Here is a 71,553-nt window from a genome sequence, read left to right on the forward strand (position 1 = left end):
CCACTGTTTTACAGATGGGGAAACCGAGGCACAGAGAGGTTAAAGTAACGTATTACAGTCACATCATTAGTAAGAGACAGAATCCAAGTTTGCACCCAACTAGTCTAGCGCTGGAGTCCTTTCCTCATCCCTGCCTTTGGGCATTTGTGGCTAGAATGCTCAGTCCCACCACCCTGGCTACCTTTTCACAAGCTGGTAACCTCCTTGCTTTCCCAACTTTCTCCTCCAACCCCTGGGTCTAGTCAAACTGACTTGAGCATGACTGTCCTCTGACCCTTGCCTTCCTATGATGAGTGCCATTCCCACCCCTTCTCTCCATCTCGTTCTTACTCCCACCGAGGCTAAGTTCTAGCCCACTTCCCTGATGCCCCTGCCTGCAGCCCCAGTGGCCATCCACACCTCCCTCCCTCCCTCTCAGCCCTCACCTGGTGTTCTTGTCCCGCGGTAACACCAACCTTCTCATGGGGTTTGTATAAATCCTATCTTCCCCCTTCCTCAAGGGCAAAGCATGTTGCAATTCTCACATATTTCCCATACTAGCCTGTCGCCACAGGGAGCCGGGGAACTGGTGAGACTGGACCAGTGAGCCTGAGGGGGAAGGAGGGCGGCGTGGGCTCCCTGGAGGAGGTGAACATGCATGGACTCATCGGGCCCTGCGAGGTGAGAACAGGAGGTTCTAAGGACTAGCCCCTGCCTGCCTCTTCCACCTCATGCTCTACTCACAGGGCTGCTGGCACCCTGACTGCCTCATTCCTGTCCTAGGGCTTTTGTGCCTGGAATGCTCTGCAGGGCCGGATTCTTCTTGTCTTTCTCAGCTCAGGAGCCTCCTCCTCTCGGAGGCCTTCCCTCACCACTCTGTCCCATGTTGCCATATTGCTCTTGTCATTTCCCGTTTTATTTTCTTTGTGGTCCTTATCAGTTCCCAAAGGCATTTACCTTTTTATTTGTTTGTTGTCTGTTGCCCCCGCCACCCCGCTTAGACAGTTCTCCCTTGCTTGCTTCTGAATTCCAGCAACTTGCACAGACCTGGCAAATAATAGGCCATTACTGCATGAAAAAAATGAATGAAGGGCCAAATGAGTGCATCTTGTTTCTTATGGACCAATACAATGATGCAGGGGCCAGTGCCGCTACCCCTTCTGTGGCTGAGAGGGACCATCTGTGCCCACAGGCGGCTGCACTGCAAAAACTCCCCAAATGAACGCCTTTGGTAAGACACCGAAGAGGCAGTGTGGAAAGATCTGGAGAGGTCAAGACAGAGGGATGGGCATAAGGGTGGTCTTGGGCCCCAGAGTTTCCCGTTTCAGGGGGGTGAGCTGCAAAAAAACAAAAACAAAAACCTTGTTAGCTTTAACCCTGATGCAAATCTTTAAAATGTGTAGGTCATTTTTACCATTTTGTGGTCGGCAAAACAAGTTTCATGAAGGCATAATTTCCTTAACCAACCATTTTCTTACTGGACTCTCCAGTGAGCCCCAAATGGTAAACAGGAATCTATTTTAATGGAGGATGAACTTGAGGTTCAAAGATATTAAACTATCAAAAATTACTCAGCTCTAAGTTCTTGTTCTAAATCAGATCATTATGGTATAATATTTGCTCTCATTCTTTTTTAAAAAATATATTTTTATTTATTTCAGAAAGGAAGGGAGAGAGAGAGAGACAGAAACATGAATGATGAGAGAGAATCATGGATCAGCTGCCTCCTGCACGCCCCACACTGGGGATTGAGCCTGCAACCCAGGCATGTGCCCTGATCAGAAATTGAACCTTGACCTCCTGGTTCATAGGTCAATGCTCAACCCCTGAGCCACGCTGGCTCGGCATGCTCTTATTCTTATCACAAGGGCAGGGGTCGTTTGTACAGAAGAGAACCTAAGGAGAGGTGGTGTTGATACTATTTAAGTCTTTCTTAACCCTAATAACCTTATCTATTCACACTTAACCTTATTTCTATATCAGGAACTTCACTGAGACACTTACTATAGAAACTGATTTAATCCTAACACTAAAAGAACGGAGCAATTATCATCCTCAGTTAGAACAGATGGAAAAACTGAGACAGAGAGAGGTTGAATAACTTACCCACAGACACACAGCTAGTGAGTGGGTGTGCTCCCTTTGTTTCCCACCCTCTTCCTGTGAGGCTGTGACTAGCTCTAGCCAATGAAATAGGAGCGAAGGTATGTCTGTCATTTCCAAATGGAGACAGTGAGAAGCTCAGGCAGTGAAACACTCCAGTCTCTCCTTTTCCCTGATGTGCGAAGTGTGAAGATGTGCAGGTGGTGCAACTATAAAATGATGGCACCTCCAACACCTGGATCCCCGAGTGACTGTGTGGAGCAGAGTCCCTCACTGCCCCACATGGGACATGCAGCATGAGGGGTAAAAATGAACTTTTATTGGTTAACCTCAGATATTTAGGGGATTGTAATCACCACACCTCTCCTAGCCTATCTTGACTAACACAGTCATGGAATCAAGACTCAATCATGGCACAATGGGGCTGAGGTGCTGGCGAGGTGCACAGATGGACATGCCCAGAAGGTGGGGAAAGAAATGTGGGTGTAGGTCTGGAGGGTGCTGGAGTCAGAGGTGGAGGCTAAGGATATAAGATCATGGGGGGAGTGGGGGATCAAAAAGAGACAGCAAGATAATGGGGGCCAAACCTTGGGGAGTGGGAATCTTACTGACATGCAAGAAAGAGTGAGGACTGAAGGGCAATCAAGGAGGGAAGGTGTGTGTGGCCTGGGACATGCTCCCGAGCTGCTCTCTGCCTCAGTTTCTTTTTCTGTTAAATGGGTCCACAGTCTCCCTGTGTGGTGCTGGGGGGGCGGGTGGCGGGGGGCATGCAGAATGCATGGGAAGCCCTTCTCTGAGTGCCAGGGCTTCACGGACATGAGTGGCATTTATTAGTCAAATGGGAGAACAGAGGTAGAGTCGATGTGGAAGGAGGATTCAGAGGGCTGCCTTCCTCCTAGCCTTCCCCAAGCCCTGCACTCACAGCCTGTTGCCAGGGCTCTCTCTCCATGACAGTGGGAGCTGCTGGTGTGAGAACCAGGGCCTATTCCCCTGGGGCCCAGAGCCCCAACAGCGCCTAGCACAGGGTGAGAGCCGGCCGATAGTTAAAGGAACGAAGGGCTAGTTGGGGTGCTGACTTCTCAGGCCCGAGAAAGGCAGTTGAATTTGTCCTCTATCTAAGAAGTCCCTGGTGACTTGGCAGTTGGGCCTCGAAGGGTTGACAGAGCACCTGCAGCCAGCCTCTCCAGGCATCCCTGCCCCTCCACCTGTCCGCCGGTCACTGCCCAGCACCACTTGCCCCCCAGCAGGTGACAGGAACTGGGGGACATGCGTGTGTCGGGGTGCGCCCACACTGAGGCTCCCGGGAGCAGACCTGACTCCCTGTCTCAGGCCCACTTGTCACCTGACAGGGAGCCAAGGCTGCTGCACCCTGGATTTGGCAGGAGCTCTTATCTCAGAAGCTGCTAGAACAGTGGTTCTCAACCTTCTGGCCCTTTAAATACAGTTCCTCATGTTGTGACCCAACCATAAAGTTATTTTCATTGCTACTTCATAACTGTAATGTTGCTACTGGGATGAATCGTCTTGTAAATATCTGATATGCAGGATGGTCTTAGGCGATCCCTGTGAAAGGGTCGTTCAACCGCCAAAGGGGTCGCGACCCACAGGTTGAGAACCGCTGTGCTAGAAGAATCGGGCACCTTTGACCCTGTTTCATCACCCTTGGGCAGTCTTGCAGACAGAGACACTTTAACAGGCTGTTGAGCTCACCCCCAGAAGCACCACCTCCACCCCTCCCCATCCTGCCACATAGGTGGTGGACCCAAGGCACTTCCTCCAAAGCCAGGCCCCGTCCCTCCTGCATCTCTGTTACACCCGCTGTGGGCTAAAGAGAGTGTGGAGGGTGGGTCTGATGTGAGTTGGGGTGCAAGGAGCACTGGGACCCACTGCCCCTGAGTCCCTACTTGCACAGCTTGACTGGCCCTGGGGCCCCACATTCCGTCCTTAGGGTTTAATGCACTGGGGTGTGAGTCCTTCATGAAGAAGAAAATATTCCCACGGGGGACACATTCACTGCAGGGAAAGCAAACAAGTCCCGCAGCCTGTCCCTCCGGGACGCAGTGAGAAAGAGCTGGGGCTTGCGGGAGGAGATGCAGAAAGGTGAGCGCGTGGAAAAGTACACAGGCCTTTTCCTCCATCCTATCCAGGTGCCCAGCGCTGTGGGCAGGGCTGAGCTCCGCCTTCTCCCCTGGCTGCAGGCGTCCCCGGGGCCAGGGGCCAGGGACACCCAGGTTTGTTCACTCAAGTCCCCTGAGGAGAGGGGGAGGTGCCGAGACCCACAAAGCTGGGAAGGGAGCAAAGGAGAAGCCAAGGGACTGCAGAGGCCTCCTGCCCGCCCTGCCTCTGTTACAAGTACAGGAGGGGCACAGGCGGGGGGGGGGGGGGGGGGGGGCGTACCCTGAGGAGCAGAGCTGAGTCCCCAGGACTGGTGGGGGGCTCGCCTGAACCCTGCAGTCTCGGGGGCGGGGTGGGGGGGGGGCAGGCAGGTGTTCCCATTCAAGGTACCTCCTAACCTCTGGGAGGTTTCCCCTTCCTGCCCCCAAGCAATTCCTGGGGCACAGGAGGGGACGGGCCTTTGTTCCCAGCTGGAGCCCCGCCCTGGACTCCAGGTGACCCTTCAGGGAGCAGTGGCCCTCACAGCTTAGGAGACCTGTCCTGGGAGATCACAGGTGCTCCTTAGAAAAGGGAATCTCAGGCCCCACCCTGGTGTGGGGGTGGGCCAGCCATCAGCTTTCACAGCCGCCAGGTGATTCTGATGCCACTGGTGTGAGAAACACGGGCCCAGAGAACACGGGCCAGAATTGCTTGGGGCCTGGGTGTGAAGTGGGGAGAGGGCAAAAGGACTCCCTGGTGGTCTGGCTGGCAGCGACAGGTGAGCTTCTCTGCAGGAAGGAGCTGGGTCGCCTCCAGGGCCCCGAGTCTGGCTTCCCTGGAGGCTGGGGTCTTTGGTGGCAGGCATAGTGGTCCACAGTTTCCAGGAGCTTTTCCAAGGGATCTGACCGCCCCCCCACCCCACCCCACACACACACATCAAGAGCCTTTCTTCTAAGAAGCTTTCAATTTATTTAATACATAATTCATATTTGAATACATTGTCACTGTAAAAAGTTAAACTGAAAGGAGGGAGCAACATGAAAAGCCTTCCCCGGGGCTGGACCCCTCCCCAGGAGGGCCTGTTAGCTGTGTGGGTGTGTCCTTCCAGAACATTCCATACATTTGCATGCTTGTACGGAAGTGGAGGTTTGGGTGGGTTTTTTTTGTTTTTTTGTTTGTTTGTTTTTTTAAAATACATTTTATTGATTTTTTACAGAGAGGAAGGGAGAGAGATAGAGAGTTAGAAACATCGATGAGAGACAAACATCGATCAGCCGCCTCCTGCACATCTCCTACTGGGGATATGCCCGCAACCCAGGTACATGCCCTTGACCGGAATCGAACCTGGGACCCTTCAGTCCGCAGGCCGACGCTCTATCCACTGAGCCAAACCGGTTTCGGCAAGGTTTGGGTGTTTTTACATGAACAGGATAAAGGTGGGTTTATGGTGCTCCAGCTCCCCACCCCCCTCATTCAATAGCTCATCACAGGCTCTGGGCCTCTTCCCAGCATCATCTTTTGTCGATTGGGGCAAGAGGAAAAAACATTTTTGCACCACTTTAGAGTATCCCCTTTTTTCCTGGGCCCTCCACATCCCCCTAGTCCTTGCCTACCCTACCCAGAGCACGCGGGTGCCCACACACACACACACACACACACACACTGACAATGGTCTGATCTGAGGAGCTCCCAAGTAGTAGGGCACCGGGATCTGGCGCCTCCTCTGGCTTCAGGGCAGGCCCTCCTTGGCCCCTGGAAGGGACAGGCGGGTATCAGAAGGCTGTGTCATCGCTGGGAGCTGGAGGAGTTGTGCGTGTTTGTACATACATTTATCCCGAGTGGGAGTCCAGAGCTTCCCCTCACGCTCCCAAAGGCCTCCAAAACCCCCCAAAGGATTAAAACCACAGCTGTATGTTGATTGCCTCTTAATGGAGAAAAGCATATTAGTAAAGTAATCCCTGCCTTTCCAGAGCATTTTCCAATTCAGTCACAGGCTGGGGAGTCAGGCGGCTCTTGGCGAAACGGAGCCTGACCCTTGCCGCAAGCTTGGGCCTAGGCACAGGATGCCCGCTCTCTCAGGGCAGAGAGAGGGGGGAAAATGTAAAGAAGAGACCACGAGTGAGGCAGGCAAGCAACCCAGCTCGGCTGAATCGTGTCCCCGCAAAACCCTCGTTCTTCCTGGAACCTCAGAAGGGGACCCTATTTGGAAATAGGACCGTTGCAGATGTAATAGGGTGGGCCTTTAATCAAATAGAACTGGTGTTGTTAGACGAGAAAAGAGAACAGACGCAGGTCACAGAGGGGAGAAGGCCACGGGAAGGTGGAGACGGGGGCTGGAGAGATGCATCCACAGCTAGAATCCCACAGGGTTGCTGGCAGCCCCCAGAAGCTGGGAGAGACGCGTGCAGCCGTCTCCCGCAGGAACCCACCTGCCCACCCTCAACGCAGGGATTCTGGCCTCTGGAACTGTGAATCCATTTCCGTTAAGCCACCGAGTTCATGGTACTTGGTTCTGGCAGCCCTAAGGCATGAAGACACCGAGATAGGGGTGGCACAAAGCAGAGCTCAACAATGGCTTCCGGTGAGACCCCAAAGCCCCCCCAGCATCCCTGGTAACTGAGATGAGCGGCCTTTTGGGTCAGTCAGCACTGGGTCCCACGCACACCGGGGTTGTGCTCACTCAGGTGCAGGCAGTTCTCAGCCTGGAGAGATTTCTCCTATAAACAGCCAAAACCAAACACATGTTCCCCTCCAGGCCCCCGAGTCACCTGCCACTTGGCCCAGTTCCTGGCTGGTAGCACTGACAGGTGCCCATCTGCTCCGGAAGCACCCGGCCTGGATAAACACAGCCAGGCTCTGCTACCCACGGCCAGGCCAGCCGGGCCAGGCGGGCTGAGTGGAGCCCTGGGCCTCAGGTCTCAGGCCCCCAGGGTCACGTCCCACCGTGACCTGGCCGCTGGCTGCCCTGGGAGCAGTGGCATTCTTGGAGAATGGGAGGGAAGACACCAGAAAGCAGGAGCTGGGCTTGCATAGGGCTCAGTCCATCTCACAGATGACTTTCTTGCCTCCCTCCCTACTGGGCCCAGGGGCACTGCCCCTCTCAGTGGCCCTCCCCTCTCACTCACACCCACGTAAAGCCATCTGCCACCCTCGCCCCCTGGCAGGCACCACAGCCTGATGACTCAGCCCTCAGCCCGAGGCTGCTCTGTGGGTGGCCGCTCCGGAACCTTGGTGGGGAGGGAGGTGCTGGGCAGGGGGCCTGAGCTAGGGGTGAGGTGCAGGGAGAAGACACCTGCAGACCCCAGGGGGCCTCCCCTTCTCCCCCCAGCACCAAACCCTGACAGCACTGCCTTCATCTGGTTTTTAAAGCAGATCAACTCTCCAGCAGAGATGTTGCCTAAAATGTAATGGTCTCATTAAAATGCACCTTATTCAGTTCCTTTTTCCCTCCAGGTTCAACCACCTATTCCCCAAGCCCTGAACTGGCTGAATTGGACCCTGTTTCTCCCAGCGTAATCCACCCTACCTCTTCCTGGGCCAGCCCCAGCCCTGCAGCCCCCGGAACAGCATGTTCACTTCCTACGCACTTGAAAGGAGCAGTTTTCAGGAAGGGATTAGTGATTTTGTGTCATTCCCCTGGACCATAAGCAAAAGGCTGGATCCCACGTGCTTCTCCCAAAGAAGACTGTCACGGTAAGAGTGGAGGTGTCATGCTAGGGAAAGGGTGAGTGACGGTGGCAGGACACGGGGCTGGTCCTTGCCCTGCAAATCTTGGGCAGGTGGCTCTAGGTGTGGTTCTAAGTCAGGTACTCTTTACAAAGTGTTGCTTTAACTCAAGGGGGGCTTGGCCCCTGGAACTGGGCTCTGAAGGGGAAACCTGCAGCCCAGGCCTGTCCCACAGCTGGAATGACGGGTTGGAGGCCTGGCCCTACCCTAGAGGTGAGGATAGGGCTGGAGGATGCAACCCCAGAAAGGCCCGAGTTCCCAGTCTGAGGGAGCCTGCTTTGGACCACTGTCTCTGCTCACTCCTGCTGAGCCCCCTTCCAGGAGGTCCAGTCTCCTCCACGGCCTCTTGTAAGCTACGTCTATGTGGAGGTTTAGCTGCCTGGCCTCAAAGCTGAAAGGGGGCCCTCAGGATTTGGCCCTGTTCACTCCCTTAGCCCTGGGCCCCCTAGGGTCCACCTCAGGGTTCCCCAGCAGAGCCAGGAGGGAATGCCCTCCTCCTTCCCAGCCCTGTTCCCTCCCAAACAAGCCCACGGCCTCCTTTCATTTCAAAGTGGTTGTTTTTGCTGGCACCACAAGGAAACATCAGAAAATCCTGGGGATCCCCAAGCAACCTCAGAATTATAGCAGCAAGAATCTGAATGTGTTTGCTCCCAGCTCTGCAATTAGGTGTGAACTTGAACAAGGCACCCTCTCTGTGCCTCCGTTTCCTCATCTCCAAGAGGGGGATACCTGCCCCGAAGGGCTGCTGTGAATGAGGCGGAGAATTGTAGAAAGGCACCATCTGAGATAGTCTGCCCTGTTCCTTCCTTCATGGACCCATACACCGTCTAGTAACAGTGATGCTTAACAGTCACGTTCATTATTCATTCGGCACTTTCTGTGTTGACACAGTGAGTGTGGGACAATGTCCGGGGGTTCGCCTGCACTACCTCCCTTCCATCTGAGTCCTTTTATCCTTCTCTTCCCACACCCTTTTTCGAGAGACAGTTCAATGTCCTCAGAGGTGCCCCTCCCACTGGCACCGGGATATTTTCCAGGTTAATCTTCTCTGGGGAGAGTCTCCCAGGCACATGTGTTGCTTCCCAGCACAGGAAGGTGGGCAGAAAATGGCCCCTGCTGGAAAATCAGAGCTCGTGTTTCTGCACTTCTTTAGAATAATAGACTCGTAGAAATAAAACAAAAAGCCCCACGTAGGGAGTGGCTCTGTTTCGTCCCGGGGACTCACAGCCTGCCCCATCTCACAGCTGTCGAAATCGTGATTGTCCTGAGGCCACACAGCGAGGAAGCAACAGATCCCACAGCAGCTACTGCACCGTCCATTTAACACCCATGGTGCCCAGCCTTGCAGCAGGCGCCGGTCAGAGCACTGGGACATAGGGATTGGGAATGGCACTCACTAACGTTTTATGGAGAGGAATCCAACCCCAAACAAGTAAAAAAAAGTCAATGCTGACGCTGATGAATACTATGAAGAAACAAAATATGGGTGTGGGATGGAATTGTGGGTGGATTTAGGGGAAATGGCATGCTCTACCTAGATTAGTCAGGGAGGCCTCTGAAAGGTAACCTTGAGCCAGCAACTGAATGATGAGACATAGGCATGTGAGGAGTTGGAGGAAGAGGCATCCAGCTAAAGGGAACAGCAAATGCAAAGGCCCTGGGGCAGGAATGAGCTTGGACTCTTCAAGGGATAGGAAGTAGGCCAGTGTGGCTGGAGCAGGGAGAGTGAGGAGCACTGGGGGAGGCAAGGCCAGATCATGCCCGGCCTTGTAGCCATGGTAACAAGTTGGATTTTATTCTAATAACAACAGGAAGCTATAGGAATGTTTCTAATCAGGGCAATGACCGTTATGACTTGTCACTTAGAAAAACCACGCAGGCAGCTGTGAAAAGAATATATCAAAGGAGCACAAGCAGTGGTGAGGAAGCTACGGCAGCCTGGACCACAGTGCCCACTGTGGGGATGCAGGAAAGTGGAAGGCAGGCAGATACCTTGATGCAAACACATGTCCCAGGCACCAGCCTGGCATGCCCCAAGTGACACTCAACACAGAGCTGGGGGCCAGATGTGTGGCTGGGGTTAGGAGGCTGGGTGGCAATGACAGGGAGTTGGGGAGGTTGCTTTTCCTGGGCTAAAGGCCACAGGAGGCCAGCAGCCCCAGGATGGGGATAGGCAGGGGCCAACTCTGGGGACCCCACCTCCTTCTTTCAGTTCCTTGTGTATGGATGGTATCTTTCCATTCTTACAAGGTCATTGTCAGAGCCACTATCTGACAAATAAGTGTTCCAGAAATAAAAATCTGGAAGTAATTAGAATGAAAATAGCTTATATTTATTTTTATATTTCAACGTTTTGTTGAACATGAACATATATGAGATAAAAAGCTCAGTGTAAGAACACACAGCAAAAGAACACTCCCTTCGCTCTCCTTGTCCCTAGAAAATGTCCTGTTATCTGTTCATTTTTCATGTTTCCAGAACTATTCTCAGCATATACACACATAATATACCACATATCCTATTTTTAAATATGGAGGTAGCATAGAATACTGTTTTGTACTTTTTTTTCACCGAACAATGTTTCTTAAAGATTGTTTTATATTGCCCTGACTGGTTTGGCTCAGTGGATAGTGCATCAGCCTGCAGACTGAAGGGTCCCGGGTTCGATTCCGGTCAAGGGTATGTACCTTGGTTGAGGGCACATCCCCAGTCTGGGGTGTGCAGGAGGCAGCTGATCGATGTTTCTCTCTCATCGATGCTTCTAGCTCTCTATCCCTCTCCCTTCCTCTCTGTAAAAAAAAAAAAAGAAAAGATTGTTTTATATTAATCTATGAATTGCTATTTCATTCTTTTTTAGTGGCTGCAAAGTATACCATTGCATGGCTATTTCATAGAGGAAAATAGGCATTTAGATGGTTTCCAGGTTTTGGCTACTATAACCAATGTCACAACAAACATCTTCATATGTAGGTCTTTGGTATTTTTGTTGGATAAATTTTTAGAAGAGGAATTTCTAGCTCAAACAATAATTACATTTTTTTTTTTCTGTTTGAATAAACATTGACAACTTGCTGTTTGGAGCATTTGGACCAGTTCTCTTCCTGCTCCCACTCCCAACTGACCTTGACAGTATCCCTATCACAATGTTAATACAAGGCATTTACCAAATGTTTTATTTTGCCAATCCTATGACACCTGACCATTTGCATGTGTTAAGTGTAAGCTCACCTTCATTGGTGTAGTGCGTGATCTCCCCTAGTTTGCAGATCAGAGAGCTCAATTCAGAGAGCTCAATTACTCCCCGTCCGCCCCCCGCCCCCTTTCCCCCTGCAAAGGAATAAAGCTAGGTCCCAGCACTACTGTGAAACCACAGCCAGGAACAGAATAGGAAGGGCTGGGGAGCAGGGGCCAGGCAAGGGAGCAGTGACCTCCACAGACACTCAGGCTCTGGCAATTACAGTCACTGGTCAGGTCTGTAAACTTACTCCACCAGGACCAGGCCACAGTGCTGCCTCTTCTGCACTCCTGCCTGGGCCAGCCCGAGGCCCAGCCGTGGGCATCCATGAGCAATGTTAGAGCCAAGGGAAGTAGATCACTTGGTGGAGGAGTAGAGAATTTAGGAGCAGAGATAAGAGTGGTTGTTGGCATCTGGGACTAAAGCCCCAAGTTTTCTTTCTTTCCACCTTAACCAGGTTGGTGGTTGCAAATCAGGAAAATATAGACTCCATTGAAGTTGGGGGTAGGGGAAGGAGAGAGGGAGGGAGGGAGGGAGAGGGAGGGAGAGAGAGAGAGAGAGAGAGAGAGAGAGAGAGAGAGAGAGAGAGATTCCTGTCAATAAATCACAGTAACCAAGTGAACCTAAGTTTAGCATCACTCTCTAAGCCTGTTTGGGAGCCTCTTGATTCTTCTAATGGACTCCGCTTCCGTGAACTAAAAGGTAATGGAATCAGTTTCAGCAAAAACAATGTTCTAAATAAGGAAATGCAATCAGAGCTGCTGACCTTCCACAGAAAACTCTTCTTGTAGGCCTTAGAGTTGAAGTGAGAAATGTGCACTTGGTGAGTGTGTGTGTGTGTGTGTATGAAGATTATGAATTTCAGGTGTGGCTAAGCACGGTGAAAAAGTTCAACCATGTTACAAAGATCTGCCTGTTTAAAAAAAAAAAACTTAAAAAAAAAAAAAAACTTTTAAGAAAAAATGTTAGAGTAGGGAGGGCCGGGAAATCTGAGAATTTTGAAACCGGCATTAGGGCCCGTCTGGGTGTGAGAGGTATTATTGATAGACTAGAGGCCCGGTGCACAAAATCCATGCACGGGTAGGGTCCCTAGACCTGGCTGGCAATCAGGACCGAGGGGGGCCTTCTGGCTGCTGGCTGGGGCCTTCCTTCATTCCGCGCCACCCCCTGGTGGTCAGCGCATGTCATAGTGAACAATTGAACTTCCCACTCTCCCAGTCGAACTCTTGAGGGGACCATTTGCACATTGTAATCTGAAAGGCCCACCACGGAATGCTGCAAGGTGGGCAGAGCCTGGCAGGAGGCCCCCAAAGCAGGCTCAGACTAGAAGCTTGTGTTAATTAGGGGAGGACTTGCTGAGCACTGAGGACAGAACCAGGCAACCATGAAGGCCTCCGAGAGGGTCCCAGGGTATCAGCCCAAAGACGCCCAGGGTGGGGTCTGTGGCCAGCGCCGACCTTCTGAGAGATTGGGATTCCAGTTGCTCATCTTTCTAAGTGAAGATGGTCTCTACTCCTTTTTCAATTTTCTGACAGTCCATCTTCCATGCCACTTACCCCGCCATTTCACTCTCTCAGGCAGTCAGTAAATAAGCCATTTTTTTATTCTATGACAAATCAGAGAGCATGCTAGGCACTGTGGGGATTCAGAAGTAGGGCACAAGTGGTACTGGGATGTTGGCGGTGGTGGCTCTTACACAAGGTGGAGAGGCGTGTAATAGGTACAACCACTTCGGAAAACAATTTGGCACTCGCTTGTAGAGTTGAACACACCGATAAGCAACAATTAATTCCTCTCCTACGTATATACCCTGGAAACTCTTGCACTTGTGTGAAAGATGTGTACAAGGCTGTTCAAAGAAGTGTTGTTCGTAATAGTAAAACTAATGAAAATCCAGATGTCCGTAACCAAGAGAAGGAATTAATTGTGAATTGTGGTCTATTCCCACAATATAATAAATAGTATGGGGCAATGAAAATGAATGAACTCTAGTTACATGATGATGACTCTTAGAAATAAATGATGCATCAAAAAAGTGAGTTTCAGAGGATACATATGGCAGATCATTTTTTCTAAAGCTTAAAAACAAGCAAAGCTAACTAACATTTCCTAAGTGAATCATACAAATGTATCTTTTATTTTTTAGAGCAAGGGAATACTAAGCATAACATTTAGGGTACTTACTACCTCTCGAGGCAGACAGATTATGGAACCAGGGAGGAGCCGACAGGTAGCGTGGGTGACCTCAGTCATGTTCTAGCTCTTGGCCACATAGCAGGTTACAAGTGTTCGTTTTATTATATTTTATTAATTGCCTATATTTGTTTCTACCAAAAAATACATAATAAACCTTTTTTTAGCTTTATAACTCTTGCTTTGAAGGAGATTGCCATCTACATGAGAAGACAGAAGCACAGACGCCCCAAAAGGGCATTTTGTATGGCATAGTACCAGAAAGAACCTTATGAATGACTGTACTTGTTTGGACTATTGATTGCAAGTGACCAAAAACAAATAAATTCAAACTTGCTCAAGCACAAGTAAATAGTAGGTAGTCCTACTGGTTTTACTTAGTGGTTAGAGCATCGGCCAGCAGACTAAAGGGTCCCAGGTTCAATTCCGGTCAAGAGCACATATCTCGGTTGCAGGCTTGATCCCCAACCCTGTTTGAGGTGCATGCGGGAGACACACCAGTCTCTCTCACATTGGTGTTTCTCTCTGTGTGTCTCTCCCCATCCCTTTCATTATCTCTAAAAAAAATCAATGGAAATAATATCCTTGAGTGAGGATTTTTTAAAAAGTAAATAATGCCCTAACAAGTTTGGCTCAGTGGATAGAGCATCGGCCTGCGGACTGAAGGGTCCCAGGTTTGATTCTGGTGAAGGGCATGTACCTTGATTGCAGGTACATCCCCAGTAGGGAGTGTGCAGGAGGCAGCTGATCCATGTTCCTCTCTCATCGATGTTTCTAACTCTCTATCCCTCTCCCTTCCTCGCTGTAAAAAATCAATAAAATATATATATATATATTTTAAAAGTAAATAATAAGTAAGAAAGTAAATCTAGCCCATTAATTGATGTGAACCCAGGACCAGGGACTCTAAACACTCTAATAATGAGCACTCATTTCCTCACTCTCTTCCTTTCTCTGAGTGCTGGCTTCACTTCCTCCCACTGCAGATGGGGACCTCCCATATGGTTAGGGGAGAAGAAGAAAGGATGCAGATTGTGCCAGCCTGACTCACATCACCCATTTAGCAAATCCAAAGCAAAGAGAGAGAGAGGGGTGTTTCTTCCTATGTTCCATATACAAAATCCCAGGCAAGGATTCCAATTGGCCTGGTTTGGGTCACATGCCCATCCCTAGGCCAATCACAATGGTCAGAAGAAAGGATACTATGTGATTGGAGGCCCCATCTAATCTGAGGAGGGGCCTTCCTCCAGAGGAAAGTCAGTGTTGTCATCAGAAGAAGGAGCAGAAGTGATGTTGGACAGACACAACGATGTCCACTCCCAGGACTCAGACAGCAAGGGATAGAAGCTCAGGGTCACGGGGACAGCAGTGAGGCCCTTTGGAAGAGAAGGTTCTAACTGTGAAGGTTGAAGGAGGAGGAGAATTTGAGGCCTTGGGGAGAGAGGAGAGGAGGCTCCCAACAGACCCAGGAGGTAGAAGACTGTGTAATGCAGGAGTGGCTCCTGGGTGCCTCTGGGGGCGTCATGTTAATTGTTCTGTGGTCTGGTTGGCTCCAGAGAGTAAAAACAAACCCTGATGGGAGGGATTCCCTGAGAATGAAAAATAGGTACACAGAGGGCAGACACAGGATGTTGCAGAAGCCCAGAGGTTGCGCCCACGCAGGCCTGGGCTGACTCAGTGAGGTCTGGGGCCATGGAGGGGGCAGGCTGGAACTCTTCCTTCTGGAAGGAGTTGCCTAGAGGGATGGTTTCCAGCAAGGTTGATTTGGCTCACCAGCCTCAGACCATAGCTCTCAGCATCCCATGCTGTTATGGGTCAGAGGGCGGTCCTCTGCCCTCATTGTGGGGACCAAGGCACAGCAGGCCTGGAGGCCATGTTCACGGCCTAAGGAGAGGTAGGGACGTCCAGGGAGAAGAGTTCCTGCTTTACTGAGAAGTAGGAAGGGGCGGGGGTTGGTAGTGGGGGGAAGTGGTGCCAAATCACCTCAAATCAGCAATGCCTCGTATCCATTACAAGCCCAGGGCTTAAGAGTTTGCCTGGGATGCAAATCCTTGTTCTGCCATTTGACAAACAAGTGACCTGGGCAATTTGCTTCTCTCTGAGCCTCAAGGTTCCAATCAGATGAGCAGAGGTTATGGTCGGCATGAGGTTCCCCATCAATGTTATAGCCATAGTGATAGCTATGCTAGGATTTCATAACTTACAGGCTCCCTGAGAGGAGACTTGTGAGCCCGCGGACAGTGCAGACACCCACACAGAGGCTAACTGACCTCTTGTTGAGGGCACTGTAGAGGGCACTGTGATTACACTTGGAGCACTTTTCCACCTCAGGGCCTTTGCACATGTGGGATATGCTTCTCTTGAATTCTACTGGCTGGCTCCTCATCTTCCAGGCTTAGGATAAATGTCACCCCCTCAAAGCAGCCTTCTCTGATCACCCTAATTTAAAAAGTAACTCCCCTGCCCTCCATCCTATTCTCCTCTTTTATGATCTTCCTATCATTGTTCCCCTCTGATATGGATTTATATATTTTATTTGTTTATTATATGATTCCCCTCTGGCATACAAGCTCACTGAGTACAGATACCTGCTTCTCCACTGCATGCCCAGCCTAGCAAATGTGTGGAATGGATACACGGAGAATGCCCTGGTAACACTCAGGCTTTCCATTTCAACCAACGCTCTGAGAGGTTCTCTCACCTCTCCATGGCCTTATTTGCATCTGGCTTCTCAGGGGTCCTGACTGTGAGATTCTGATTCAACTCAAGCCATGGATATACCAAAGTGACCACCACCTCCTGGACATATCTCACCATAGTGTGGGATCTGTGGGTATGTCATCTCCCCCAAACCCCTTCCCTCACACACTTACATCCATTCATCCCTCTAACCTCAGCTCTCAGCAAGTAGTATGCGCCTAGCAGGTGCTGCATAACTGTTCCAGGTATAAATTTGCGGGTTAAGTTCTCTCCTTTCCTCCCATCCCTCATTACTTTAAAATTTTCCAGAAGGCAAGGTTTACATCCAAAGATCAGCCTTACCCTACAACCAGCCTTCAGTAAATCCTGGGACTGCCTATGGTTCCTAATAATTGAGGAAGGCTAAGCTATTCTCACATAATCAAGATTAACAACTTCCTAGCAAAGCAGGGGTTTTAGGGGCTGATCAGTCTTACTTAGTGACGGGAAAATTCTTGTCTTCCACTTTCTAGTCACTGAGGTGAGGGCTACCCTGAGGAAGTCAAAAGAGCTAGTGCCGCTCTAGCCGGTTTGGTTCAGTGGATAGAGCATTGGCCTGCGGACCAAAGGGTCCCAGGTTTGATTCTGGTCAAGGGCTACTCCCCAGCCCCAGCCCTGGTTGGGGTGCGTGCACAAGGCAACCAATATATGTGTTTCACATCGATGTTTCTGTCTTTCCCTCTTCTACTCTCCCTAAACGATCAATTGAAAAATATCCTCGAATGAGGATTAATAGAAAGAGAGAGAGAGAGAGAGCCAGTACCTAGAACCAAGATGAAGGACCACCAGCTGCATACTGTAGTTATGTTTACACCTACAACCAGGGGCTTCTCATCTGGCCTAAAGTCCTAACATGCCTAGAAGGATCTTGGTGATCTCCTTCCCCACCCCCCTTCCCCTAGCCCTTCACTTCTTGTTATTTCTCTGACATCATCAGTGTCAACATAAGAAATGTCCAAACCTGTAGAGAATTTTTATGAGTTTGTTTGAGCTACACTGCCGACATATGCCGTGGAACAAGATCTCAAATGCTCCTGAGAAAAACAGTTTTGCAGCTTCTTTTATGCATTTGAAATTAAGATAAGGAAGAATACATGAAGGTGGGAGGAAGCAACCCAGGGATGGAATTAAATGGTATTGAAGATTATGTGCTCTCATTGGCTTTCGTGGCTCAGTGGTTGAGCATCAACCTATGAACCAGGAGGTCATGGTTCGATTCCTGGTCAGGGCACATACCTGGGTTGAGGGCTTGATCCCAGTGGGGGGCATGCAGGAGGCAGCCAATCAGTGATCCTCTCTCATCACTGACGTTTCTATCTCCCTCTCTCTCTGAAATCAATAAAAAATATATTAAAAAAAAAAAGATTATGCACTCTTGGGAGTGGTCATGTGCAGATTGGATTACAGGGTAGTTAAGATTAGGCGCTCTCTTGAGGGTGGTTACTGTTTATTTCAAAGGTATGTTAACCTAGTCAGGGGTGGGCAAACTTTTTGACTCCAGGGCCACAATGGGTTCTTAAACTGGACCGGAGGGCCGGAACAAAAGCATGGATGGAGTGTTTGTGTGAACTAATATAAATTCAAAGTAAACATCATTACATAAAAGGGTACTGTCTTTTTTTTTTTTTAGTTTTATTCATTTCAAATAGGCCGGATCCGGCCCGCGGGCCGTAGTTTGCCCACGGCTGACCTAGATGCACAGAAACAATGACAGGGCTTGTTTAAGGCAAAGATAAACCTTTTACTAAAAAGTTATAGGCCTGTGGCGTGACTACCCACCTGCCCAGTTAGAAATTTATGGTCAGATAACCCTGTGAGGTTACTTTCCATAGAATCCCTTTTTTTAAAAAAAAAAAAAAAAAAAAAAAGAATCCCTTTTTTCATCCACATCTGCAGCCAACTTTTCCTTAGAGTGGGGTTCCTCTACCTTGGGACTATTGATAGTTGGAGTGGATAATTCTTTTTTTTGGGGGGGGGGGATAATTCTTTGTGTGTGGGCGTGGGGTTTGAGGGGTGGGGGTGATGCTATCTGGCCTCTCTACCCCTAGACACTAGAAGCAATGTCTCCCCGGATGTGTCAACAAAAAGTGTCTCCAGAAACGGCCAGATGTCTCTTGGGGGAAGAGTCAACCCCACTCCCCACCCCAGCCCATTCTGCCCCACTGCCCTCCTTGCTGTTCTTCCTTCACCCCAAGTTCTCTGCCTTCTGCCTGGACAGCAACAGGGCTCTCTATTGTCTTGAGGTCTTGTTTTGTTTTGTTTTTTTATTGATTTCAGAGAGGAAGGGAGAGGGAGAGATAGAAACTTCAATGATGAGAGAGAATCATTGATCAGCTGGCTCCTGCACACCCCACACTGGGAATTGAGCCCACACCCCGGGCATGTGCCCTTAACCAGAATCAAATTGTGACCTCCTGATGCATAGGTTGATGCTCAACCACTGAGCCACACTGGCCAACTACCTCCCAGGTCTTTATTCAAATGTTATCAGCTTATCAAGACCCTCCCTATTTTAAATTGCAACCCATCTCAATGATCCCCTAAACCCTTCCTTGCTTAAATTTTCCCCCTGGCATTTATCTCTCTCCTGCATACCACAAGTCTTACTCATGTTTTCAGTGCCTATCTGCCTCCAATAGAATGTAAACTCTCTGATGATGAGATTTTGTTTGTTTGATGTTTTGCTTTGGTCTTCTCTGCCCACCCCTGTATCCTTGGGTTTAGAGATAGGACTGTCACACAACAAGCACTCAATAAAATATTCCTGGAATGAGTGAATGAATTGGATAGCTCTCATTCTTTCCTGTCCCACAAGCTCCTGGGTCAAGAGACTGGACAAACCTGGTCACTGTTCCAGTTCTAATCCATGGGGCAGTTTTTTTGGGGGGGGGGGAGCGGGGGGCGTTGCAAATATATATGTTGTTTTTAGGTATAAAAGAATAATCCCAGCTGACCTTTTCTGAATGTTTCTGAACAACAGGCACTGTGTTAAGCATATGCATCTCCTTGCTTAACCCTCTACACCAGTGGTCGCCAACCAGTGGTCCGCAGGTGGTCTGTGAAGTCCGAAAGGTTGGCGACTGTTAGTTTAAGGAAATCTTCAGAGTCTAAACAACCCCATGCGGTCGGTTTTGTTATTATTGTCAATCCACATTGACAGAGGAGCGGCAAGAGCTGCAATATCTAATCCAGAGACACATATCTGGGTTTAAAGCCAAACCAGATGGTCTGACCCCAATGTCCCCTCATTCCTAACCACTACGGTAACAGCCTCTCCCAGAAGATGGGGTCATTAGCAGAGAGTCAAATGATAAAGTAAACAGGGAGAGCCCACCACACTCGCAAGGAGCTGGTGTTAGCTGATAATGCTTTTACACTGGAGAACTTCTTATACCAGCAGAGCGCATCTAAATATACACAAAGGTCTACGTGTACATAAAAAGCCAAACCCCCATCTCGTAAAGTGTTGTGTTATTTTTCTTTTCCAAAAGAATAGTGCCAGACTCTTTGTTCCACTTAGTGTTTTCACTCTCTAATTATACATTCTGGGCCACACCTTTAAACTTCACTAAGTTGATGCCTCCTCTCTGGGAAGTTTTAGGCTGATGCTCTGGCTACGGGGCTAAGGATGAAGTGATGAGGGCAAAGCTGAGGATGAAGCCGGATGGGAGACAACATGTGCTGGCCAGACAGCAGCTGGTCTCTTCCTAGTTCGGAAGCTGCTTTAAGAAGTGGTGTTTGCTCTTTGATCGTTTGTTGTTGTTGTTTAGCTCAGGTGGCTTCAGGGTACCATCCCATTGGCTGAAAAATGAATAGGCTTCCTTACCTGGAAAGACAAGCTTTTCTGGGCAGCCCAGGGTACCCTTTTGGAGACTGGGCTAAAGGGGAGAAGGGGGGCGCTTCCATCCTTAGGGTCCTTAAAGATCAGGCCCATAACTCATCCCTCAGCTTCCAGGGGTAGCTCTGTGCTAGGTGCCAAACTAGTGCCAATAGTTCATTTAATCCGCACAGTCCATCAGGTAGGCCTCACTACCCGCATCTCACAGAAGAGAAACTGATGCTCAGAATGACGTGGAGTCCGTTCTGCCTGCTGGTGGCCCAGAGGCACTGATATAACTGACTTCCCCAAGAGGATTTGCCCACAGCAAACAGATTTAAGCTGCCTGCCGATATGCATCAAGGGCAGAGAACCCTCATCTATAACTTCCCCCCAAAAGGAGAACCCTACACCTACCAAGGAGGTCAGGCCTTCGAGCTGCCCTGAAGGAACCGTGGGGTGTGCAGATATTATTACTGGAAACCTGAGACGCTAGAGAAACTGATCCTTCAAATAGCCCGCTCGCTGTAGCCAGCCGTTTTATAATACGGACCGTGCCTGAGCACCTAATTGAATCTTTCCAACCCCAGTCTGCCAAAGCCACCTGTCAGAGCACTTTCTTTTCAGTCCATTCTTTTCTGTTTTAAAAAACAAACAGAACCCTCTGCCCACACGGGTGTAGTCAAAGATATCTATCAATAGGAAGCCAGGTAAGTAACTTATGCCCAATCCATACCACGGGATCGTCTGAGGCTTTTCCCAAAAGAATTCAGAGCATCCCAAAGATGGTAAGATCATGGAGACCTGCTGGCAAGTGAAAAGGAAAATGCAGAATAAATAGCTGAAAGTTAGGAAAGGATGCAAACAGCGTATCATAACTTTATAAGGAAAAATTTGGAAAATACTGAAAGTAGCAGGAGCATCCATCCCTCCACCAGCTCCCACCCTGAGAAAGAACCACTGTTAACATTTGATCTATTTCTCTCGGGTCTCCTGGACGATGTGGTCATTTTATAGAAGGTGGTGATCAGAACACACCAGTGTGACCAGTTCTCTCATCTCAGCTCTTCCAGGCACATCTGGGGGAGTCTGGGTCTCCAAATAGATCCCACGCGCTCAGGGCTCTTGTAATTGACACAATAAGGCCAATATAGAAAGCAATGCCCAGGAAATACCACTCAATAAGTGCAGCTATTATTATTTGTAACCTGCCATTTCCCTTTACATCTTTACATAATTGATTTTGAATGTTATTTGCAGCCTTTGAAAACATCCCATTTAATGGCTGTTGGATACACCGATTCCTTTGCCATCCTCTTCTGAGAAATGTCTTGGCTGCTTCCATTTTTACCTTCTTATAAATAGCTCTGTGATGAACACTGTTGTGAATATAGTTTTACCTCCCCTGGATTTGGGAGATGTTCTTTAAGATCATTTCCCAGACGTGAAATTACTAAGTCAAAGGGTAAGAAACATTTTTAGGCCTCGTATACATACCGCCTGACTGCACAGAGCAGGTGTTCTTTCCTAGACCTGACCTCCAGCACCTTCTTTCACTCCCAGGACCGCCCTGCCCCCCCCCCCAACCGGGATGATCTCCTCCCCAAGAGACACCTGGAGGCCTCCTTCCTCCCACCTCTGTACTTCCTTCCAGCCTGTCTCCTTCAGCTGCAGAGCCCTCCTCCTCTCTGCTTGAGTAAGCCCTCCCTGAATTTCGGTTCTTGTACTTTTTCCCAGCCCACCCTGACTGTTGGGCCCTCGGCCATCTCCCCTTCCACGGATCTAACCCAGCCCCTTGAACTGATCACCCAAACACAGCCTGATGTGCGGACCCTAGTTCCCTTCCATGATTCAGATTTGGTTCCCTAACAACCAGAGAGTGATCCCCTGAGGCCAGGCTTCTCTTCGTTCCCCAATCATCCCAGCGCTGAGCAGTATGGTGCTAGGAACGGAGTCTCCATTTCTTACATTCATTGGGCACAATGTCTTTCTAGGGCCAACTGTCAGCCAGGCTGGGGGCGATGGCTGCAGGGGCCTTCGAAGCTGGTCCCTGGGTCAGGGGGAGAGAGAAAAACATAAATAATCAAGTGTAACCACGAAGGACAGGGGCTTTGATGCAAGTTTGCAACAGAGGAGAGAGAAGGGAGGGGTCAGCTCAAACTGGTGGGCTGTGCTCAAGGGGTAATACTTGTTGAATGTCTTGCTGTGTGAACCCACACAAGTCACTTAGCCTCTCTGAACCTGGGTGCCTCCATCTGTACTAGGCTCTCTGCACTTGGATGTGATAAGGTTAAATCGGTTATTCAGTAAACTTGCCTAACCATAGGCATGCAGCAGGCACTCAATAAATGTTTGCTCATGGTGAGGGCTCAGTACAGACTTGTAATAAACTGCCTGGGGCTGCACTGGCAGTGTGTTGGCAGCCATGGGACTCATGCATCTCAGCGGGCCTGCTCTGATTGCCTCGGCAGGGGTGGGGCAGCTTTTTTTCTGCGAAGGGCAATTTGAATATTTATATAACGTCATTCACAGGCCATACAAAATTATCAACTAAAACATTAGCCTGCTTGCCCTAGCTGGTTTGGCTCAGTGGATAGAGCATCGGCCTGCGGACTGAGGGGTCCCGGGTTTGATTCCAGCCAAGGGCACATGCCTGGGTTGTGGGCTCGATCCTCAGTGTGGGGTGTGCAGGAGGCAGCCGATCAATGGATCCTCTCTCATCATTGATGTTTCTCTCTCTCTCTCTCCCTCTCCCTTCCTCTCTGAAATTAATAAAAATATATTTAAAAAATAATAATTAAACTATAGTTTTAAAAAAAATTAGCCTGCAATATTTGGTCAAACATTTCATTAACTCACCCCTAATGGCTTGGCAGGGCCAGAGCACATGGGCTTTCTACAGCCCGAGGGCCGGACTTCCCCCACCCCTGGCTTATGGGAGAGGTTGCTGGTGCCCAGTTCTTCCACCAAGAGGCAAGTTCCTCGCAGGGTCTCGAGTCCAGAGTCTGGAGGGCCATGCAGAAGGGCTGGAATTTACTGGGTGTGATGTATGCTTACAAGGAGTCTATCGTGATTCATCTTCGCCTCCAGTGCCGTGAAGCAGTGGGATGGAATGTCAAAAATGCCTCCTTTTACATTCTTTCTCTGGGCACGCTGAAGATTCCCGTTCAGGCTGCAAATCATCCTGCCCTAACAGGAGAACTGCGCACAAGGCCCAGGAATGGAGGCTTCCGGGGTGATGTCACCCTCAGCTCAAGGAACGCCAAGGGCACCTGGCTGGGCTCTCCAGCTAATTCATCACGTCCGCAGTCAAGGCAGGCTCAGAGCAGGCCCATCCCTGCCGCAGATGTGGCTCAAGGTTATGGCCAAGGTTAAGGCCAATTTATGGCCTGTTAGGTGTCTTTCGGTGCTTGGGGGTGGAGCAGGGATTGCTAGCCTCAGGTTTTGATTTAAAGCTGAGTGAATCCTTAGACACCATCTAATTAAACCCCCTTCCTCTTTTGTAGAGGAGAAAAATTGAGGCTCAAAAAGAGAAATTTGCCCAAATTCACACAGGTATGGCATGAGTTAGAAAGCTAGAACTTGAATCTGGGTCTCCTGACTCCTGGCACACTGCTCTCTTTAAACCATGCAGGTGCAATAAGTCTTATTATCACCCTCAGCTCTATCTGGGGTTACCTCTCAACCCACCCCTACCCACCACATACACCAGTCACTATAATATAGGCAATGGAGCCACTATCTATTGGCTAAGTCCCTGAGTAAGCACCAAGCTAAATGTCTAGGATGTATTCTCTAATTTAAGCCTTTCAAAACACCCATAGGAGTGCCCAGCCAGCGTGGCTCAATGGTTGAGCATTGAACCAGGTGGTCACAATTCAATTCCTGCCGAAGTTGTGGGCTTGATCCCCAGTGTGAGGCATGCAGGAGGCTGCCCATCAATGATTTTTTCTCATCATTGATGTTTCTCTCTCTCTCTCTCTCTCTCTCTCTCTCTCTCTCTCTCTCTTTCTCTTTCTCTCTCTCTCTCCCTTCCACTCTGAAATCAATTATATATACTTAAAGAAAACACTCCCATAGGAGTGAAGTACTATAACTCCTTGCTACTCAGAGCTTGGTCTGTGGCAGTATCAGTATTACCTGAAAGCTGGTTGGAAATGGCAAAGTCCCAGGCTCTAGAATGAGAACTTGCATTTCCATAGGCTCCTGAGACTGTATGTCCACTTTAAAGACAAGGAAACAGGTGCAGAGAAGGGAAGTGACTCTGTGTGTTCCACAGCAAGTCGGGTGCAGAGCTCTGGTGAAATCTGGGCCACAGCCCTTGCTCTGAACTGCTGAGGTGTAGGAATGTTTTTCCCACTAGTTCTAGTCCTGGGAGAAAGGATTCCAGACACCTCCTTCCATCCAACCCCAACCTCTGCCCAAGAAGCAAGGAAAGTACTGGCGAAAAAGAATATCTCGCACACGTTACAAGGTACTTTCATGTGTATTATTTTGTTTCTACTTTACATCTCATTAATTATCCCAACTTTTCTCAATTGGACACTGTAGCTGAGAAGAGTTTAAGCCATTTGTCCAGGGCTACATGCGGACCATTTTGAGACTGGGCCTCCCCTTTACTGTAGAAATCAATTACTGTTTCCCCACGTACAGGTGGCAGGAAAGATGATTGTAGGTGGCACACAGATGAAAGTCTCCCACTGAATTGTCATATATTTTATTTTATTTTTACTTGTTATTTTTGTATTGAGGTATCATGGACATATTAGTTTCAGGTATACAGTGTAATGGTTTGATATTCGTATACACTACAAAATGATCACCACATTAAGTCTAGTTACTACTTACCATCCTTCACTATACAAAGTCACAAAATTTTTTTTCTTGCAATGAGAACCTTTAAGATTATTTTGTTTGTTTTATTTTTTTTGAATTGTCCTGTAGTTGAATTTCTACTACCAAAAATAGAATTAGATTATCAAAACCCAGACACCTTTGTCTAAGACAGAATGAGGGTGTTTTGTTTTATAATGAGTCTCTGTAAAGTCAATTTCAGGAATGATAGAGGTAGCACTCCTATATTACAAAATCCATGAAGGTGATAAAAGACTGAAGTCTGGGAAACATCTCCAGATACCTCGTGAGAGAGGGAGAGAGGAGGAGGGGAGGAGGGGAGAGGTGGGAGAGGAAAGGAGAGAAACTGGAAGAGCTCTACCCAGAGGCTGTTGACATTTCAAGTAAGGGTGGTTTTCTTCCCTGGGCCCTCATCCTCCTTGCCCCCAGGGTCTTAGTAGAAGCAAATACAATGCTTACTCAAGGGCACACACCCCCATTTAAAAAAAAAAAAAAAAGAGTAAGATCAGGTTGCACCAGACATATCTTTCTGGGCAGTCCCTAGGGCTGAGGCTGGGGAGATGGCAGGCTTGCTCCCTCTAAACTCCTCTCAACCCCACTGTCTGTAACTTTCAAGGATGCCCCCACCATCCAGACCAGAGATGAATGCTGCATGGGGGAGGCTGGAACTGGGGATAAAACCCCCTCCCATTCTTCAAGGGTAGCCTCTGGCTCCTCAGTAGAGAGGGAGGGATGGCATCTCTTTGCTTTCAAATGTTCGCTCTCTTCTATCTCTTCCTTTCTCTAACCTGTCCAGGGCCCTTAACAGCCACTCTTTTTGTAGGAGCTTTGAAGTTTGAGTAAATGGACATTCTTTGCTGTACCCCAGTTTCAGTCAGAGACCACAAGAAAAGAATTCTGGCAAATAAAAAGTTTTCGCCCTGGCGGCATGGCTCAGTGGTTGAGTGTTGACCTATGAACCAGGAGGTCACGGTTCAATTCCCAGTCAGGGCACATGTTTGGGTTGCGAGCTCGATCCCCAGTGTGAGGCGTGCAGGAGGCAGCCGATCAATATTCTCTCTCACCATGGATGCTTCTATCTCTCTCACTCTCTCCCTTCTTCTCTGAAGTCAGTTTTTAAAAAGAAGTTTTCTAGGAGTTTGGAAAACAGTGATGGTAAGGAATCAGGACTGTTACCTTAGAAAAGAGAAGGTGGGAAAAGGACAAGATGACTCCCTTCAAATATTTCAGAGAGGGTCTAGATTTATACTGTATTTCTTGAGACTTGGAAGCGAAAGGTAGAAGGTACAAGGAAGTGGGTCAACTATAAAATGGGGACAACAGCCCTGACTGGTTTGGCTCAGTGGATAGAGCATCAGCCTGCGGACTCAAGGGTTCCAGGTTTGATTCCGGTCAAGGGCATGTACCTGGGTTGCGGGCACATCCCCAGTGGGGGGTGTGCAGGAGGCAGCTGATCGATGTTTCTAACTCTCTATCCCTCTCCCTTCCTCTCTGTGAAAAACCAATAAAATATTTTTTTTTAAAAAAATGGGGACAACAACACATACATCATAGGGTGGTTGTGAGGATTAAGTGAAGGGCTCAAGTGATACCTGCCATCTTATAAAAATCCCAGGACATGCTTTTTGCCTTTTTTGGCCTCATTCAAAAATGTCTCCTGAGGCAGGAAGCTCCCTCTCTGGAAAGTTTCAAGATTGAATTATAATTCCTTACTGCCAAGAGTCTGTGCTTCCTTGTGCTGTGACTTTTCATAAAGAAGAATCCTGGCTCATATGGAGCCCTCACCATGGACAGGCATGCAGACAAGGGCTGTTCAGAGGTACTTCATTTCATCTCCTCATCAGCCAGGTAGGTACTATTATTAAGTCTAGTTACTACTTACCATCCTTCACTATACAAAGTCACAATGAGAATCTAAGATTTTTTTGTTTTATTTTTTTTGAATTGTGAGGCCTGCAGGAGGCAGCCAATCAATATTCTCTCTCATCACTGATGTTTCTAACTCTCTCTCTCCCTTCTTCTCATGAGGTATCTGGAGATGTTTCCCAGACATCAGTCTTTTATCATCTTCATGGATTTTGTAATATAGGAGTGCTACCGCTATCATTCCTGAAATTGACTTTACAGAGACTCATTACAAAACAAAACAAAACACCCTCATTCTGTTTGAGACAATAGTGTCTGGGTTTTGATAATCTAATTCTGTTTTTGGTAGTAGAAATTCATTGGTTGTAGATGTTCAGATGAGAGAATTGTGGCTTACAGAGGTGAAGTGACTGGCCCCAGGTCACACAATCAGTAATAGCAGACCAGGGACTTAAACCTCAGGGTGTCACCCTCCAAAGCCCTTGCTCGTAGAATTGGAGGGGTTATTTATGAAATCTAAAGGCTCGCCTTCTCTAATACTTCAGCCTGTATTGATCTCTCTTCTTTAAAATCTCTTCAGTTCTCAATACTGAAACCATCCAGTGTAGCACTTACTGTGAGAATGGCTCCTTGTCTCTCCTACCTTGCTATATATGTGGGCCTGGAGATTTTTACTCTTTCAATATCCCCCTATACTCAGCAGGTTTTCAGAAGAACAATTCATGGGCTTTTAATAATTTTATCTTTCACTGGCAGCTGAATCAGACAGCCAGTAACTCCCTCTCCTCTGCCGTGTCTACTCCCATCTTGTTTTCCTGTGCCATTAGCAAACAATCTCTTCTTGACTGGAACAAATATTACCGCAATTTTAACTAGCTAACACTGAGTTCTTAATATGCACCAGGCACTGTTCTAAGTACTTTATATGTATTGATTCAAGGAATCCTGACCATAACCTGTGAGCTAAGTCCTATTTTCTCTCCCACTGTACAGAAGAGGAAACTGAATGGACTGTGTCATCAGGATTTGATGAGTAAATGAATGAATGCTTTGCTGATGGCTAATACTATAGCAACAACAACCATAAAATACCTGATGCTTGCGTCATGCGACTCAGCTTCATGTACATGATGTCATTGTCACTCACCATTAGCAGGCACTGATGTCCCGTTTATAGAAGAGGCAATCATAGCTCTCAGAGGCTGGGTGATTTTCAACAGTCACACAGCATGTGCTGTCTGTACCCCTGAATGAACACTGTATTTGCTCCTGTCTAAGATCCTGGGAACAAGGGAGATGGGGGGACCATGGGGAGAAAAATACCTATCCGCACAAAAGGCATGCTGTAAGTATTAGGTAAATGAAAAAAAATCGGGAAATAGCAGAGACTGGTCAGGAACCCAGATCTTTGATTCCTAGTCCAGGGCTCCTTCCTTTATCCAAGATGACAGGAAGCAAGTCTTGGGTCCAGATCTTGACATGGGATCTTAAGTCAGAGCAAGCAACGCTCTTTTTTAGAAAAGCACCTTTTTCACTTCTCTACATTTCCTACAGTGAGTATGCCAATGAAGAGAGGAGGCAAAAGGCATCCTTCTGAGAGGGGGCTGAGGCTGGTAGGGCCCTGGGGGAAGCCTCTGGACCATCCCCACAGGCCACCTAGCCCCCCACCTTTTGGTTGGATGTGGGAAGCAGGGCTGGAGAGGAATCCCCGTGGCTCCCACTGAGGCTGGATGAGCAGGGATAGACACTGGAGTTCCCAGGCCTGTGAAACTCTCTGACATTGGGAGCTGAATGCTGTGTGTGCAGCTGTCCAAGAGGCAGGCCCAGAACATTTTTGAAAGGATAAGCCCTCCAAAGGGTAAGAACCTCCATTCACAATAATGAAGGGTTAGGATGACTGGTTAAGTGAGGTCCAAGAAACCTAAAAGTTTTCTTGTCCCCTTTTGGGAAGAACTGGCAGGGGGGGTGGGGAGGGGGGGGCGGGGAGAATGACAGAGAACAAGGTCCTACCTGGTGGATTCACAATGTTAATTTAAATTCTGCTTTTCCACCCTGAACCCACCTTTACCTCCATTTCAAAGCCATAGGGAGGGCAGGCATGATTATTTACACAATTCCAGTCTCAGACACCCTCCTTTTCCTCCTAGGCCTGCGGCCAATGAATTCTAGTTCCTGATCCTGGGGTCTGTGTGTCCACAGGGTCCTATGGCCTCCTCACCCAGGGTCTAAGGCCCTGATTTATGCCAACTTTCTTCCCAGGCACCTTCCAAAAAGCCAGCGCTCTCAAGTCTTAGCAAGCACTGGATTCCATTCCATCAGCATTAAGCTCCTACCATGTGCTAGGTATTTGATGGAGTCACAGATGGTGGGATAAGTCCTGGGAGCCTGCGGGCTAACGGCCGGACAGATACATTCATGCATCAGGTTGGGGGAGGAGAACTCCCAGGAGACTGGGAGGTGGGGAGGGGGGTGAAGGGGTGGCATCTTGTAGGTACAACAGTAGCTCCCAAGCTGGTGTGTGAAGGTGAAGAGGGGGTCCTATACAAAGGGATGGGGGAAGCACTCAGGTCCTGTAGAAAGAGTGGAGAAGCAAAATGCTGGGCAAGAAACAGGCAGCTCCGTGTGCCTGGGCGGGAAGGAGCCTGAGAATGCGGGGAGGGAAGGATGGTAGGAAGAACGGAAGGGAAGGAGGCAGGGAGAGAGGGAGGAAGGGAGGGAAGGAAGGAAGGAAGGAGAAAAACAAGGTTAGAGGTGGATTATGATTAATTGGCCAGAACAAGGACCTTGGTGTTCCACTAAGGAATTTGGGTTTTATCAGATAGTGCGTAGGTTGTTGTTGAAGGTTTTTGAGCAGAGCAGGTGGGCTTTATGCTCAGACCTGTACTTAGAAAGATCACAATGCAGAGGACGAGAGCGAGGAGAGAGCTTGGGGGGATGGTGGGGCCCTTTAACTACATCCGTGGGCAGGACCAGCTATATAATTTGTGGGGTCCAGTGCAAAAGGGAAATGCAGGGTCCCTTGTCCAAAAAGTATCAGGGGTTTAAAGAGTGACAGAGCAGTAAGCCAAGCATGGGATCCTTCTACATGTGGGGTCCTGTGCACTGCATAGGCCACACCCACCGAGCAGGAGGCTCTGACTACAGGGCTGGGAAGGGCAGGGCCGGAGAGAGATCTGGTAGGCAGAGTCCTGGGACCTGGAAATCTACTGGATATGGGAAGTGAGGGAGCAATCCAGCGGACAGATGGCCTTCCTGTACTGGTTATCAGGCCACCCCACTGCATACTGGGCACCCCCTTGGGCCCAGGATCAACTCTAACTTACTAACAAATCTAAACTTCACCCCCTCCTCCTTCTTCCCCCTGCTACCCACCCTGACCTGTTTCTGCAGGGCCCCTATCTAAAGGTGTCACCATGTACCCAGTCACCCCCGTTAAAACCCCTGGGTCACCCCCTACTCCTCTCTCTCTCTCTCTCTATCCCACCCCTTCTGGAAATTTACTTCCTAAATGCTTCTCCCATCTGTGTGGCCTTTGCAGTTGCTGCTATCACTGCCAAGTTCCGGCCAGCCGTTATCAGCTCAGGCCTGGATTACCCACAAAAGCCTCCTATCTGTCCCTCTGACTCTCGTCTGGACCCCACACCCCCTCTCAAACAAAACATCCATCCTCCACAGTGCAGCCTCAGGCAGGCCCACTAATGCTCACCTGACCAAGTCCCCAAGTAAGACCCCCTTCACCCAGGGCTGCTCCAACCACAGGATAAAATCAAAATGCCTTAAATGGCCCCCAATCACATGACCCTGCCTAATTTTCTAATAAATGCCAGAAGTGCTTAGTCTCCCACACACCTCTAGCACATACCATGCTGTTTTTTTCTTTACCTCAAGCAGTTTCCTCTGCTTGGAATGCCTTCCCCTCCCCCTCCAAGGCCTGCCTAACTTCAACTCATTCTTCCAAGTTTGCCTCAGCTCTCCTGGCTCTCTGAGGCTTCTCCAGCCCGCCCCCTCCGCTCGCTCCCCCAGCTACCCACACACCCTGGATGGGCTTCCATACTGACTACAGGAACTTACAGAGGCCTGTGGCTGGGCTGCGCCTCCTCTCTGGGCTGGTGGCAGCTGGAGCAGACAGGGAGTCCTGCCCATGTAGGTGCTCCATACATACGTGGCTCTGGGCTCAGATGTCTGGGGGTGGGTGGCACTGGTGACACTGGCAGAGGAGATTTTAGGGAAGGCTGGCACACACAACCCCCCAAAGAGAAAGAAAACCCCCATATCACATCTTTTAAAAAAATATATTTTTTTTATTGATTTCAGAGAGGAAGGGAGAGGGAGGGAGATAGAAACATCAATGATGAGAGAGAATTATTGATCAGCTGCCCCCCACAGGCCCCCTGCCACCCCACCTGGGCATGGGCCCTGACGGGGAATCAAACCCTGACCTCCCAGTTCACAGATCAAGGCTTAACCACTGAGCCACATCACGTCTTCATTAGGACCCCACTAGCAGGGCGAGGACAGGGCCTCTGACTGAACGCAGCTGAGTCAGTGCCGGCTCGCTGGTGTCAGTTTGATTGCATTTGATTTCAGAATTTGATCTCTGCTTCCTTCTAAAAACCCCATTCCCCTATGCTGGTGGTAGACAGCCCCTCTAGGGAAGGCAAGCTGCCTTCCACTAAGCAGCCCCTCCCACCGCCAGCTAAGGATGAAGTGGTTGGTCATGAACGCGGGGCTGGAGACGTTTCCCTCACAGGTGTCCCTGCAGCTGGACTTGAAAGGGTGAACCGTGTCCCGTTCCCCAAGATTGAGGATGGGAGGCCTGAAGCTGCTGGGGACCGGTGGGGGCAGGCAGCCTGGGATTATACTTGATCCACGGATAATCCCTCAAATCCAGAAGCCACCTGGGCAGTTAGCTGGACTGAGACCTCCGACAACGGATGTATGTTGATGCTGTGGCAGCTGATTTCACGACAGGCTTTCCAGGGGCCAGAAAAACGGCTCCTCAAAAAACAATTATTCTAATTATATTGGAGTGTGACAGAGAAAAGGACTGTCAATCCTTTGAGGGGCAGAATCCATTTGGAAAGGTTAATTGCTGGCTCTTCTTTCTCCATTTTTACGTGTAGGTACTTTTATTATGGAAAATTACAGACAGAAAAGTGGAGAAACTGTGACAAACCCCAGGTTCCCATGACCCAGCTTCACCTATACCGATACAAGCCCGATCTCAACTCATCTATAAACCACCCTTGAAGCACATCCCCACAATGATCTCATTTCTCGCGTAAAGGCTGTGAGGGTCGGAATTCACTTCTGCTTCATCGGGGAGCTCTGGCCCAGGAACCCAGCGCAGGGCCCGGCACGGCCCCCTGCAGGTGCCTAACCTACGTCTATGAAACTGAAAATCCGCGTGCGCGGCGCCGGCCCGGCCTCCTCCGCTTCCTCCTCTTCCCGCACAGCGTGGGTCACCGCGGCTCCGAGCGCGCCTGACACCCCCCTGGCAGCCCCGGGTGATGCGCGAGTGAGTCTCTGCGCGCAAAGCCGCAGAGCGCGCCGGGGCGGAGCCTGCCACTTCCTCTTTCCCGGGCTGACTAACCCCCGGCGCCCTCCCCGCGCGCCCCGCCCCCGGGGGCGTGGCCACGCCCGAGGGGGCGGGGAAACTCCCCTCTCCGGCCTTATATGGGCAGCCACGTCACCGGCCTCGCAGTCCACTTAAGACGCGGCGCTGCCGGCGGAATCCCCGGCTTCTGGGGCGGCGAGTGGCCGGGCCGGGCGCCGAGAGTGCGGGGCGGGGAAGAAGGGTTGAGCGACCGTTCCGGCTCCGGCTCCGGCTCGAGGCTCGGTCGGTCGGCCGGCCGCAGCCCCGCGGGCCGCCCTCCTGTATCTCGCCGGCGGGCACCCTGGCCGTGGGCACCTGCGCGGCGCGGGGCCGCTGGGCGGCGACATGAAGGTCACGGCGCTCGACGGGCGCCAGCTGCGCAAGATGCTCCGCAAGGAGGCGGCGGCACGCTGCGTGGTGCTGGACTGCCGGCCCTACCTGGCCTTCGCCGCCTCCAGCGTGCGCGGCTCCCTCAACGTCAACCTCAACTCGGTGGTGCTGCGGCGGGCGCGCGGCGGCGCGGTGTCGGCGCGCTACGTGCTGCCCGACGAGGCGGCCCGCGCCCGGCTGCTGCAGGAGGGCGGCGGCGGCGTGGCGGCCGTGGTCGTGCTGGACCAGGGCAGCCGCCACTGGCAGAAGCTGCGCGAGGAGAGTGCCGCGCGCGTCGTGCTCACCTCGCTGCTCGCCTGCCTGCCCGCCGGCCCGCGGGTCTACTTCCTCAAAGGTGAGCGCGTCGGGGCCGTCGGGGCCGCCGGTGCCCCGTCCTCTTCCCCCTCCCCTTTCTCCCTCCGGGCGGCTCCGGGGTCCCCTCCTGGCGCAGGGCGCCCTCCGCGGCCCTGGGACGCGGGAAGTCTCCACTTGCCCGAGTCTGCACACTGGGCTTCACGCGCGCCGGGGTGGGCACTGCCCGGGTTGGCGCTGCGCTCCCCTCCCCACCCGCGTTCCTCGAAAGCGCCCGACCGCTTGGCCACCTTGGGTGGGCGAGGTGGCTGCGCAACTGGGGGCGCTGCTGCTTGGCAGTTTGGGGGCTGGCGGCCCAGGTGCGGGCGCTGCCGGTCCCGCTGGGGCCAGGGCGCTGAGCCTTCCTGATAGACTGATCCGACGGAATCAGCAGGTCGCGACCCCCCTCCCGCCCCCCCGCAGGAGCGTGGCGCCGCGGGATCCTCCTGCCTGGACAATTAACATACTTGAGGCTGAGTCTTCACCGACCCCTCTTGCCTTTTTGACCCCGGCGAGTCCCTCCCCTTCCTTTCCTTTTCATTTTATTGCTTTTAATTGTTTTCCTCCGGCCTTCCCCTTTCCTTTCCCCTCCCTTACCTTTCTCTAGTTTAATTTGGAGTTAACAGCCTCCCCACTGTTTTTTTACCCTCCCTCTCCCCGGCCTGGGATCCTCCTGGGTCCTGAGCCAAGCGGGGGTGGCTGGAGAGCCAGGACCTGGGACGGGTGCCGCAGGGTGGCGGTGGAGGGGATTCTGTTGCCTTTGGTTTGAGACCCCAGAAGCGGTGGCACCGGTCTGCCCGTTGCACCTGCTGGGGAGAGGACTTTGACTTTCGGTGGTGGGTGGGTGATGAGCTAAACGTCAGAGCATCGGTTTCTGGTTTATTTCCTATGATCGTTCCCTCATGCCTTGTATTTGAGCCCTTTGTAACCTCAAACGTGTGGAAGCCCTGCCAACCCTGATGCTAGACCTTGAGATGTAACCGTGATGTGGTTCAGAACTTACCTGCGGAGAGCTGAGAGTGAGGGCCTGACTTTAAAACCTTGCAATTTGGGGAATTTCACACACCTCCAGGCCAGGAGATTCCTGAGGCCGGACAGCTCCCACCTCTATTGGCACCTCTGGCAGACCGTCCCCTGTTGGTTCCCAGGGAGATGGCAAAGGCAGATGATAATCTTCCTTTTCCAGCCAGCTTCAGCCCCACCCACACACCCCCCTCCATGATGGAGGGAAGCCCTCCGAGATTGCAAAGGTTTCACCCATGGCTCCTGATTTCTCTTCCTGATGTGGTTTTTGTCTTTTGTTCTTAGCAGTGACCACAGGAAAAGCTTCCACCTCCCATTAGCATGAAAGAGAGGTTCCAGGAAACCCCTCCTGATCCCATCTCTGCCCCTGTCCCTCTCCAAGAGGGCCATGCTGACAGTTTAGGGGTTGTGGCCACAGGAAGTAGGCAGGTCTGTGACTTACATCTCAAGAAAATGAACGTTTAAAAATGTTTTTTTGTTTTTTTTTTAAATTAGTGAATTTTATTTTATTTTTTTAAAATATATTTTATTGATTTTTTACAGAGAGGAAGGGAGAGAGATAGTTAGAAACATCGATGAGAGAGAAACATCAATCAGCTGCCTCCTGCACATCTCCTACTGGGGATGTGCCCGCAACTCAGGTACATGCCCTTGACCGGAATCGAACCTGGGACCTTTCAGTCCGCAGGCCGACGCTCTATTCACTGAGCCAAACCGGTTTCGGCTAAAAATGTTTTTAATGAATGTAACATCCATAAGTAAAACTTTGAACAGCACAAGGGCTGTGCAATGAACAGTGGGTCTTCTGACCCCCTTAGGATCCACTTCCACTCCCAGGGACAACCATCAACTATTACTTGTTCATCTTTAAAGTTAATTTTGCACCAGTTTCTTTTTAAAATATAATGATTTTGTATATTTCCTGTCCTTCCCTCTTTCACACAACTAGATCTCGGGAGATTAGTTTGTATCAGAGCATTCATGTCTGGTTCACTTTTTTAACCAGTCCCTTGGTGATAGCCAATAGGTTGCTGCTAGCCTCATTATTTGAAACAGTGTAGTAGTGTATCCTTTTATCCAAATGCTTCTGCAGGTGCGCTATCAGTAAATTTGGAGATTTGCAAGGTCAAAAGTTATGCCCATTTTAAATTTCAGTAAAAATTGGTTGATCCTTATAACACTACTAAAGCTTAAGTTGTTGCCGAAGAAAATTTTTATTTCCTTACCTAACTCATGTCCATCTAAGTTCAGGTTTAATCTAGTGGCATCTCAGATCTCGGAGGGATAGTGCCTTTGGCATCCCTTCATCTCCCCTCAACCCCTAAAAAAGCCCCCACATTCTGTCATGAGTTGGTGACCAAATGGCCTTGTCGGTGCATATTTATATAGAGTGTCCATGCACTTGGCTCCACTCCCCTGGCAGTGTGATGGTGATAGAACACAGAATCACTCTGAAGAGAGTTGAAGCAGCAAAAAGAATTGCCAAGGCTCTCAAGTGAGGCAGCAGAGAGGAATGTTCTGTCTCTCCCCGCCTCTGATGGGAGTGGGGGAAAGACAGAGACCGTCTAATCTGGAGGACTCCTCCTGACCCCAGCTTGAGGAGGCAGGGCCCTGTTTATCTGTCCCCCAGTGACACTGAGACTCATTGTCTGCCTGTCTTATTTTGTCAACAGGCAGACAGGACCCAGCCTACACCCGCACCTCCTTGCACCTCCTTTCGGTCCTCCTGGCAGCCACCTCTTAAGTGCTCTATTTAAAGCCAAGAGATGGGGTGGCCTGAAGGCTTCTTTTTCCCAAGCCTCGTCCTGAAGTTTGGGAGGGCCTGGGCCACTCTTAATCCAGATTCCCGTCCCTGATCACTTCGTTTGTCTCCTGGAACCCAAAATGTTGAGGCACAGGCACAGGAAGTGATTTACTCACTTCCTCTTCCAAGGAAGCTCTGTGTCAGTGTAAGTCTGGCTTCTCTCTGCCCCCAGGAAAGAAGGGGGCCAGGGGCTAGGGTTGGGGGGAGGGGTACACTACGCCAGGAATACCTGCTTCGGTCCCCCTCCCGCATGGCCTCCTGTCTTCATGACCAGGAACATGGTCATTGTGGAGGACCAGAAGCTCATCAGGGGCCGCCCAACGGGCGATTTGTTGAAGGGGGCCAGGGCAGTTCCAGCAAGCTGAGAGGAAGCAGTAATGGCAAGATGACTCATTCAAGGAATTGGATTTGGCTTCTGGGAGGGAGCTGGAGACTGCCATGTAATCCATTAACCATTCGTCTACCGCGGGGGTTTTAAAAAGCCACCACGTGCTCCACTGTGGGGCTCTCACAACAGGGAAAGACAGAAGAAAAAGGGAGGCTTCTGGAAAATACATGGCCTCAGGATGCGTAGTTTTAATTGATGATTTGACCCCCAAGTGAATTCTCTGGGCCAGAAGATGGCAGAAGCCGGTTTTTGGAGGCTCTAGGAATTGCCTTAGGTCTCTCTGGATTGGAAGCAAAGTGCTTCTTCCCCAAGCAAGGCCGGCATGCTCACCCACCAGCCCCCAGCATTCTGAGACTTCCAGAGGCCAGGTTGTACTGGGTTCTTCCCCACTGAGTGTACTGGGTCTCAAAAGCCTTATCTGTATGTATACACTCGTATTTCTGTGACTTGGTTAGAGGTACTTTTTTACTTTAAGCAACCCATTTGGAGAAGTTTAAAGGTGATATTAAGAATGTTTACAGAATCGTACCTGTCAGTACAGCAGTTTGAGGGCATGCGGGGAACAGAAAGTTCAGGAGGGAAGGGTAATAAGGAAATATAAAGGGAGGGTAGGTGTTAATCCAGGGGACAGTTTTGATTTATGGGGGCTGAGATTTAAGTTCAGAAGGCCCCATTCCTGCAGTTTGGTTTGGAAGGTAATAACCTAGATTGATTACTCTAAATTGGATCTACGGAGAGAATTGTCAGCAGTGTTCTTAGCACCTTAGGAGTGAGAAAGGCCAGCGCTGTTTTATTGCCCTGAGTTTAAACCTCATATTAACCCCCCACTCCCTTATGAATGGAGGGGGTTTCCTCTATCATTCAGTTTAGAGCTGATGAGCTAGGGAAGAAACAGACCGGTTTTGGAGTCTCTTTCTTGAAAATTAATGAAATTCTGCATAATCACACCTGCATTTTAGATAAACAAGAGAGAAAATAGCTTTGGTTTTCTGGAGGGATTTGGTTAATATTTTCCAGATGTTGGATATATTTCCTTTTACAGTTTAAGCTGCTTCTGATAGACACAAAAAGTTAATCATTGCCTCTCTGACCTATAGCTTTTTAGAAGTGTGTGTGTGTGTGTGTGTGTGTGTGTAGACCCCATTTATATTCTATAAAGCTATTAGTTGGTTTGGCTCATTTTTTTATGTGACCAAAATCTATATTAGCCTTTTTTTTCTTTTTTAATTAATCCTCATCCAAGGATATTTTTCCATTGATTTTTAGGGAGAGTGGAAGAGAGAGGGAAAGACAGAGAGAAACATCGATGTGAAAGAAACACATCAATTGGTTGCCTCCTGCACGCGCCCCAACAAGGGCCTGGGCCAGAGAGGAGCCTACAACCGAGGTACGTGCCCTTGACCGGAATCTAACCCGAGACCCTTTGGTCCGTAGGCCAACATCTTATCCACTGAGCCAAACCAGGTAGGGCAGCCTAATATTTTTGACTGTTCCACACTCGGGGTATTGATTAGTTGTGGGCATTTTCTGACAGTCTGAGAAATCAATGCTTATGTCTGTTTGTCTTGTTTTTTCTTGTAGGGGGATATGAGACTTTCTACTCGGAATATCCTGATTGTTGCGTGGACGTAGAACCCATCTCCCAAGAGAAGATTGAGACCGAGAGAGCCGTCATCAGCCAGTGTGGGAAACCAGTGCTCAGCATCAGCTACAGGCCAGCTCATGACCAGGTATGTGGAGTGGAAGTGCTGTCGCGGCTCCTGGCTCCCGTTCCTTCCTCGGCACCCTGACTCTTCTTCCTCTCCCTGCTCAGCGGCCCTGGTTGCTTGTTTTGCGGATCAGGGTTTTGGCAGAGCCCTCTAGCTTTAGAGAGCCTCTGTTGCTTGCCAACTTGAGTTTCCATCCAAGAGTAAACGGGCTTCCTTCCAGCAAACAAGCTGACAAGAGCAAACGAGCCACAGGATGCTCGACAGTTTCTGGAGAAAAGAGGAAGTGAACGATGTATTGTTATTAGTTGGCCTGGGAGGTGCAGAGAAGCTTCCAAATACTGGTTTAAGTTTCCCTGAAGATGTTCCAGAGCTGACTTTCAGGCTTCCTGTGTTGTTGTTCTTTGTAATTGTTCATGCTCTGCAGTTTCTGCACACCAGCCCAGTTCGTTAGTACCTGTCAAGGTGTGTCTTACTGGTATTTTAACTGAATGAGGTGGGAGTGGAGGGAAGTAGAAGGAGGGTTGTAGTGAAACTACAGTTTGGATGGCTAAGCAAGCAGGCTCATCTAAGGGTTTCTGATGCTTATAATTCCATAAATACTCAAACCAGAGGAGATCAAGTCATACTAGAGGACTGCGTGTTCCTATAAATGTGTGGGCTTTCTTTTTCCTTCAAAAATTGGACTTGGTGACAACTCAATAAAGGAAGCATAAAGTAGAAAGGAGGAGGGTGAGGAAATGGGAGGCGAGGACCTAAATCTGGCAGAAACCAGAGATCAAAACCCACCTTCCCAATCTTACAGAGGGAGAAGCTTTCATGGCTGGTGAGGTGTAATGGATTTGCCAAAATCCTGCAGCTGGGTCCATGGCAGCACTAGACCCAGAACCCCCTTCTCCCCCTTCTCTTAACTCCCCTTTCTGGTTCTTTTCAGGGCCCTGTTCTGTTTCCCACACATCTTCTGGAAAGGGGTCCTCCTGATTTGGTGGGAGGGTCTTTTCAAAAATCCCCCCCCCCTCCAATTAAGAACATATCCAAAATCATAAAAAGGAAGATTTTAAATGCCGCCTAACCTGCCAGCTGCCTGCCATGAGCAGAACTCTGCCCTGGGGATAAATTCCAAGTAAAGCCAGGTGACCTTTCCTTGGATGGGATCCTTGGTCAGGAAGCCTATTAGCTTGGTGTGGTGCCAGGGTTTTTATTTTGTTTGTTTTCCTTTATCAAAATACACTCTGGGATGAACCCTCAGCTTACAAGCCACGGGCATCCGGCTTAGCTAGATTTCTATTTTTGTTTTGTTGTTTGGGTTGTTTTTTTTTTATCCTTGTTTCTCAGAAAATGAAAGAGAAACAAGAGCTTGCAGGATGTTGTAAAGGTGCCACAGACCTTTGGCCCACCGATGACTGGGGAGGCCCTGCTGTGTCTCCAGGTTCCTCTGGGGAACCCCCTAGCACTGCTTCCTAGAAGCCGGGCGAGGCCCTGTTAACCTTTGGGGTTTCTGTAGGCCCTTGGCCAACTCTTCCTCTTGACTCTAAACAAGAGTCAGAAAAGAAAAGAAAAACAGTTTCAGGGGTGTTGGGCTAAGCTCCATAAGAAATTGGATAGGATTCCGAGTCTGGTTGTCAGCATTTTCCAGGCACTAAGGTGAGACTGTAGGTACATCTAACTAAAGTGTTAAGCCCAGAGGGCAGCCACAATAAGTCCTGATAAAAATAGTCATTGTTACTATTAATACCTTTTGCAAAATCTTCTGTAACAATGATTTTCAACCTTTTTCATCTCGTGGCATTAAATAAATTAATAAAATTCTGTGGCACACCAAAAAACGTATTTTTTGCTGATCTGACCAAAAACATAGGTATAATTTTGATTGATTTACAAAATAATAATAATAATGTAATAATGATAATTACCTACTTTTTTTTTTTTCCTCCAAAGTGACTTTTTAAAAAATCAGGTGCTTTATAAGGATTTCTGGTACCAAGAATTAACCAGTCAGATGCAACCTTATTATTCGATGTGACCAATATGATGCAGTATGGCCTATATAGTTATGGTTCAAGACAGGGCGTGCACACCAGACGGCTATTGTGTTGACTGTTGTTAATTTTTATGTGACAAGGGAAGACAGGTCAGTGCCCCTGACTAAATAGACAGGTATGGCATGTTTTAAAAATGCTTGTGCCACACCAGTTGAAAATCACTGCTCTAGAACTTTCTTCCAAGTGGCCAAACTGGTCTTTGCCTAAACACTTGACTTCCCAGGAAAGAGAAGGCAAATACCACATGCAGGGTAGTGTGAGCATTGCCTGCTGCTGGCCCTCGTCCCGTGCTCCTTTTCCGAGTACGGGTCTGGCAGAGTTTCCATTCTGCTCTTGTTCCAGCACAGGAAATGGAAACACAGGAAGCGGATGGATGATGTGGAAAAGGCTCCCAAAGACAGCCACTGTCCCTCCAGCCCATTGTTTCCCTCTAAATCTCCAGGGAATCCCATTGTTCCAGCTACCGCTAACTTTTGTTTGTTTGTTTATACACTGAGGGTATTTATTTATGCACCCAGGAAGCTGGCCCCTCCCAGCTGTGGATGGGTGCAAGAATGGGTCTAGGGCAGTGGAACCCAGGGACCAGGGTGGGGTGCTCCTGAGCCAGCAGTTGCCAACAGCAACAAAAGGAAGCAAGGAGATGGGAGACCTGGAAATGTTAAGACTGCCAGGGTCTAACCAGCTATGAGTTCTTTTTAGCTTTGCCTTGGGGGTGGGGGGTGGGGGGTGGGGGGTAGGTTAGGTGATCTCTGGTTCCAGTGGAGTCCTCCTTAACTAGAAACCTGATATGTGGGTGGTCTCCCAAAAGAAAGAGGATATAAGCATCTCTTAACAAAACCTGCTGCTCCACATGAAGATGATCAGAGGTGGGGGAAGCCCCTCTCCTCTGCTCATGGCCTAACAGCTTTTCTTTGTCTGAGGATTCTGGGTAGATAGTGACTTATTTTCACTTCTAAGAAGCAACTCTTTAGAGGGCCAGGGAGCACATTTTAACATCTCTGGACCTAGCGGGTGCTGGTGCTGGTGGTGGTAGTGGTGAAGGGGGCAGAAGATGATTTGGGTGGTGAGCACACAGTGCAATATACTGATCTTGTAACATAGAAATGCGCACCTGAAACCTGTATGATCCTGTAAACCAATGTCACCCCAATAAATTTAATGTGTCCTGGGTTTAATGAAATACACTATACAAAACGTCAGGACTGTAAGGGGCGGGGGTGGGGGGAGCTCGCCTAGTGAACCCTCTTCCATTTTATCTAGAAAGAAACCAAGGCTGCTCTCCAAGTTGAAGGGCTTGCGCTGGTGCTCTCAGGTCTGCTAGAACTTCAACACACATAGCTCCATCCCCCCCCCCCCATCACACCCACCGCTTCTCATCCTCATTAGCACAGGAAGGCTGCTGGCACTTCCTACCTCCTCACTATGTGTAAGAAAATGAAAATCTTCACCATGTAGGCTTTGCCCTCACTGAGTCACCAGCAGTAATGGAGGGTTAGAGCGTCTGCCAGGATGGAGGCTTCACCCACACTCTTGGTTGGAACGGCCTCGGCTCTGAACTCTCTCTACCTGGAAACCAGGAAAGGAACCTCCCACCTTAACACAAATAGGTCAGGGTTGTTTTGTTTCCTCTCCCAGGTGAGCAGGCTAATCCAATATTTCCTGCTTGTCCTTTGCCCCTGCTTCCAGGGCGGCCCAGTTGAAATCCTTCCGTTCCTCTACCTTGGAAGTGCCTACCATGCATCCAAGTGCGAGTTCCTCGCCAACCTGCACATCACGGCCCTGCTGAATGTCTCGCGGCGGACCTCCGAGGCCTGCATGAGCCACGTACACTACAAATGGATCCCCGTGGAGGACAGCCACACGGCTGACATTAGCTCCCACTTTCAAGAAGCAATAGACTTCATTGGTAGGTTCAGCCATTCCCCTCTGCTGTTCTGGGCGCCTTGTAGGGACATAAGGCCTTGGATTTTGATGGACTCGTGGCAGCTACCATCACGGAGAAGAAAAGTCTCTTCTATATGCTGTCATCGAGAGTTGGAGCCAAGACGAGAGACAGCCACCCAAAAGGCAGAGGGGCAGATTTGAGTTGCTATTAATAGGAGCTTTAATTTGCACGATAAATTAATATAATTTTATGGCAGTATTCAACTGCCGCCCTCGTTACGGTTTCTAGCTGGGCGGGAAGCACAGCGTGTCCGTGCGAAATCTCCACACAAGAGAAGCAGGGGCGAGAAAGAGTCATCCTCGCGGTGCCTTCTACGCAGGTTGGGATATTTTTAAATGCAAACAGAAGGATTGAGAGAGCACTACTTACGCACTAAGCCCCAAGGGCCCTGGCAGCTTTCCACAGTTTTTAACAAGCTTTGGGGGGCAATTTGTTTTGCATTGCCAGCTAATTTTGGATTAAAGATAGCACTTGACTCGAGCTGCATGCTTTGTGCACAGAAAAGTTGGCATCTTTTGCATCCTTTCTCTATTCTGTGAGTCAGTTATCCATTTTCTCTGCTGTGTAGGCCTGGTAGCCTCTGTTCCCTTGGGCCTTGGGTTTCCAGCTCCTCCATGTAGCTTGATTGTTCTCCCCTTTGACATCTCTTTCCCCCATTCCTCCTCCTTGGAGGCTGGGTTGACTTTTTTTCTGTCTCAAATTTGCAAGCCCCACTCTCCAACCTTAATGGCCTTGCCTTCTAGGTTCCAGGGTCCTCCTTTCCCTTGAGCATGCATAGCGATTGCAGCTGAGATGTGATTTTCCTGTATCTTGTTTAGAAGGATCTTGGCGGGGAAAAGGCAGGTGTCGGGCACAGCAGTCATTGCTTAGTGTAGGTAGCAATTAAAGGGCCCCCCGCAGCCACATGATGGCCCCCTCTGCTCGTCACACATGATTTCTGCTTCATGTGAAACCATCCAGAAACTGACCAGAGGCAAAAGGCTAAGCCTGTCCCCTGAGCGACTCGGCTGAGATGGTTTCTTTGGAGTCTCAGAGAGGCAGCCTCAATAGTGGGTTCAGGGTGGGAAAGCCTTGACTTGTTCCCCCTGCCCCTGGGAATGCCTTGCCCTTCTCAGCCTGATAGCTACTCAGTGAGGTCATGAAATCCGCCCCCATCCATTTCTCAGAAGGCTCCCTCCCCATCCTGGGTGTGTATTGTGTCCGTTTGTATACACAAACATACACACCCACAACTTATGAAAGCACAGGATGCTTGTCCCAGTCTCCTTGCCCTGCTCGTGGAAGGAGAGACTGAGGCTGAGCCATGCCCTGACCCCTTCCAAGGGGAATGCCACAGGAGTGCCACGGGGAAGACAAGCCCCAAGGGGTAGAGTGGGAGCCAGAAGGCCTTCTGCTTTTTTTGGATGTGGTATTGTGCCAATTGAAAACTAGACTACAAGGCCAACAAAGGAGCAAAGGAAAATGAGAGTCATGACCCTGTAATGCTAGGGACTTGGGGTCCCCTTTGAACCAATTTGCAGGTCTTTTTCCTTTTGAGTCAGAGACTGAATTGGGGGCACCTCTAATAAGCTACAGCGGGGTGTTCTTAGATGGGGAAACTCCAGGGTTCCTCTTTGACTCCTCAGAAATTTGATCTTTCAGGTCTTGCAGATTCATTTGCAAACTCCTTGAATTTGAGGGGGGAGGTGGATGAGAGGGCTGATTTTTTATTTGTCCTTCAAAATCTTAAATGTTTTTGCACACCATGGCTTTACATAGTGCCACGTACATCTAGCTTCCGGTGATGTAATTGTTTTTTTAGCAGCAAGAGAGGGACTTGGAAAGACTATATTTTTAGTGGTTTTTATTTTTCTTTGATGTGTATTTATGTTTAACCTTTGACCCATTCCCATATTTAACAGTTGTAGCTCTTTTGGGGGCAGGAGTGGAACAGAAGAGGAGGGCACCCTACCTTCCCTTTTGTCGTATTGAGCTAAAGAATCCTAACTGATGGTGGTAGCTTTATAGCAATGACTCCCGTTGTTGTGCAAGATGGAGTTTGCGAAAAGCCATTTCTATCCATCTAGTAAGCGTCACTTGGCCAGGGCTATAATTAGTGGCTCTGCACTGTATATTGTATGTTTGGTAGTGGGGACCCTGGGAGCTGAGCCAAGCATCCTGCCCTGGCATAGCCAGACAGGGTGCCTGGGAGGCCGGAAGGCGTCTACCAAGATGGGGGGACTAGGTCATCACCATTACACTCAGGCCCTGAGAGGCAGGAATTGCTTCTCTCAGTCAGTCTTTGAACCTTGGACTCTCTCAGGAAAAAATGTGCATACCTGATGAAAATTGGCTTGCAATTTCAAGGCTTTTCCAATGCCCTCTTGAAACCCATCCATGTTAGGGTGCCATCCTCAGGAAGGGATTACTCTAGATCTAGAACCTTCAGTGGTAGAATCTGTGCAAGTATCTCAGGGCACTGGGAAGCAGCTCTAAGGATTGGAAAGGTCCTACATTGGGAAAGACATTGGTGGGCCCCCAGAAGCTGTGTACTCACCAGTGGGGATTAAAGACTGGCAGAAGTCTGATATAGGACGACAGCTGTTGCACAGTCATGATGGTTTGAGAGCTAGGTCACTTCTGTGTTTAATTCTTGTGTTTGGCATTGCCTTTGGTTCTAATCCCAACTCAATCCCACTGTCTTTTCTTCCTTCCAGACTGTGTCAGGGAAAAGGGAGGCAAGGTCCTGGTCCACTGTGAGGCTGGGATCTCCCGTTCACCCACCATCTGCATGGCTTACCTCATGAAGACCAGGCAGTTTCGCCTAAAGGATGCCTTCGATTACATCAAGCAGAGGAGGAGTGTGGTCTCGCCCAACTTTGGTTTCATGGGCCAGCTCCTGCAGTATGAATCTGAGATCCTGCCTTCCACGCCCACCCCCCAGGTTCCCTCTTGCCAAGGGGAGGCAGCCAGCTCTTCCTTCAGAGCCCATTTGCAGACACTGAGCCCTGATGTACAGGGTTCCTACTACACATTCCCTACCTCGGTGCTGGCGCCAGTGCCCACCCACTCGACGGTCTCAGAGCTCAGCAGGAGCGCCATGGCCACAGCCACATCCTGCTAAAACTGGATGGGAGAACCCACCCAGCCCCAAGAACAACTGTGATTTTGTTTTTTAAACTGGTGGACATTTCATACCTGTGCAATACTGAAGACCCCCTCTGTCCCGCTGCTCCAGTGCGATAGCGAAGGGTCCCCAGGCTTGCAAACGAACTTCAGACTGACCTCGGGGTAGGTTCTCGGGACCGAAGGAAGGCCAAGCCATTATGAGAGCACAGCTTGTGCTGACTACTGTACTTCCAGACCCCCCTGCCCTCTCAGGACTGCCTAGTCCTGGCACCTCAAAGTTCGCCTTTTCATTTCAAGCGTAAGGCAATAAACACCTGCAGCAACATGGGAGAAAGCAGCTGCTAGACCTGGAGATAAGGCAGTCAAGAAGCCAATTCATTCTGAAGGAAGCACAATTTCCACCTTTTTGAACTTTGGCAGTCTCCGTGTCTGTCTCTGTCGCTTCAGGGAATAAGCTGATCATCTAGTCAGGAAAGTAACCCTATAGGGTTTGTAGGGACCCATATATATGCTGATCTGAACCCTCATATCTTCTTGAGATTCCCTCTGGGGTCCCACAGAGGCAGTTTGTTGAAGTAGCGAGATGTTGACACTTCTGAGATGCCTTTTCACTGTGGGTTCTTCCCTGGCTTTGGACTTTGGCATGACTCTTACTCATACTTGAACCTTTCTTGTTACACCTCTACTCAAAGCAACTCTTGTGTCATTTTAAAGAGAGTTCCTTAGACCATAGACCAAAAATCACCCATTTGAGGTGGTGGCGTGGGTGCCAGGAGAAAAGGGTGCCTGCTGTCTGGGTGAGTGTCATTGACACGGTCTTTTTCCCCAGCTTGCCGTCCTTACATGTGCTCGTCTCGTCTCTTGTGACACTTGTTTTTCCCCCCTAACCCTGGAGATTGTCTTCAAGATGTTGACTTCTAGGATTTGTAGATTTCGTAGTGTGGTACTACTTTATATTTTGTCTAGGTTATTTCTCCAGGGGAAAAGGCAATAATTTCCTAAAATCCATACAAATGTGAAGAAAAGCAGTATGTAATTGGTCGTCATTGTCGTCGTTTTTTTTATAGTGTTAAATAAAAATAGTAAAAAGAAAAACTTCTCTGTGTTGATGAATTGGGTTAAGGGAGGAATAAATACATTTTGGGGGCAACGAGTCTGCCTCACTGGGTTGATTTCCAAAGAAACTCGAAGGTGATGGTGGTGGATTGTAGCTGTAGATGTGAGTCTGTGCATCCACTCACGAGCTAGTGGTCGTAATACAGAATATGATGCTTTCCATTTGAGAGGCTTCCCTGAACTCACTTGCAAGAGAAGTCCTTGGGTGCATGCCACTCGGTGAAGTGATCAGCATGTCCACTCACTCTGGGCTCCTCACTTCCATGAGCCCAGGCAAGGAATTTGACTTGAACCTCAGATTCTTCATCTATAAAATGAGCAAACGGAACTAGATGATCCCCAAAGTCTCTTAAAGCTTAAGACCCTGGATTCCAGCAAACCAGAGCGCCATGCTTGCAGTCAGCCTTCTCCTTCCAGTGCCTGGCACGTGGCAGACACTCAGAAAAGGTTGGGAAAATAGCCAAGGAATGGGGAAGCAAACTCGGTGAAGTTTCACCTTAAGTGCCTGCCTCCGCCTTTTTTACCCTTGGAACTAATTCTTCAGGTAATTTACTCAGGAGTGGGTTTAAACCCAAGGCTGCGTTGACTTGCCTTCTGAGTATTCCTCTGTATTAAACGTCTTCCCACAGCTGGCTATGCCAACTCTTTGGGGCCTGTTTCCTAAGAAGAGGGAACCAGGAACTGGCTGGAATTTATGCCATCCCAGTGAGCTGGTACCCCTAGATTCTGGAAGGCCCAACAAGGCCTCCCGCTCTCCCACAGGCACCATGTCGGCGAATACCAAGATGGTGGGCAAGCCCAGGTAGCCCAGCTCTTTCTAAGCATCTCACCTCAAAGGCTTTGCTTGAGGCCTTGCTCTCCACATGTCTTTCCTTCCCAGTTTCCTTGGAAAGCCCTCAGGTAAGAATGCCACTCAGACTGTATTTCATCTGCATAGTCCACGCAGGGCTTCCATGGGAGGAAAGGGGGCTGAAGAACACTAGACAGGGAGAGGGAAGTCCTGGATTCCAGCCCTCACACACCCCTAACTCCAGGGCATTGGAGCTCATCTCCAGCCTCTCCCGACCAAACTTCTCCAAGGCTTGGTCTAGCTGATGCCTGAGGTCCGGCCTCGTTTTCATATCTCAGAGCCTGTGCTCAGCCTTGGAACCTGTCCGGGAAGCCTGCCCATTGTTCCGGACTGTCCAGGTGCTGAGTGGCGGCAGGGGCCTCAGGCTGGGAGAGCCAGGGAGTGGGAAGCTGGGTGCAGGCTGGGGTGATGTGCTACGCCACATCCCACTTGCTGACATTTGCTTTATTGCATTAGAGTCGTTCTCTGAAGGGTGAGTAAGTCCTCTAAATCAGGCCTGGGAGGATTACTCATAAGCCAGTGAGTCATTGGAGGGTAAGCCAAGTGAAGCCCCACAGCTGGGGATGGCTCTGTAGCTCTCATGCCCTTCACAGCCTCCCCATTAATTACAGCTCCATTTTGGCCAACAGCAACTTTACACTGGCCTCCCGTGCTGGATGGGGAATTTAAGTTGGTGTTTTCCCAGTTTCTTCATCCCCAGTTTGGAAGAAACACCTCTCTTGGCCTCTAGCAACCTTTCAGGTAGAGATGTGTCCGGAAGAAGAGATGTTAGTTCCCCCCGATTGTTTCCCTCTCAGGTCCACCCTTGCTCCTGAACTGGGCCTAACGGGTGAGCAATGTATGAGCAGCCACACATCCAGGTGCTGGCTTGAGCCCTGTGTACCATGGTCTCTTTTGTGTGAGGACTGGGAAAAATGCCCCATCTCAATACCCTCAAAGGCTGTATGCATCTGAATTGTTGGTGGTTTATCTTCTGCACACCATAAAGCTCATGACTGCCCTTTTCCCTCCTTGCTCAGGCCACTAGGCAACTCAGAACCAAAATTTTAGCCTACCTCTGGCAATTTTTAAAAATACATTTTTTATTGACTTCACATAGGAAGGAGAGAGAGAGAGAGAGAGAGGAGAGAGAGAGAGAGAGAGAGAGAGAGAGAGAGAGAGAGAGAGAGAGAGAGAGAGAGAGAGAGGAGAGAGAGAAACATCAATGATGAGAGAGAATCATTGATCGGCTATCTCCTGCGTCGCCAGTCTGGGCATGTGCCCTGATGGGGAATCAAACTGTGACCTCCTGGTTCATAGGTCGATGCTCAAACACTGAACCACATCAGCCTGACTTATAGGACCTTATATCTTAAGGTTACATCTTAAACCTCACTCTTCAACCAAATAATCCCTGGTCCTTCACATCTCAATTCAAACTTCACTTCTCCAGGCAAGCCCTCCAGATGCCCAGGCTAGGTTAGATGTCCCAGTTCTATCTGTCATAGTTCCCTACCTATATCTTTTCTGCATATTTCACCAAACCTTAAAAAGTATTCATTTACCTCTGATTATTGTATCAATGTTCATCTTCTCCAGACTAGAAATATCAGGAGAGCAGAGATTACATGGCATTTCAAGAGGGACCCATCTGACTTATAGTAGGTGTTCAAACTAGTGTGTTTACAGATTGGGCAGTGAAGGGGTTGAGACTGTTATATGAAGAAGAGTTGGGAAAGGTAGTGATGTTTGGCCTGGAGGGGAGAGCCAGTGATGTGTCTAACTGAAGTCACATAGAGTAGTGTCTAGGAACTTCAGCTGGAGTTTCAAAAACCCAAGTTTGCATTCTGTCTCTGCTACTTGCTAGCTGTGTGGACATGAACAAAGTACTGCATTTCCCTAAACCTTGAAGTTATTATCCATAAAAGGGGAATACTAATTGAATCTACCTTATGGGTACAATTTTTTAAGAGTAAATGTTATGAGAAATAATTGTCTGGTATGAAGTTAAAGACATAACAAGTCCTCAATGAATAGCGGTCATGATTATTAATTACAATAATTGCAGCAGTGAACTACCCACTGTTGTGAAGGTTCAGCAGGCAGAACTGGGGTTTCTATCAGAAAGGCTGTGATGGAGAGGATTCAAGCCTCAGGGCATTTGCACGCACCCTTCCCTCTGCCCCATCCCTCCCTTCTTCACCTGCTCATGTATGGGCCTCCTTAGTACCTCACTCTGATTTCACTTCCTCAGGAAAGCCTTCTGAGATTTCAGGATTCTATATTAAATGTTCTCCTGGCACCTATGCCTTCCCTTCAGAACAATATCAAAGTGGGAATTAATGATACTCATAATTTTTATTGATTGATTTTTAGAGATAGAGGAAGGGAGGGAGGGAGAGAAAGAGAGAGAGAAAGAGAGAGAGATGAGATTAGTTTGTTGTTCTACTTATTTGTGCATTCATTGGTTGAGTCTTGTATGTGCTCTAACTGGGGATTGAACTGCAACCTTGGCATGACGGAACTACACTCTAACCAACTGAGCTACCTGACCAGAGCTGATGTTCATAATTTTGAAAGATCAGCTTTATTGAGGTATAATTTACATAGTATAAAATTCACCTATTTTAATTGTAGTCAAATGATATTTTTAGAAATGTATATATTCAGTGATATAACCACCACCCCAGTCAAGATATGGACTTTTATTCACCCCCCAAATTTCCTTGTGCCCTTTTGCATTCACTCTTTTCCCACTGCAGACTCTGGCAATTAATTTGCCTTTTCTGGAATTTTATTTAATTTCATACAGTATGTAGGTTTTTTAGTTTGGATTATTTCACTTAGCATAATTCATTTTTGATTCATTCAGATTGTCATGACTATTAATACTTTATTCCTTTTTATTATTGTAACAATATTGCATGATATGGATATACCAACGTTTGCTTATCAATTTACCCATTGATGGACATTTGGGTTATTTCCAGCTTTGGGCTCTTATGGATAAAGCTGTATGGACATTCATGGATGTATTTCTGGACTTATGGTAAGTATATATCTAATTTTATAAGAAACTGCCAAACTATTTTTTAAAATTGGTAATACCATTTTGCATTGCTACCATTAATGAATGAGAGTTCTGGTTGCTCCATATCCTAGCTCATACTTGGTATTGTCTGTTTTGTGTGTGTGTGTGTGTGTGGCGGGGGGGTGGTGTTAGGTTTTTGTTTGTTTGTTTTTTAATTGAGCCATTTTAGTAGTATGTAGTGGTACCTCACTGGATTTTTAAATTTGTATTTCCATAATTACTAGTGATGTGGAGAATTATTTCATGTAATTATTGGCTGTTCATATATCTTCTTTGGTAAAGCATCTGTTGAAAGTTTTTAGATAAACTTATTTATTATTGAGTTTTAAGAGTTATTTATATATGCCATTGATTTATATGTCTATCCTTATGCCAGTACCACACTATCTTGATTACTATAGCTTTGTAGTAAGTTTTGAAATCAAGAAGTGTTTATTCAATTGTTTATTCTTCTTTTTCAAGATTGTTTTGGCTCTTCTGGGTCTCATATTTTTCTATGAACTTTAGTATCAATTTGCCAATTTCTGAAAAAAAGGCAGCTGGGATTTTGATACAGCTTATGTTTAATCTGTCGATCAATTTGAGGAGTATTGCCATTTTAACAATGTTAAGTCTCCCAACCCATGAACATGGGATGCCTTTCATTTATTTAGATCTTCTTTAATTTATTTCAACGTTTTGTAGTTTTCGTTGGACAAGTTTTGCACTTCTGTTGTTCCTTAGTTTTTTTTCATGCCATTGTAAATGAAGTTGTTTTCTTATTTTCTTTCTTTTTAAAAAAATATATTTTTATTTATTTTAGAGAGGAAAGGAGAAGGAGAGAGAGATGACATTGATCAGCTGCCTCCTGCACGCCCCACACTGGGGATCAGCTCATAACCCAGGCATGTGCCCTGACTGGACTCGAACTGTGCCTTCCTGGTTCACATGTTGACGCTCAACTACTGAGCCACACCAACTTGGCATGACCTGCCCTCTTAACACACACACACACCTCCACTGATGTTATACACCAGTAGAACCACTGGTTTGGGGGCCTCATCTCTCCCTGTTTCATTCTGTGCCTGTGTTAGAAGAGTACATACACTGTTGACGCATGTGGTTTAGTGGCAAGAGCACTGGATTGGGAGCCAGGGCACTCTTCTCATTCCAGTTCTGTGTCTCATCAGTCATGTCTTTTTAGGCACATTAGTTTATATATCTGGGCTTATAGTTTCTCAATACCTAAGGTAAGGGGGTTGAATTAGACCATCTCAAAGGCTTCTTCAAGTACCAACATCCCAAGAGTCTATGAATTGGTGACCTTGCTGATAGAGCTAATAATTACCTGACCTGGCAGGATATCTAAGATTTATTTACTTTAATAATATTTATCAAAACCACAGAGCTTGGCTGCTCACTTCATGCTCATTTATCTTCTCTGGCTTCCTGTTTATCCCAAAGGTTATCTTTTCAAACTGCCCTTTGGGCTTATAAAATCTCCTTTGTGTTCACTCCATATTATTAAGTGAACAAAAAGCAGGTTACAAAACTGTATGTATCCCATTTTATTAAAAAACACGTGTGTGTTTGTATATATAGATATAGACTTATACTTAATGTTTACATTTATGTAGTCTGAAAGAATATGTATATCAAAATGTTAGAATGGCTTTTTCTGGATGGAGAAATAACTGGTGATTTTCATTTTACTTTTTTTTTTAAAGAAGATACATTTTAAATACATTTTTATTGATTTCAGAGAGGAATGGGGAGGAGGAGAGAGAAACATCAATGATGAAAGAGACTCATTGTTTGGCTGCTTCATGCGCACCCCATACTGGGGACTGAGCCCACAAACCCGGGCATATGCCCTGACTGGGAATCAAACTATGATCTCCTGGTTCATAGGTTGATGCTCAACCACTGAGCCACACTGGCCGGGCTTCCTTTTTCTTTATACATCTTTGTCCTTTGCAATTCTGATGGAATTGTTTATGTTTTTTATGCTTATTGCTTATAAACACAATAGCTCACAAGCAAATAAATAATGTTTCCTTTGGATTCAGAGTCTCCCTGCCCCTTTAACTTTATCTTTGGTGTCTTCTCCTAGGTTGGCTACCTGTCTTTCTGTTTTAAAAGACAAGACAATGGGGAAGGGGTACACAACACATGGGACAAAGTAATCTAACCCCTGGGGATTCTGCCCTCTCCAACCCCAGCTTTTCACTATTCCCCACATTCCACCCCCATTCAATCACTCTCCTCTTTTTCTCTCTCCTTTTGTGTCAATATTCCCACCCCACCCCCCACTTCCAGTTTCTCCCTCTACAATCTATGTTGAGCACTTCCAGCGTTCATTCATTCATCATAAATTGTGCATAAATCAGAACAACAATGGAATAAACGTGTTGGTTAGAGTTGAAGACTGAGATTTGAGTCCTGAATCTGCCCTAGGTATACCAGGATCATTTGAAAAGCACTTGGAAAACTGTAAAGACAGATCAGCGGGAATTGTCATTGCCAAGGCCCTGTGCTGAGCCCCATGGGGGAAATGGAGGGGAGGAGCCTCTGCCTTCAAAAAGTTTCGAGTTGTTTTCTAGGGTAGAGGTGTAAGTGCAAAGGGAAGGGGGAGGGCATTGAGGGATGCAGAAATAATACCCATAGACAAGGAATGAATGACTGGATTCTGCAGAGGAGGGAGAAGGAAGAGTCAACAATCACCAAGGGGTTTGCGGCCAGAAAATCATGGGGCCATTAATCTATTTATCAATCCATCTACTCATTCATTCCACAAATACACATTGAGCATCTGCCACCAGCCCAATACTGTCATAGGTGCTACAGATGAAACAGCAGACAAAACAGATAACAACCCCCTACCTACCCCATTTTGCTTACATTCTATGGGTCCACAGAGAAAAGGAAGTAAACAAGTACATAAACTAGATCATTTCCAAAGGCAATAAAAGCTATGAAGAAAATAACACTGGGTAGTGTGTCAGAGAGCAACGGGGGAGGTGACATTTGTGCTTCCATGCCATTAGCTGAAATAGAAGTCAGGGGCTGAACTGAGGCGGAGGATGGTGAATTTCATGGTAGGGCTGCTGACTCAGATACTAAGATTCACCTCCTGGTGGAAACATTTTAACCTTCTCTCAAACTGTGTATTATATCCCTAGAGGCCTGGTGCACAAAATTCATGCACAGATAGGGTCCCTAGGCCTGGCTAGCAATCAGAGCTGATCAGTTTCCCAGCCTCCCAGCCTCCCAGCCTCCCTGCCTCCTCCTTCCCTAACTCTCTCAGTGCCCAACTGCTGCTGGTCGCCCACCATATTCCGCACCATCCCCTGTGGTCAGTGCATGTCATAGCGAGGGATTGAACTCCCAGTCTCCCAGTCTCCTGGTCAAACTCCCGAGGGGACAATTTGCATATTAGCCTTTTATTATGTAGGATTTTCTGGCTCAGAAACATTTGGTGGGTTTCCATTGCCCTCTAGACAAAATCCCAATTATTTTTATTTATTTAAATATATCTTTATTGACTTCAGAGAGGAAGGGAGAGGGAGAGAAAGAGAGAGAAACATCAATGATGAGAGAATCATTGATCAGCTGCCTCCTGTACACCCCCTACTGGGGATCGAGCCTGTAACCCAGGCATGTGCCCTGACTGGGAATCGAACGGTGACCTCCTGGTTCATAGGTCAATGCTCAACCACTGAGCCATGCTGGCCAGGCAAAATTCCAATTCTTTAGCTTGCAATTCAAGGGCCTTCACAGTCTCACCCGTCCTATCCTGCTTCTGTCTTCACAAGAACCTTCCATTCCGGCCCCAAAGGGCTCGTCACCATCTCCACTCAGACTCTGTCCCTTTGCACCTCCATAATTGGGTCCTAGGAAAGTCTGCTGAGTTCTCTAGTCCACAACTGCCCTGCTCTTTTTGGGGCTCAGGCCTTTTTTCTACCTGCCCATCCTTATGATTGTTTAAATGTCTCATAAGCAAGGACTCGACTCTTCAATAAGAATGTAGTCTCCTTGAGGGAGGGGCTGGCCCCCACATGATCCTCTCTCCATTGAATTTGCTCTGTACACCTGCCCAGAAACACAATAAGCAGCTTTACAGATCAATTATCTTCTTGTTTAAAAAGGAGAAGGAAAGAGAATGAGAAGAGTTTAGAAAACCAAAGAGTTTCCCATCCAAATTCATGGATGACAGAATTCAGCTGTGGGCAAGTGTTAAGAAGCAATCAACAAGGAATCAAGTCAGTTCGCTAGAAGTTGGAATAAACTCCATCTACCTTGTGCATCTAGGGATGAGTCTGCTTGGCAATGCATGGCCTGAGAGTTCTGGAATTCCTCCCACCCCTGAATCCACAAGAGGGGCAGAGGCCTGGGCTCTGGCCTAGAGTCATCCATAGCCTTCTCCCCAAGGCTTCCTTCCTCAGTGTCCTAGGCTCTGTCATCTTTCCTTCTTTTAACCTGTGGGGAAATGGAGCACCTCAGTTTACCCATCTGAAATGCAGGATGATGGGGGATCAGCTGCTCCCTGCCCTTCCCTCCTCTCCTTCAGCAGCATTTGATACTGGTGCTCAACCTCCGTGCTTTGAGGCCAGGAAGTCAGGGAGGGCAGTGGGAGGTTAGGGGAGGGGCACGTGATCGTCATGACGGGTGTTGGGGAGGAAAGTCAATACCATAAACACGTATTCATCAGGACATTCCTTCCGCCGTGTCTTTCATCTGGGGAATCTGAAAGCCCTGGACAAACGGTAATTAATTTTCACAGCAGCTTCCAGGGAGGATGGGGTGCTGCCTGCCAAAGGCCAGAGGGGCACTTTCCCAACACCCCTCCCCCAACCCTCCCTGCTTGCTCCCAGCTGCGGCTTGTCCCCAAGGTGACAATGCCAGGTGATGGCATGCCTAGATGGAGACTGTTTCCCAGGACTTCTCTGCTTAGAAGGCTCCAGAGACTCCTAACTGACCTCCTTCCCCCACCCCTACCCTTTCCCAGAGGATGACTAAGAGTGAACCAGGCAGGAGTGGGAGCTTTTCCGGCCCCCACAGGCAGGCCGGGGCCAAACAACTAGTTAGTTGACTCAGCAGGAACCACATGGCTCCAAAAATACAAGTGCTTCTGCCCAATTCCACCTCGAACTCCCTTGGCCCTTCGGACACAGTCACCTGCTCCTCCTCCCTCCTCCCCATACCCCAGGGAAGCCACCTGAAGCGATGTTCGCCTTATTTCTGATTATAGAAGAGCTACAAGCTTCGTATAAAACACTTTTAAAATATAGAAGAATATAAAACAGAGACTTATTTTGTTAATCCCATAATTCCTCCACTCCCCAAATAGCCCCTGTTGAAATCTTATTGCATTTAATTTCTATTTGTTCTGCTTTTTGGGTTTTATTTAAAAATTAATACATAATCATGGCAAAAATTATATAATATTATATACTATATGTTATAATATTATATATTGTTTATTATTTTATATACCTAAAATAGGAGAGTTTGTAAAGTGAAAAGTCAAAGTGCATCCCAACTTTCTATTCCTACCCAAGAGGAAAACATTGTTAGGAGTTTCTTGTGTATCTCCTCAGAATTGCCAATTACACGTACAAGCTTGCATATGCACACTCATTTTACATGGCTGAGGTCATGCTGTATGAATAATTTAGCCCCCCCCCCCCGCCCCGCTTTTTTTGCTTCACATGAGTACATGAGCATTTTCCATTCAGTTAAAAATTACTGGTTAAACAACATTTTTATTGACTGCCTAATGCTTTGTCTTATTGATATGCCACCGTTAATTTAATCTTTTCCCTATTGTTTATATTTACTCAAGTGAGGGGCAGGGAGAAGGAAGTGAGTAAGAATGAAGTGTGGGGAGGAAGAGGCAAGCTAGAATGCAGTGAGGGCCTACTGTGTGCCAACCATTTTTGCTATCTTCCCAACTGCCCAGTGTCCCCACACTGCAGATGAGGAAACTGAGGTTCAGAGAGGTAAAGAAAGAATTTGCTTGTAAGTCAGGGAGCCAGGGTTTGAAGCAAGGTTTGTCAACTGCAGAGCCCTTAGTTGTTCTATTTTGCCAAGATGTGTTAGAAAAGCCCCAGGGTTTAAGACTTTCCATTGCTTTGCATGGGGATGAGGAGAGCCCTTCATTCATTTATCCTCTCATTCATTCCAATAATCTCGATGTACCAGGCATGAGGAACTCAGGGGGAAATGACCAGCTCTGTCCTAGAAGCTCAGTTGCATGGGGGTGGATATGTAAACAAGTGACCATAACCTGGTGCAGGAGAGGGAAGTACAAGGTACCATGGGGGTCAAAGCAGGGGCTCTTCTCCCAAAAGCCAAAGGTTAAAATAGGCTTCCAGGGGTGGAGACCCTGCTGAGTCAGTCTTCTGGCACCAGGCAGGAAGTGCCAGCGAGGCCTGAGCCGCCTCTGCTTCCTGTCCTCCCCAGATCCCATTGCACCGAAGTCACCGGAGGCGGGGGTTGGCTCCTCCCTGACCTGGCTCCTGCCCTTCACAAAATGGCTTGCCTGGCTCCCACGGTGGTAAGGTGGGTGGGGGACACCTAATTACTGAGAAAATTTTCAAGATACTGTTTCCTGTTATTTTCTAGAAGTTCAGGAAATGCTCCTCATTCTCTGGGGAAGAGTGGGTCGCACAGAGGATTGGCTCAATGCTTGGGCTCCGATGGACACATCTGGGTTGCAGTCCTGCCTCCCGTTGGCTCTGGGACTGCTGGAGAATCACCGATAGCAGTCGGAGCTCTGGGTGACAAGCTAAAGAGATGGGTCCGGGCTGTCTTGAACCAAGAAGGGAATACAATGCAATAGAATTGGCAGAGGTTCAAGAGGGAACAGGCTTAGGAAAGGAGCAGGTATGAAGGCAGCAGTCCTCAAGGCCCAGAGCAGCAGGAGGCACCAAACCATCCCTTAGCCGGGAGGTGTCTAGTGAGGACACTGATGCTGTTGTGACCAATAGCACAGTAAGTGGGGTTCTAACCTTCCCGTGCGCCCCAACTGTCTGGGCCTTTATCATGTATCCACATCCGCCAGGGAGCTTGGACAGGGAGGATTTGCCCTTGGGCCTCAGTGGTGGGAGGTCAGCAGCTCCCTTTCTCTAAGCCAGTGGTTCTCAACCTTCCTAATGCCGTGACCCTTTAATACAGTTCCTCATGCTGTGGTGACCCCCAATTTCATTGTCAGAAATTGAACATAATTAAAGCATAGTGATTAATCACAAAACAATATGTAATTACATATGTGTTTTCCGATGGTCTCAGACGACCCCTGTGAAAGGGTCGTTCGATCCCCAAAGGGGTCGCGACCCACAGGTTGAGAACCGCTGCTCTAAGCAGCCACACCAGGGCAAGTCCTGCACACTATTCAGGGAGCTTTGGATCCTGGACAGACAAAACCTCAATGTGCAAGACATGCCCTAACATCTCAGAGCCGTTGTGAAATAGACATGTTAGTAATGTCCACCTCACAGGATTGCTATGAGAATTTAAAAGAAAAAAATAAAGCAAGCAAGATACTTAGCATAGTGCCAGACACCCAGTAAATGCTTACAGTTTACCATTCTTCTTGTTGTTATAATTATTATTACTGTTATTAGCCACTTTTTTCTAAAGTAAGATACAAATAGTATTTTAAATATAAAACATTTTTACGTATCAGCCATGTATGACATATGAAGGAACATATGCCATAGAAAGAAAAATACTGAAAACTTGGAAGAAAAAGAAATCACCTACCACCCACTGAAAACCGCATCGACGTTTTGGTGCTTCCTGCCGATCTGTTTACTATACATTGGCTTGGGTTCTTTCATTCTTCCTCTTTTTCCTTCCAAACAGCTCTGACCATCCTGTGTGCACAGTTGTGTATCCTACCGCACAGCATTTGCACTTCCTTATGCTATTAAAGACTCTTTGTAGTTGTCATTCCTAAGAGCTGCAAAATGCCCTGTGGCCGGGAGAGAATCATCCCCCAAGTGTTGTTTCCACTGTCTGGGAGGGGGCAGGGGCGAGGGAGTGGTATGCATTTATAAAGTATGAGTGTTTTTCAAAAAACGCTTCTGATTCTGGAATGCTTCTTCAGAATCCCAACTGATGCTAAATCCACATCAATTAAGCACTTTGTTCCAAGGAACCTTGTTCAAGAGGCTGTTTCCTAAAATTCCCACAGGTCTGATGCAGGTTATGGGCATAGCCCTCCAGATGCACACCGTCTACCGTGTTCTGTGGGACATTTTCACTGCCACCAAGAATCTGAGAGTCCCGTAGTCCCACCATCACCTGACACCGCTGGCCTGGCCATGGCCTTCTCACGTGCACAACATGCTCAGCCGCGGATCAGACTGGGTGGTTTATCCTGCCTGTGAAATCTCCTGCCGTTAGTGTCGAGGAGAATGCCCCCCGGCCCTGCCTCTCACCAGCTTGGGACTTGGGTGATTTTTTTATGCCTCTCAACCTCTTCTAGAAAATAAAAAGAATCACGTAAAAATTCTCTTAGACAGTAAGGTTTTCTTCTTCTTTTTTAAAAATATATTTTTATTGATTTCTGAGAGGAAGGGAGAGGGAGAGAGAGATAGAAACATCAGCGATGAAAGAGAATCATTGATGGGCTGCCTCTTGCACGCCCCCTACTGGGGATCAAGCCTGCAACCTGAGCATGTGCCCTTGGCTGGAATAGAACCCGGGACCCTTCAGTCCACAGGCTGACGCCCTATCCACTGAGTCAAACCAGCCAGGGCTTCTTTCTTTCTTCTTGGAGAGTTTCCTATTCTCCTCTCCCTCTCCCTTACTCTCCCCCACCCTGGCTACCCCTGCCACTCAGTCACCCCCTCCACCCCTTCCACCCCACTCTAACCCCCACCAGCCTCTGGCACTTGCAGGTCCTAGGCTGGGTTCCAGGATGTGGCTCACATGACCAAGCTCCCCGCTGGGGTGACTAAAATGCCAGGGATGCTGATCATTTGGACTTCCTGGGCAGGCCAGGCACCTCCGGTGGTGGGGCTTTTGGAAGCAACAATAATTAATATTTTGCCGAGTGTGATTCTGATCGCCCCGCCAAGCAGAGGGTCCCACCCTGAGCTGGGAGCCCCGTGGGAACTGCCCTGGCTGCATTCCCCCGGCAGGGCAGCGGCAGCGATTGTGCAATGGGTACCTGGGTGCTCCCAGGGAGGAGCGGGCGAGCAGAGGATGTGCCCCAGCCTGACCAGCTTGCATAGGCCGGAGGGGCGGGGTGCTAACCTTTACCCTGCAGTGTCTGGGACGGGGATACCCACGTGCTTCTGAATCCATCCTGGGCCTGTCCAGGGTCCCCACTGGGTGGCCAGGCTCTGCCCCAGCCACAGTGTGCTAGTGAAGTAACCAGAGTATCTGAGGAGGGCAAAGGGCAATGAAATCATCCTTTCCCCTGTCCCCTACCCCCAACACCCCGTCCTCCCAAATCACCATTAGAACCTGAAAGAAGCAGAGGGTTCAGAGGTCTTCTGGTCCCACTCTCTCCTTTCATGCAGGAGGAAACTGAGGCCCAAAGAAAAGTGAGTTGCTCTACGTCAAGTTTCTGTAAGAAATGACCAAGTGAGGAGAGTGGCCGGAGCTTGTGAACCCATGATATTGCTTATTAGAGCCTCATTATAGCCCCAGGTAAATATCACCCCATTTTCCAGAGGAAAGGCCTAAGGCTCAGAGATTTACTTAATCCGTTGAACGGTGAGCACCTCCAGGGCAAGGAACTGAGTCACGTCCATCTTTTCTCGGTTGATTCATAGCTTTATCTATGAGCGTTTGTTGAGTGTTTGCAGAAAGAATCCTGTGGATTGTCCAATGTGCCCTGTGCCTTTCACAGATGAGGAAACGGAGTTCTGCAGGGTTAAGGAACATGCCTGGATCCCATCGTGGCAGAGTCTGGCCCTCAGAGCTCTCCATGCCCAGTCTGGTGTCCTTTCCACTTCATTCATTCCTCCATTCACTTATTCAACTGTGAGAACTGAGCCCACACACCTCCAGGAAGTATGCTGGGCTCTGGAAATACAAACAAACAGGAAATAGTGTGAAAAGAGTGGGGCGCTTTGAGTACAAAAACCTAAGGAGGGGGTGCCAAAAAACTCAGTGACCAAGATAAATAATATTTCAATGCAATTTTTTTTAAAAAAAATCAAATCAGCAAATGATGGCCCATGGGTCTGCAGCCTGTTTTAGTAAATAAAGTTTTATTAAGACTAAATCCCAGTCCCTGTTTTGAGGAGCCCACAGTCTTATCGGAGGAGATAGTCCCCAGTGGAGTGTTTTTAAAATTCTCCATGAATGTCCTTAGGCAGCAAACAAGGGGTGAGGGGGCGTGTTCGAGACAGGGAAGGAAATGCACAGAAATCCAGCTGAACGACACCGCCAGTTTATTGGGGGAAATGGCAGCAAAGTTCATTGATGTAGGCAACCCAGGGTCAGGAGCCAAGTCTCAGAGATCGTGGTAGTAGGGGTTGGGGTTTGGGGAGAGGATGCAGAACCCACCAGCCTGAGAATGTCCCCTAAAGATTTTGGACTTACACCAGGGACCTGGTAACCTACCCTCAGGCTGCCACTGAACTGACGGAATCAGTCGCAAACCAGAGAGGACAGGTCTTCCCTCAGGAATATGTTTAAAATCACAATGAATGTGTTCGGCTGGTTGTCCCCAGATGTCCCTCGGGTTTTTGCCCGCCTCCAGTCCTTGTCCACCTCCTGGTGCTCTGTGGCCTCATCTGTGACTGAAGCTGTCCACAGCTGCTCCTGCATTGGGTAGGCTGCTGGGAACCAGGGAAGAGTGAAAGCTACTGAGGAGCCCTAGCCGGTATGGCTCAGTGGATAGAACGTCAGCCTACAAACTGAAGGGTCCCAGGTTTTTGGTTTTTTTAAAAAATATTTTTATTGATTTCAGAGAGGAAGGAATAGGGAGAGAATGAAACCTCAATGATAAGAGAGAATCATTGATTGGCTGCCTCTTGCACGCCCCCTACTGGGGATCAAGCCCACAATCTGGGCATGTGCCCTTAACTGGAATTGAACCTAGGACCCTTCAGTCCCACAGGCTGACGCTCTATCCACTGAGCCAAACCAGCTAGGGCAAGGGTCCCAGGTTTGATTCCGATCAAGGGCATATGCAGGGGTTGCAGGCTTGATCCCCAGTAGGGGGCATGCAGGAGGCAGCCAACCAATAATTCCCTCTCATCATTGATATTTCTACCTCTCTTTTTCTCTCTCCCTTCCTCTTGAAAATCAATCAAAATATATTTTTAAAAATTTGTGGCAAATAACACAAATGTCAACATTTTTTAAAAAGCTACTGAGGAATTCTAACTTGCTGAGGATATTATAAATGCATATTTAAAAATATTCCAGCTAAATAATTCAGAAGAGAACCTGGTATAAAATAAATGCTCAAATAAAGAGGACTGTTACTACTTTTAAAAAAAAATATTTTTAGTATTTTTTTTACAAGTTTAATGATTTGAAGATCCATGTTTGAAGGACATTGCCCCCTTCCCCATATGTTTGTGTTAGTTGCTGATAGTTGCAGAAGCAGTTGCTAGATCAGGATGTTGGCTAATAGCTGGAAGGGATTAGAGCCCTGGGGGAGGTTTAATCCAAGGGGACTTCCTGGAGTGGGAGAGGTTGAGGGCAGAATTTTAAAGGAATTAATGAGAAGATGGATGGAAGCATTCTGAATGACATGGCTTCTGAAAGATGGAACAGTTTTGCCTATGTTCTATGAGAATTACCTGCAATCACATGCATAAAATGGTTGTCACTTAACAAGGCCCCAGTGAAAAGTGGATGAAGAAGGAGGAGGGGACAGGAAAAGAAAGAGGGAAAAGGACTGAAAAGCAGATCTTGGTTCTCGGCACAGCTGTGGCTCTGGTTAGTTATGTGAGACTTTGAGAACATCACTGCCTTTCTTGGCACTTTATAGATGATTCAGGCTAAGATTTCCACCTCTGAGAATCCCTGATCATAAAAAATATATAGACTATTAATTACTGTTGTTTATTTTTACCTACCGTATACCAATCTCTCTCCTACGTGATAAACATATGACATCTCATTTGATTTTCACAACAACTTTGTTAGTAGACTCTGTTATCATTCCCATTATATTGATAAGGAAATAGAGGCTCAGGGAAGTAGCCTGTAAGTAGTAAAGTAACTACAGTAAGCATTTTCCCACATGGCCGGAAACGCCGCAGGAGGCTGCTCTCCTTCCCGGTTTCACTGCCCAGTTTCTGTGGTGACACTGGCCTGTAACTTGAACATCCCCCCGCCCACCCACGCCCTCACCTCAGCACAGTGACTTTCCCCAAAAGCTGTGTCACTCTTAACAGATGACACTCAGGAAAAGCTCTGTGGTTGAATCACAGTGACCACTTCCTGTTCCATTCAAGGTCCCCTGTTCTCTGGGGCCCTCACTCTGCCATGCCCTGTTTAGCAATTAGAGCCATGATATCTATGACCCCCGGGCTGCTAGGAAGGCTTAGTCACCCCCTCCTGTGCCCTCATCTACCAGGCTGAGGGGCTCCAGCTCTGAGCTTCAGCCCCATCCCACAGCCCTGCTATGGAGAGCCTGGGGAAGATCTTGGACGTCCCAGGGCTGTGGAAGGAGACAAAGGGATAATCCCCATCCCTGGAGGCTGGTGATGTAAGGCTGATGGGGACAAGTAGGTGGATGTTCAAACATCAGCCATGAAGTCAAGGAGTAGTCACTGACCTTGTGGGCGCCTCGTGGGCACCCAGGCAGGCGGTACTGTGGTCTCCATGTACATGGGTCAGCACACCAAATGGAAAGACAAACAAATACAGACAGGGCTCTGTGTCTTGGGGGAAACCCCCATTCTCTCCCAGGTGCTCAGAAAGGGCTTCCTGGAAGTTGACAAACTGAAACGAATGTTGAGTGTGAGAATGGAGGAAGTCATCAGATATTTGAGGGGCTGTCTGGAGGAGGAGACTTCCTCTGGGTAAATGCAGAGAGCAGAATCTGGGACCGTCTGGACCGTTTAAGGTCTTTAGAAGTCTTAAACCTCTAAAGCAGCAGTTCTCAACCTGTAGGTCTTGACCCCTTTGGGGGTCGAGTGACCCTTTCACAGGGGTCACCTAAGACCATCGGAAAACACATATATAATTACATATTGTTTTTGTGATTAACCACTATGGTTTAATTATGTTCAATTTGTAACAATGAAATTGGGGGTCACCACAACATGAACTGTATTAAAGGGTCGCAGCATTAGGAAGGTTGAGAACCACTGCTCTAAAGATTATGGCATTTCTTGCCCACCCCCACCCCCATAGGTAATACAAAATAAAGTGATCTAAATCCTAAGAACAAGTATAAGAAGACCCAACATATTTCGGGTATTTTTCCCCCACAATAACCACTTCAGTGCTTTTATTTATTTTTTTATGCTATCAGTTATCAGTGTCCTTTGAAAAACATTGTTATGCTTTCTAGTGCCTCCCCTTTCCTGATCCTACCAGCTCTGTGAGGTCAGCCTGTTGGGTAATCCTGCGCTGGGAACAGTGGATGGTGTCATCATAGGGATCTTTCTGACCATTTGTGTTGTGTGGCCACTGAGTAGGCTGCCCCAGGGAGGGAGTTTCTGGTCACTGGTGTGTTCGCACTCCGCCCTCCCCAAGGCCAGAAGTCCCTATGATGGGGATGCGATGTGTGGGAGGGGGAGTCTGAAAAAGGGGTGGCCACTCTCTAAAGTCCTGTCCAGTCCAGTGATGCTAGGGTGGGAATTTCAAGCAGTTTGGGAGGAAAGGGTTCATGAGGCATGCTTGAGGCTAGGTGGTCACCTGCTGTGAAGATGGCCTCTGGGGTCCTGTTAGAGACTTGTAGGAGAGAAATCTCCTTTTCCACCAGGAAGGCAAGCTTAGCCCTGCCTTGGAGGCCTTGGACCAGCCAGCAGCTACATCTAGAAAACCAGCCACTGTCACCAGATGGCGCCCGTGGTGAATGGGTCAGGACCAAATGGGTGGAAACCAGGGGCATGGGGCCACCAATCCCAGCACCCTATGTTCAGTCCTGTTTATTTTATTTTTTAATACTCTTTTTTAATTATTATTTTTTAATCCTCACCCAAGGATATTTTTCCATTGATTTTTAGAGAGAAGGGAAAGACAGAGAGAAATATTGGTGTGAAAGAAACACATCAGTTGGTTGCCTCCTGCACGTGCCCCAACCAGGGTCGGGACCAGGAGGAGCCTGCAACCGAGGTACATGCCCTTGACCGGAATCGAACTGGGACCCTCTGGTCTGCAGGCCGACGCTCTATCCACTGAGGCAAACCGGCTAGGGCTCAGTCTGTTTACATGTACTCCCTCCCTCTGCTCTAGGAGAAGCTCCTTGAAAGCCACAGCTACCTTATTGGTCCTTGTAGCTCTGGTGCCGGCTCCCAGCTGAATTAATTGAATGGAGTCAGGAGAAATGCGATGGCATATTTCTTTTAGGCAGTATATAATAAATGCACATTCTATAGACAATACATAAATGCCTTCTGATTGTGACTTTCTAAGAGGGAACATGGGGACCCGGCCATGGTGTTTGCCTCTGAAAAGGGAGGCTGAGGGACTCAGGTCTGGGGATGGAGGGAGAATTTTGGTCACTTGATGTCATTTTCATCATGTGCATTTATTAGTTATATCAACTAAAATGAAAATGCTGTGTTAAAAAGTTTCCAAAGTGCTTTCAACCGCCACAGAAGGTGATTTAACAGGTGTAATTAAGTCCTGGGTGTTGTGAGCGTGTGACACTCCTTTGAAGAGGCTCTTGACCTTTTATTCGACTTTATTGACTTCCAGTTTACAATTTTCACAAAGCTGAAGTATTTATTTTCCAGTATAGAGCTGTAGGCTTTCCATTAAACATATCAGGTTAAACATGGGCTTGTGTCCTAGTGGGTTTGGCTCAGTGGATAGAGCATCAGCCTGCAGACCAAAGGGTCCCAGGTTCAGTTCTGGTCAAGGGCATGTACCTCAGTTGTGGCATATGCCCTGGTTGGGGCTCATGCAGGAGGCAACCAACCAATGTGTCTCTCTCACATTGATATTTCTCTCTGTCTTTCCCTCTCTCTTCCACTCTCTCTAAAAATTAATGTAAAAATATTCTCTGGTGAGTACTAAAACAAACAAACAAACAAAAAACAAAACAAAAGTGGGCTTGTGATAGGGCAGCAAACACACTTTCCCCAAGAGAGGAGTCAGAAAAACAAGTGTTTCATTTTGGGTTCTCACTTACAGTCACCAAGGTGACCAGGAGTCACTGGCAAAAGATTACCTTATATTCACATTTTTTTTAAAAAAAGAAAGTGAGTCAAAATACTTCTTAGGTAAAACTGACTATTCCAGACAAGCCTTACACCTAGAGAATAAACCGCTGGACCCAGCTGAATTCTAAATTCCCAGCAGGCTTTCTGAAGATCTAGAGTAGATATCACTGACACCAAGAAGTCTGCAATCATTCACAAAAGAGAGGGGATTTCCACTTCAAGGACCAATGTTGGGCCACAGAGCTCCAAGGCAAAACCAAATTTCCTCTGTCATCTGTGTTACCCTCAAGGGCATCGCTGAAGCTCTCTGGACCTCAATTTCCTCAAGTCAATAGAAATTAAAATTCTACATTTTGTTCTGTATTCTGATTGTGATGCTAGTTATACATGTTAAAGTGCAAAGAAGAAAAAAGTCAATTTTACTGTATAATAATTTAAAACAAATTTTATTTTAAATCCTATACTTTTCGGACATTTCTTTTTTAGAAAAAATATACATTTTTATTGATTTCAGAGAGGGAGAGGGGGAGAGAGATAGAAACATCAATGATGAGAATTATTGATTGGCTGCCTCCTGCACGCCCCCTACTGGGGATCGAGCTCACAACCCCGGCATGTGCCCTTGACTGGAATCGAACTCGGGACCTTTCAGTCCACAGGTTGATGCTCTATCCACTGAGCCAAACCAGCTAGGGCTTGAACATTTCTGGTTGCAATATTTTTTTCTGATATATCTTCTTGGGCAAGGGAAAAACAAACAAAAGTGACTACATCAAACTAAAAAGTTTTTGCACAGCAAGGGAAACCATCAACAAAATGAAAAGACAAACTAATGCAGGGGTCCTCAAACTTTTTAAACAGGGGCCCAGTTCACTGTCCCTCAGACCGTTGGAGGGCCGGACTATAGTTTAAAAAAAAATTATGAACAAATTCCTATGCACACTGCACATATCTTATTTTGAAGTAAAAAAACAAAACGGGAACAAATACAATATTTGTATTTGCAAGTGGCCCGCGGGCCGTAGTTTGAGGACCCCGACCTAATGAATTAGAGAACATATTCGCCAATGATGCATCTGATAAGGGGTTAATATCCAATATTTATAGAGAATTTATAAAGCTCAACACCAGGACAAACAAACAATCAAATTAAAAAATGGGCAAAGGGCCTAAATAGACACTTCTCCAAAGAGAACATACAGATGGCCTAAAGCAGCGGTTCTCAACCTGTGGGTTGCGACCCCTTTGGGGGTCAAACAACCCTTTCTCAGGGGTCGCCTAAGACCATCAGAAAACACATATATAATTACATATTGTTTTTCTGATTAATCACTATGCTTTCATTATGTTCAATTTGTAACAATGAAAATACATCCTGCATATCAGAAACTTACATTATGATTCATAACAGTAGCAAAATTACAGTTATGAAGTAGCAACGAAAATAATTTTATGATTGGGGGTTATCACAACATGAGGAGCTGTACTAAAGGGTCGCAGCATTAGGAAGGTTGAGAACCGCTGGCCTAAAGACATATGAAAAGATGCTCAACGTCACTAATCATCAGAGAAACGCAAATTGAAACCACAATGAGATATTACTTCACACCTGTCAGAATGGCTATCACCAATAAATCAACAGACTAGTGTTGGCAAGGATATGGAGAAAGGGAACCCTTGTGCACTGTTATTGGGAATGCAGGTTGGTGCAGCCACTGTGGAAAGCAGTATGGCCCTCGCTGGTTTGACTCAGTGGATAGAGCGTGGGCCTGCAGACTGAAGGGTCCCAGGTTCGATTCCGGTCAAGGGCACATGCCCGGGTTGTGGGCTTGATCCCCGGTAGGGAGCATGCAGAAGGCAGCTGATCAATGATTCTCTCATCATTGATGTTTCTATCTCTCCCTCTCCTTTCCTCTCTGAAATCAATAAAAATATATATTAAAAAAGAAAAGAAAAGAAAGCAGTTTGGAGTTTCCTCAAAAAATGATGCAGTGATTCCTTTTCTGGGAATGTATCAAAAGAAACCTAAAACACTGATTCAAAAGAATATATGTGCCCCTATGTTCATTGCAGCGTTATTTATAATAGCCAAGATTTGGAAGCAGTTCAAATGCCCATCAGTACATGAGTGAATTTTAAAAAAAGCTGTGGTACGTTTACACAATGGAATACTATTTGGTCGTAAAAAAGAAGGAAATCTTACCTTTTGTGTCAGCATGGATGGCCCTAGAGAATATTATGCTAAGAGAAATAAGCCAGTCAGAGACAGACAAGTACGGTACCATATGATTTCACTCATGTGGAATCTAATGAACAAAATAAACTAACAAACAAAATAGAAACAGAGAACAGACTGACAACTGTTGGGGGGTGGGTATAAAAGGTGAAGGGATTAAGGGGAGAAAAAACTTCATAGATACAGAAAAAAAACCCTATGCTTTCTTTTCATGGCATTCTTTTTACCTGTTTATTCTCTTTGGCATCCAATACAAGATTTAGCTCACAGCAGACATTCAACAAGTTGTATATTTGTTGAATGAATGAGTGAATGAATGAATGAATGAATGAATATCAGAATGAGCAGAATACTGATGCCAGGGAGGCACTCAGTAGTTGTTCTTCCTGTCACCTTCCCTTTAGTCATTTCAGACGACAGGACATAGTGCAGGTCTTCAGAAAATACTAACAGTTTGCTCAGTTCTCTGCCACTTGGGCAATGTTTGAGCTAAGATGAGAGAAAAGGCAGCTGCTGGCAGTGAGAGCGACCTGGCTGACTTCCTGTAACCATGGATACATTCTATATGGCCTGAATGTCTTCTCCAGCCATGCACCATGCTAACGAAGTGGTATGGAAACCAAGTCCATTTAGACACGTTCCTCTCCTTTCAACTTGCACGATGGAAACAGCATTCATCTCAGTGCCCTGTGTGGGTTAACACATGCTGGAGGATCACCCAGCTTCTGGTATTTACAGAAGCCACAGCTTAATTTAAATGACCCACTGGGAGCTAGAGTGAAGGAGGCTGGGCAGGAAACCAGGCAGGGTAGCCAGAGTGTGCCAGCATGGATCTTGGGCTTGATCCTCCAGTTCCCCCAGCCCTAATCATGCCTGGAGGGACCAATGTATTCTAAGTAATTAACAAGAGTGGGAATAATAAAACAGGAAATGAATGTATTCGTTTATAAGGCAATTCCTTGAGTCCAGCAGCAGCAGCAGCAGCAGCAGCAGCAGCAGCAGTATTGTTCCCTCCTGAGGCTAAGGCAAGCCAAGGCTACTACATAAGCAGAAGGTTGCTCAGGACATAGAAGGAGCACAGAGGGACCGGGGAATTCTTTAAAGGGAGATAAGTGATGTTATAGAAAGAGGGTGACCTTAGAAACAGAAGGCTCTGTGGCTTGAAATTGTGATTCCAGCATTTATTAACCGTGTGACCTTGGGCAAGTTACTTAAACTCTGTGTTAGTTTCCCTGTAAGTGTAAGGGGCACATCACCTAACTCATACTGTTTTAAAATACAAATGAGATAATATATGGGAAGATCCAGGCACAAACTAGATATCACCAAGTACTCACTTCTTTTGAACTATTTTTTTAAAATATATTTTTATTGATTTCAGAGAGGAAGGGAGAGGAAGAGAGAGATAGAAACATCAATGATGAGAGAGAATCACTGATCAGCTGCCTCTTGCACGCCCCACACTGGTGATTGAGCCTGCAACCCGGGCACATGCCCTGACTGAGAATCGAACTGTGACCTCCAGGTTCATAGGTCGATGCTCAACCACTGTGCCACTCCGGCTGGGCTGAACTATTTTTTTTACAGATAATTTCCATTTGCAAAGATAATGCATGTCAATTAGTGACTATGGAAAATATGAATACACCAAAAGGAAAAAGTTAAAACCACCTCTAATTCTATCATCCAAAGGGAATTGTTGGTAGTACTATAATAATTGTCCTGTCAGGTTTTTTATGTATTATCGTTATTATTAAAAAATATTTTTATTGATTTTCAGAGAGGAAGGGAGTGGGAGAGAGAGACAAAAACATCAATGATGAGAGAGAATCATTGATCGACTGCCTCCTGCACACCCCACACTGGGGATCAAGCACGCCACCTGAACATGTGCCCTTGACCGGAATGGAAGCCAGGACCCTTCTATCTGCAGGCTGAGGTTCTTTCTATTGAGCCAAACCAGCTAGGGCATGTGTATTATTATTTTTAAAGCAAAAATGGAATCCTACTACCATGTGGTCTTACACCTACTCTTTTCACTTATGAGTATTCATATCATCTCATGTCTTTTTTCATTTTTTAAATATATTTTATTGATTTTTTACAGAGAGGAAGGGACAGGGATAGAGAGTTAGAAACATCGATGAGAGAGAAACATCGATCAGCTGCCTCCTGCACGCCCCCTACTGGGGATGTGCCCGCAACTAAGGTACATGCCCTTGACCGGAATCGAACCTGGGACCCCTCAGTCCGCAGGCCGACGCTCTATCCACTGAGCCAAACCGGTGCTGGCAATCTCATGTCTTTAAATGGTCTTCTACAGCATCATTTTTTAAAAAAATGCGTGGCATAGCGCCCTACCATATGGCTGTACCATCATTTATTTAACAAATCTCATATTGTTGGGCATTTTCACTGTTATAAACCATGCTGAAGCGAATGTCCTTTATTAGTCCCTTATGTTGAATTTCCTGAAGGAGAATTGTTGGTCCGTACTGACAACCTTCCCAACCCTTCCTTACAGTTTATGTGCCCACCTGCCAAGTCCAACAATGCCGGTGATCTTAATGGCAGGTCAACCCTAGGTTTCGTCACTTCTTTTTCTCTCCAGCAGCTGTAACCTGATCGCTTTCTCTCCTCCACGCTAGAACTATTTCTGTCCAAATACATAAATTTGGCCTCCCAACCTCCCAAGGCCTTTTCTTCCGTCTTGTTCTGGAAACACAAGCTCTATTATCTCCTGCCGATTTTTCATCCCAGCCACCGAGTCTTGTCTCCCAGAGGAACCATGATAATTAGTTAGATGGCTGTTTATCTGCTATTGGTTACATGTCCCAAATCTCATCAGCCTTGTCCACAAATCTCATCTAGGGTTCTTTCCTGAGAAGATTGCCACAGGGAATGCCATTCATTTGCTGTTGACACTCCTGGTTTCCACTTCCGAGAGTGAGACTCCGGCTTTGTCTCTAAAGGCAGGGGTGGGGAGGAGGACATTTTATCAAAGCTGAAAGTAGCAAATTGGGTTCCAGGGACAAATAGCAGGAAATGAAGGTTCAGATCAAAGGAAGGGCACCCTTGCGGGGAGGCGGATGGAGAAAGCATGTTCACATGTGCATTCCCTGGCTCTGGCCCCACATCACTCCCACCTCTGCTTCTATCATCAAATCTGCCTCTCTGCTTCCTTTGCCTTGCAAGGATCCCTGTGATTACATTAGGCCCACCCAAATAATTCAGGATAATCTCCCATCTCAAAATTCTTAGTTTAACCAAGCTGGCACCTTTTGCCAGGTAAGGTCACGTAATCATAGGTTCTTTGGATTAGGACTTGGACAGATTTGGGGTCATTATTCTGTCCACTTCACCTGGGCAAGCCACTTTTCCTCTCTGGCCTCATTTTCTCACCTGCAAATTGTGAGTCTTTGGCAAAACGCTCTCCAGGGTCCCTTTGTGGTTTGGCTGGTGGAACCATTTTAAAATGTGAAAGGACTGAGGTGTAGGAACCGCGCTGAAATTCTCCTGCGTTTCCCTCATTCTTCCTCTGGGACTCTGCCCTCTGCCCCAAGTGCTACTGATGTCATGTGTACTTATGTTTCTATTGTTTGGACAAGTCTACCGAGTTCTCACTATGTGGAGGGTAACCTCTATTTTATAGAGGCACAGAGAGGTTGAGTAACTTGCACAAGGTCACAGAGCAGCAGGGCTGAGGTCAAACCTCGGCTGTCTGACTGTAAAGCCTGCACACTCTTAACCACTGGTGGCCCAGCCTCTCCTCAAAACCCTTTACCCAGTCATACAGCCATTGCTTAAATCTCCTCTAGACTGTGAGCAATTCTAGCGCAGGAGCCTTGTCTAATTCTATGACTCTTGGCCTGACACACAAATAAATGAAAAAAATGAATGAATGGATGAATGAATCAGAGCCATGGTAGCAGGACATAATAATAAACATTTATGGGACACTTCAAACCAGTGTGAGCACTGTAAGGCAGGTACTATTACTCCCATTTTACAGACAAGTAAACTGCAGCAGAAAAAGGATTAGTG

General features: G+C 47.8%; 1 protein-coding gene across 1 annotated transcript; it reads left to right on the forward strand.

The window, feature by feature from the left end:
• The first annotated feature begins 32,345 nt into the window (after positions 1-32,345).
• On the forward strand, positions 32,346-46,009 carry DUSP5 (dual specificity phosphatase 5). Its single transcript, XM_081105238.1, has 4 exons — positions 32,346-32,926; positions 37,719-37,867; positions 41,572-41,791; positions 44,527-46,009. The coding sequence occupies exons 1-4, from the start codon at positions 32,548-32,550 to the stop codon at positions 44,931-44,933; spliced, it is 1,155 nt and encodes a 384-aa protein (XP_080961364.1). The 5' UTR covers positions 32,346-32,547; the 3' UTR covers positions 44,934-46,009.
• Positions 46,010-71,553: the final 25,544 nt, after the last annotated feature.

Source organism: Myotis nattereri, assembly GCF_964212035.1.
Source record: "Myotis nattereri genome assembly, chromosome: 13".
Lineage (NCBI taxonomy): Eukaryota > Metazoa > Chordata > Mammalia > Chiroptera > Vespertilionidae > Myotis > Myotis nattereri.

What these genes read in the sequence shown, in the direction of transcription:
- DUSP5 (XM_081105238.1), top strand. Translation starts at nt 32,548, where the DNA reads ATGAAGGTCACGGCGCTCGACGGGCGCCAGCTGCGCAAGATGCTCCGC. An exon ending in GCGGGTCTACTTCCTCAAAG is followed by an intron (nt 32,927 to 37,718) that starts GTGAGCGCGTCG and finishes TTTTTCTTGTAG; the next exon opens with GGGGATATGAGACTTTCTAC. An exon ending in ACAGGCCAGCTCATGACCAG is followed by an intron (nt 37,868 to 41,571) that starts GTATGTGGAGTG and finishes CCCTGCTTCCAG; the next exon opens with GGCGGCCCAGTTGAAATCCT.